This window comes from Callorhinus ursinus, unplaced genomic scaffold (assembly GCF_003265705.2).
Source record: "Callorhinus ursinus isolate GAN/ISIS: 27379988/994484 unplaced genomic scaffold, GSC_fseal_2.0 scaffold22, whole genome shotgun sequence".
Lineage (NCBI taxonomy): Eukaryota > Metazoa > Chordata > Mammalia > Carnivora > Otariidae > Callorhinus > Callorhinus ursinus.
Window position 1 is genome coordinate 11,653,219 of NW_027397084.1, and position 72,089 is coordinate 11,725,307.

General features: G+C 41.2%; 1 protein-coding gene across 2 annotated transcripts; it reads right to left on the reverse strand.

The window, feature by feature from the left end:
- Positions 1-7,040: 7,040 nt before the first annotated feature.
- Positions 7,041-54,705, reverse strand: GCLC (glutamate-cysteine ligase catalytic subunit). Of its 2 annotated transcripts, XM_025890549.2 has the most exons (16): positions 54,107-54,705; positions 31,314-31,426; positions 30,333-30,515; positions 26,753-26,866; positions 25,125-25,183; positions 24,881-25,014; positions 20,633-20,707; positions 20,053-20,169; positions 18,855-18,993; positions 18,288-18,400; positions 17,725-17,817; positions 17,329-17,433; positions 9,842-9,923; positions 9,654-9,757; positions 9,457-9,577; positions 7,041-8,182 (listed from the first exon to the last, which is right to left on the reverse strand). In XM_025890549.2, exons 1-16 carry the CDS (start codon positions 54,254-54,256, stop codon positions 7,971-7,973), a joined length of 1,914 nt encoding a protein of 637 aa, XP_025746334.1. In that variant the 5' UTR covers positions 54,257-54,705; the 3' UTR covers positions 7,041-7,970. The 2 variants fall into 2 exon arrangements, with proteins under 2 accessions (XP_025746334.1, XP_025746335.1); XM_025890550.2 differs by lacking the exon at positions 20,053-20,169.
- Positions 54,706-72,089: the final 17,384 nt, after the last annotated feature.

Consider the following 72,089-nt stretch of genomic DNA (forward strand, 5'->3'; position numbering starts at 1 on the left):
CCGCGCCTTGGCTCTGTCTCTGCAGCCGGCTTCCCCCCTCCGATACCTGGGAGCTCTGGCGCACTCAGGCTCCCCCTGGTCTTTCTGTGACCCCAAGGGTCCTGAGTCCACACTGTCCCGCGAGGATTCCACCCCCCGCTTAGCCACTGCAGTGACGTCCCTCCATGGAGCAGACTTCTAAAAGTTCCGATTTTGTGGCTCTAGCACTTGCCAGAAGCGGCCGACGGAGGCCCCCCCCCCTCCGTCTATCCTCCCGAATATCGCCTTGGATTCACTTCTCCGCACGTCCTACCTTCTAGTAAGTGGTTGCTTCTCTCTTCAGAGAGTTGTTGCTACTCTCTTCTTTGATCTCCTGTTGAGTTCATAGGTGTTCAGAATGGTTTGATCCCTATTCAGCTGAATTCCTGAGACCAGACGAAATCCAGGTCTCCTACTCCTCCGCCATCTTGCTCCTAGGTTAGCGGAGTTGTGTAAGTTCTTAATATATATTAGATATTAACTTCTTGTCAGATCTATCATTTGCAAATATCTTCTCCCATTCAGTAGGTTGCCTTTTTGTTAATGGTTTCCTTCACTGTATAAAACCTTTTTATTTTGGTATAGCCCCAATAGTTTATTTTTGCTTTTGTTTTCCTTGCCCCTACAAAGAGACATATCCATGAATATGTTGCGAAGGCTAATGGCAAAGAGATTATTGCTTATGTTTTCTTCTAGAAGCTTTATGGTTTCAGCTCTCTCATTTAGGTCCTTAATCCATTTTGAGTTTATTTTTGTGTATGGTGTAAGAAAGTGGTCCAGTTTCATTCATTTGCATGTAGGTGTCCAGCTTTCCTTTTCTTTATTGAAGAAACTTTTTCTCCATGGTATATTCTTGACTCCTTTGTCATAGATTAACTATATAAGAATGGGTTTATTTCTGGACTTTCTAGTCTGTTCCATTGACCTATATGTCTGTATTTGTACCATACTGTTTTGATTACTACAGCTTTGTAGTACATCTTGAAATCTGGGATTGTGATACCTAGAGCTTGTTCTTCTTTCTTAAGTTTGCTTTGGTTATTTGGCATCTTTTGTAGATTGATACAAATTTTAGTATTTTTTGTTCTATTTCTGTGAAAAATGCTGTTGGTATTTTGAAAGGGATTGTATTGAATCTATAGATTGCTTTAGGTGGTATGGACATTTAATGATATTAATTTTTCCAAGACATAAGCATGCTATGTCTTTCCATTTGTTTGTGTCATCTTCAATTTCTAGCATCAGTGATTTGTAGTTTTTGGAGTACAGGTTTTTCAATCCTTGGTTAAATTTATTCCTAGGTATTTTATTATTTTTGGTGCAACTGTAAATGAAACTGTTTTCTTGATTTCTCTTTCTGCTACTTCATTATTGTGTATAGAAACCAACCTAAGGGGGGGAAATCGGAGGGGGAGATGAACCATGAGAGACCGTGGACTCTGAGAAACAAACTGAGGGTTCTAGAGGGGAGGGGGGTGGGGGGATGGGTTAGCCTGGTGATGGGTATTAAGGAGGGCATGTACTGAATGGAGCACTGGGTGTTATACACAAACAATGAAACATGGAACACTACATCAAAAACTAATGTTATATATGGTGATTAACATAATAAAATAACATATAGCATTCAAAAAAAAAAAGGAAACACAACCTATTTCTGGGTATTAATTTTGTATCCTGCAACTTAATTCATTTATTACTTTGAGTAGTTTTTTGGTGGAGTCTTTAGGGTTTTCTATGTATGGTATCTGTCATCTGCAAACAGAGACAGTATTACTTCTTCCTTACCAATTTTGATGGTTTCTATTTCTTTTTCTTAGATAAAATGGCTGGGGCTAGGACTTCCAGTACTATGTTGAATAAAAGTGTTCCTGATCTTAGAGGAAAAGCTCTCAGGTTTTCCATCATTGAATATGATGTTAGCTGTGAGTTTTTCATGTATGGCTTTTATTATGTTGAGGTATATTCCCTCTAAACCTGTTTTGTTAAGAGTTTTCATCATGAACAGATGTTGAATTTTGTCAAATGCTTCTTCAACATCTGAGATGATCACATGATTTTAATCCTTTGTCAATGTGGTGTATCACTTTAATTGATTTGAAAATTTGAACCATTCTTGCGTTCTTGGAATAAATCCCACATGATTGGGGTGCATGATCCTTTTAAAGTATTGTTGAGTGCTGTTTGCTAATATTTTTGTTGAGGGTTTCTGCATCTATATTCATCAGGGATATTGGCCTGTGCTTTTCTTTTTTCTTGTTTCTTGTAGTGTTTTTGATGTTTATAGCAGGTAATGCTGGCCTATAGAATGTATTTAGAAGCTTTCCTTCCTCTTCTTTTTGGGAAAAGCTTGAGAAGAATAGGTGTTAACTCTTTTTTAAATGTTTGGTAGAATTCATGTGTAAAGCCACCTGGTCCTGGACTTTTGTTTGTTGGGAGTTGATTACCAGTTCAATTTTGTTGTAACTGGTTTGTTTAGATTTTCTATTTCTCCCTGATTCAGTTTTGGAAGATTATACATTTCTAGGAATTTATCCATTTCTTCTTAGTTGTCCAATTTGATGGCATATAATTTTTTTGTAGTATTCTTTTATAATCCTCCATATTTCTGTGGAATCAAATTGTTATTTCTCTTTCATTTCTGATTTTATATGAATCCTCTGTTTTTTTCTTGAGTCAGCTGAAGATTTATCAATTTTGTTTATCTTTTCAAAGAAGTAGCCTTTGGTCTCAGGGATCTTTTCTATTTCTCTTGAAAGTCTCTATCATTTATTTCAACTCTGTATTATTTCCTTCCTTCAACTAACCTTGGGCTTTGTTCTTCTAGTTCCTTTATGTGTTAAGTTTAGATTGAGATTTTTCTTGTTTCTGCCATCTCTCTATAAATTTTCCTCTTAGAACTGCTTTTGCTGGATCCTAAAGATTTTTGGACTGTTGGGTGTTCATTTTCCTTTGTCTTCATGAATTTTTAAATTTCCTCTTTCATTTCTTGGTTGACTTGTTGTTTAGTAGCATGTTGTTTAGCCTCCACATGTTTGTGATTTTTTTCCAGTTTTTTCTTTTGATTTCTAGTTTTATATCATCGTGCCATGAAAAGATGCTTGATATGAATTTAATCTCCTTAAGTATATTGAGACTTGTTTTGTGGCCTAATATGTGATCTCTCCTGGAGAATGTTCCATGTTCACTTGAAAGAATGTATATGCTGTTATTTTTGGATGGAATATTCTGTATATATCTGTTAAGTCCATCTGGTCTAATGTGATGTTTAAAAACAGTTTCCTTCTTTATTTTTTGGTTGGCTGATCTATTCACTGATGTAAGTGGGATGTTAAAGTCCCCTATTATTGTATTACTATTTCTCCCTTTGTGTCTGTTAATATTTGGTTTCTGTATTTAGGTGCTCCCATGTTGGGTGCATAGATATTTATAATTGTTCTATTCTCTTCTCTGATCAATCTCTTCATCATTATGTAATGCCCTTCTTTGTATCTTGTTACAGTTATTGTTTTAAAGTCTATTTTGTCTAAGTATTGCTAACTGGCTTTTTCTTTTCCCTTCCATTTGCACAGAATATCTTTTCCATCCCTTCACTTTCAGTTGCATTTGTCTTTAGGTCTGAAGTGAATCCCTTATAGGCAGCATATAAATGGGTCTTATTTTTTTTTACACATTTAGTCATCCCATGTTTTTTGATTGGAGCATTTAGGGCATTTACATTTAAAATAATTATTGATAGGTATGTACTTATTGCTATTTTGTTAATTGTTTCCGGTTATTTTTGAAGTTCTTTTCTGTTCCTTTCTAATTTTTTTCTCTGTGATGAGTTTCTTTAGCGTTATGCTTTTATTCTTTAAATTTTTCTTGTCTGTTTAGGTTTTGGTTTGTGGTTAGCATGAAATTCATACATAACATCCTAAGGATATAGCAGTTTATGTTGTCACCTAAGTTCGAACACATTTAAAAATCACAATTTTTACTCCCCCTCTTCCATGTTTTATGTATGTTGTCATATTTTACATCTTTTAAAAATCCCCTTAGCTAATTTTTAGATATAATTGATTTCACTGCTCTTTTAACCTTCATACTACCTTTGTAAGTGACTGGTCTAGTCTCTTTACTGTGTGTTTGCTTTTGCTCATGAAATTTTTTCCTTTCATAATTTTCTTCTAATCATGGTTTTTTCTTTTCCACTTAAAGTCCCTTTTCCACTTAAAGAAGTCCCTTTACTATTTCTTGTAAGGCTTGTTTCCTTCAATTCTGAATGATAACCTTGTCAGGTGGAGCATTCTTGGTTGTAGATTTTTTTCCTTAGCATTTAAATATATTGTGCTACTCCCTTCTGGACTGCAAAGTTTCTGCCTGAAAACTCAGCTGATAGCCCTATGGTATTTCCTTATATATATAACCAGTTGCTTTTCTCTTGTTTCTTTTTAAATCTTCTCTTTAATCTCTGACATTGTAATTATTACGTATTGTGGTGTGGACCTGTTTGGGTTCATCTTGTTTGAAACTCTCTGTACTTCCTCAACCTGGATGTCTATTTTCTTCCCTAGATTAACAAATTCCCAAACTATTATTTAATAAGCTTTCTGCCCCTTTCTTCCTCTCTCCTCTTTCTTGGACCCCTATAATGCGAATGTTTTGTGTTTGATGTTCAAGCGATCTCTTACCTGTCTTCATTAAAAAAAAAAAAATCCGCTTCTTTTTGCTGTTCAGTGTGGGTGATTTTTATTACTCGTTTACTACTCTTGTCTTCCTGTTTGCCGATACATTCTTCTGCATGTTCTGTGTTGATTCCCTTTAGCATATTTTTATTTCAGTTATTGTATTCTTTCTTCAGCTGATTTTTTAAAAAATATTTTCTATCTCTTGTTGACATTGAGTTCATCCACTCTTCAGTCCAGTGAGCATCTTTATGATTACTTTGAACTCCTTATCAAGTAGATTGGTTATATTTTTTTCTGAGATTTTTGTCGTCCTTTCATTTGGAGCATACTCCTATGTTTCATTTTGCTTGACTTTTTGTGTTTCTGTGAATTAGGTGGAATAGCTACTTCTAAACTTGAAGGAATGGTCTTGTGCATGGTTGTCTCCTGTGTAGATTGTGTGTGCTTGGTGACTGGCTGGCTGGGGGTGTGGATGGCAGGAATTGTGGCTGGCAAGATTTGGCGGGGGGTGGGGGGGGCGTCCCAGGACATTCTATGTTGGGTCTGCCCTGGTAGTATGCCCGGAGCTGAAGTGGGCATAGGTTGGGCAGTTTCAGGGCTGTCTGTACAGAGTGTTCCCAACAGGATAGCTGAAGTGGGTGCAAGCTGGGGTAGCTCCACATGTTCCTCTCAGGAGGCATTTTGGTGGGTGGATGCAGCCCAGGCAGGGCACAGGCTGGAGGGATCCCAGAGCCCTTCACACAGGGGGTGTCCTGGCAGGAGGGCTGGAGGCAAAGTGAGTGCAGTTCTGTTCCTAAAACCCCAAATTCTGTTGGGCTCAGATGGTAAAACTCAGGAAAGGTGGTGGTCTGGTTTTCAGGAAGAGAAGAATCTAGATACATTAGAACTAAAGACAAGTGTCATTTGAGACTTAAAATGACTAACTGAGGTACAGAGCGTGATCTAAGTCCTTGTTACTCAAAAGTGACCCCCAGAGCAGCAGCCTCAGCATCTCCTGGGAGTGTTTTAGAAGTGGAAAACAGACCCCACCCCAGGCCCACTGAGCCAGAATGTGCACAATACTAAGATCCCAGCAGATCTGGATGCAGATTAGTTTGACAAGTCCTGCCCTAGGATCATTCAGATAAAGAAGTCCAAGCTAAGAAAAGTGGACTGACCATCATGTTATAAGGGGCTCAGGGGGAGGAGAGGATGTTGATCCAAACACACGGTTGGCAACAGCTCTTGGCCAGGCTTGCTGATTCACAGTCCCGTGGCTCTAGCTTACAGTGCACACAGCACTACCCCTGTGACAACTGACTCAGCAGAGCAGTAGCCTGGAGTGAAAGAAACATCCACTGCCAGGGGTCCTGTCCTCCATCCAGCAGGTCTCTCCCCTCCCCCTGGGGGTGGACAGCTCCTAAAGGAGAGGAGGCACCTGTTTTGAGACCAGGCTTCTTTCTAAAAACATCTGAGGATTGCAACGAAGAAATGTCATTGGGGCACCTGGGTGGCTCAGATGGTTAAGCGTCTGCCTTTGGCTTGGGTCGTGATCTCAGGGTCCTGGGTTCCAGCCCCGCGTCGGGCTCCCTGCTCAGCGGGGAGTCTGCTTCTCCCTCTCTCCCCTGCTTGTACGCACTCACACTCACGCTCTCTCATAAAATCTTAAAAAAAAAAAGTCATGGAGGATCTGGGCTAATTACAGCAATCCCCATCACCCTCCATTTAGCTGTGGAACTCACACATCCGAAAGCTGTCAGAATGCTAATTCCATTCTTTTATTTCCTCATACCACAAACATTTTTAGTTCATCTGCCTTTTTACAACCTGATTTACACAAGCAAACTGCAAATGAAAAACAGGCATTCTTAAATCCTTCAAAATACATGTATGAAACATCGCACAAAGCATAGTATTTATACACAAACAGGCTTAGCTGAAGCAGCTTTATCGCAGTTTGTTAAAATCAGCATTACAACTTAAATATTTATGCCTGTAAAAGTTTGCATAATCTGCTATACATAGTTATTTCAGAAGCAGTTAGGACCTAATTGGGGAAAAAAAAAACCTCAACAAAAAGCACTAACAATTATGTAAACTTAAATTATTTACAATTAAACACGTAGGGTCCTGATTCACAAAACTTAGTGCACATCATGATTCATTCATGGTTTTCACAGAGAAGGTAAGCATTATGTGGAATATTCCCCAGGTAAAATCTAGAATGGTCTTTAGGAGAATGTCAATATGTTTACCGGAAACTAGAGAAAAAGTAACAAAGACCTGAGCAACTGCTTTTGATTTGAAAATTGAAGTGTGTGTGTGTGTGTGTGTGTGTGTGTGTGTGTGTGCACAACTGCTTTTGATTTGAAAATTGAAGTGTGTGTGTGTGTGTGTGTGTGTGTGTGTGTGTGTGTGTAGCAGCGATCAGAACCAACAGGGGCCATAACAGAAGAGCTGGTACTATTTCTGACATTACTCCTGGTATGTGCAGGAAGAGAAATAATTCTGCCCCCTTTTTTAATTAATAAAAAAAATCACCCCCCAGTTCACCACAGGTGAATTCAAAGTAATAGTCTTTCTTCCCACAGACTGCTCTTTAAATTTAATGCCTAAATCAGCAAATTTAAACAAAGAAGTACCTTTTATAACAGCCTTCAGTTCAATGGATTTTATTTAGAGGTGAAAGCTTGAGGCAGGGTGACCAAGCTGTTAGCTATTCCAATTACAAAAGAAACATTAGAGACAAGGTGCCAGAAACCCAAGGTTACCCTAGAAGCATTTCAAGGGATTCAACAGTGATTTTAAGTACACAACAAAGGAGAAGACTCAAAGAAAATTAACAAGACCAAGTGTTTTTAAAGAGAAGTGATAAATTTCAGTGAATCAGGTCCCAGGTAAAGTCTTTTTTTAAAAAAAAAAACCCAAAAATTTACAGTAAACATCTTAAACTCTGGAATGCAGGTATAGTACAGTGATGAGTACATTACATTTACAAAACTGCTCAGACAGTAGGTATTCCAGAGTAAGAATTGAAAAATGTACAAGCCGGTTCACAAGGACTTTAGATACAATGTTATTAAAATACGTTGTTAATCATAAAAATATTTTACTATGTACATGTATGCTGTATAAACTCTAGATTTACCTACTGAAAGAAAGCCTCTAAACCCATCTCTGGCCGACTGGCCCAACAGACGGTGCCATTCTAGAATTTGGTCTTCATCCCACACACAGGGGCTGAGGAGTACTGCAGTCAGTTCTCCAATAAAATAGTAATGTGTTTTTCCTTTGGCAGAAGGTCTAGTTGGAAGAGTCAGTTTTACTTCCACTGTATTTTACTTTCCTAAATGCTGGTCCAAGTAACTCTGGGCATTCACATAATTCATTTGCAATTTGGTTACACTTTAAAATAAGGCTATAGTTCATCTCATCAGTTATCACACTGTCTTGCTTGTAGTCAGGATGGTTTGCGATAAACTCTCTCATCCACCTGGCAACTGTCATTAGTTCTCCTGGGGAGGGGGGGGAATTAAGACAACATAAGTTAATAGAAGTGCCTTTTTTTTTTTTTTTTTTTTACAGTAAGTTCACATTTGGTGACCGGCATAAACACAATCCTAAAGAAAAATCAGTACGACCTTCTGGTGTACCCACATGGCAGAGGCTGGGAAAAAGGTTTTCCAGGGTGTTTGGGGAAGAATTTTAGGTTGCAGGTAGGCAACTAGCACACACATCCCAAGGTTCGATGTTACCCACACAGGGGCACTGCCAGCTCTTCAGGAACAGGAAGCCACTAAGGATGTCACGTACTCAAGGACTACAGCTAACACTGATGTGTGATGTGGAAGTTGGCAGGAGAGTAGACCCTAGGAGTTCTCATCACAAGAAGTTTTCTTTTTCTTTTCTTCTGTCTACATAAGAAGAGGATCTTAACTGAGCCTACTGTGGTAATCGCTTCATAATATATGTAAATCAAACCATCATGCCGCAGGCCTTACATTTATACTATGATGTATGTCAATTATTCTTCAACCAAACTGGAAAGAAATCCAAAACCAGGAGCTAATATGTACTAGAGCACGTGTCCTACCATTTGGCCGGAGCTGCTACTGATTCAGGAACTGTAGGTTCTGAAGTTCCCAGAACCCTCTTGGATCAAAGAGGTGGAGAAAATAAGGAATAGTTAAGTAGAATGAAGGGAGGAACTGGCAGACATGCCGTTTCAGGGTATATCTTATGTGACTCCAGAAAGTTCATGGAAGTCTCAAGGGAAATGGCAGACGCCATTACTGTTACTCTTACAGCTGCCTGCTCCCTTGTGCCAGGCCCTTGTTAGGAACCATCAGTGTGATCTCAAAGCAAAACAAGAGGGGTTTTGGGGCACTCACTGGATGAGAAGCAGCTGAAGAACCAGACGTCCTAGCTGTCGCTCCTGTAACCTAGAGTTACTTAGCCCTAGAGAGAGAGCCCGTGATGATGTACAACAAACACAGCTACCCATAAATGACTAACAGGCAATCTAGATACTCCAGTTCATTGTCTAAGATGCTATGGACTTAAAGATGCACTGCTTTATGAGCTGGCACGAGAAAAAGCACTGCTAAGTAGATGGTCAGCGATTATAAGGTGTATCCCACTGCAGAGACATCAGGTGTGAAAAAGAATGCACTGATAAAATACAGTATACTTGAAAAGACTACGTTAAGAAACTGAAGGTTGTAAGACTGTAAAGGTTCTGCCTACATTAAGATTTAAAACAAGAAAGAAAAAGCAAAGGCTGCCATACCAGATGCTCTCTTCTTAATTAGCTTTAGGTAGTTCAGAATACTGCATCTGGTGTCCACGTCCACTTCCATGTTTTCGAGGTAAGAGTTCAGAATCGGGATCAGCCCAGGAAACACAGCTTCCTGCGAAAAGCAGGGCACGCCATTAGTGCTCTGGCCACGGGTGGAGGCGGTGAGGGGCGCGGAGCAGAGCCCCTACCTTCCCATTGATGATGGTGTCTATGCTCATCAGGGTGTACTCCTCCACTGCCTGGTCCGTGCTGTTCTGGGCCTTGCTGTAGCCGTCCACCATGGCGGTGCCACCTGCCAGAGGACAGGACAGAGGCGCTTGAGCAGCATGCTGTAGCCTAAAGTAAGTGGCCCTAGAAATCCAAGAGAATATAATACCTTTGCAAATATCTTTCCTGAAATAAAACATTCCCTGCAAGACAGCGTCGCGTTTCTGTGCAACTTTCATGTTTTCATCAACCTAAGGGAGAAAAACAATCATGGCTACGTCAGAACATTCTCGATCCAACATAGAAGTTGTGGTGCCTTCCTCACTTTTGCAATTAAGACTTACCCCACAAGAATTCTACTTTCCCCTTCAACGCTTTCTGTTGGAGGAACAGACTTTTCACTTTTATGTGCGGCCTGTGTCCTCCAACTACAGATTGGCATGTGCTTTTTAATAAGAACGGGGGCATTCTAAGTTTACTTTAAAAAACCAACAAAAACTTTTATTCACATGGGCTGCCTGTACTCCAAAACACCTTTGGAGTGCTTTGTGACTGAGCCTAGTAGGAAATCCCTGGAGGGCAAGGGGTTGGTTCTCTTCCCACAGCACAGTGACTCACCCAAGATGCCAGGCTAACCAAAGGCAGAGAACCCAGAGAGAACTTCTGGTTCAGTGCTGTGCCCTCCCTACCACGGGGGATTTGCTGCCTCACTGTGGTGAGGAGAGGAAAAGAATCGACAGGTTGTCAGATATGGAATAAGGTTAGCCCTCCAAGAACAGAGGGTCCATCTGGTAGTTCTGGCCACAGCAACTATACATGAGCTCAAAAAACTTTTTAAAAAATATATATATACCCAGGAGTGCCTGGGTGGCTCAGCTGGCTAAGCATCAGACTCTTGATCTCAGCTCAGGTCTTGATCTCAGGGTCTTGAGTTCAAGCCCAACACTGGGCTCTATGATGGGCATGGAGCCTACTTAAAAAAAAGAAAAAAAAATACACTCAGCAGTAAGACTACTGGATCATGTGGTATGCCCAGGCCACACACCAGACCAGTTGAATCAGAGCCTGCGATTGTGGGTCCCGGCTATCTGTATCTATTTTATATCAAAGCTTCATTTCTGGTGTACAAAATAGTGATTCAACAACTGAATCCATTATGCTGTGCTTGCAACAAGTGAAGCTCCCATCTGTCACCATACAATGCTACTGAAGTACCAATGACTATATTCCCTGTCCTTACACTTTCGCTTTCCTTCCTGGGACTTAGTCCTTGATAACTGGAAGCCCGTACCACCTGCTGCCCTTCCCCATTTTGCTCACTCCCCGACTCCCTCCCCTCTGGCAACCATCAGTTTGTTCTCTGTATTTAAGGGTCTGATTCTGCTTTTTTTGTTCATTTTTTTTGATTCTACGTAGAAGTGAAATCACAAGGAATTGGTCTTTCTCTGACTTAGAATAATACTCTTTAGGGTCCATCCGTGCTGTCGCAAATGGCAACATCTCATTCTTTTTTACAGCTGAGTACTATTCCATTGTACATATAACCACATCTTTTTTCTCCATCTATTGATGGACACTTGGATCGCTTCCATATCTTGGCTATTGTAAATAATGCTGCAATAAACATAATGGGGTGTTTATCTTTTTGAATTAATATTTTCATTTTCTTCGGGTAATACCCAGTAGTGGAATTACTAAATCATATTGCAATTCTATTTTTTTGAGGAACCTTCATATATATGGTTTTCCACAGTAGCTCCGCTAACTTACATTCCCACCAAAGTGCAACAAAGGGTTTCTTTTTCTCCTCATCCTCACCAACATTGCTATATCTTGTCTTTTTGATTCTAGCCATTTTGACAGGTGTAAGATGATATCTCATTGTGGTTTCGATGTGCACATCCCTGACAGTGAGTGATGAACAACTTTTCATATGTCTGCTGGCCATTTGCAGGTCTTCTTTGGAAAAATGTGTATTCAAGCCCTCTGTCCATTTTTTAATCGGATTTTGTTTTGTGTGTGTGCATGTTGAAATTTTTATATATATATATATTCTGCATATTAACAGATATAACATTTGCAGGTATCTTCTATTCAGCATGCTGCCTTTTTGTTTTGCTGATTGTTTCCTTTTCTGTGCAAAAGCTTTTTAGTTTGATGTGGTTACAGATTTTTGCTCATTTCCCTTGCCAGAGGAGATGTATCTAGAAAAATATTGCTAAGGTACGTGTCAAAGATTACTGCTTATGTTTTCTTCTATGAGTTTTATGGTTTTAGGTCTCACATTTAGGCCTTCAATCCATCTTGAGTTTATTTTTATATCTGGTTTAAGAAAGTGGTTCAGTTTCATTCTTTTGCATGTTGCTGTCCAGTTTTCCCAGTACTATTTATTGAAGAGACTGTCTTTTTCCCATTGTATATTCTTGCCTCCTTTGTCACAGACTGACCACATAAGAGTGGGTTTATTCTGGGGCTTTCTATTCTGTTCCACTGACCTATGTGTCTACCTTTGGGCCAGTACCTTACTGTTTCAACTATAACAGCTTTGTAGTCTATCTTGAAATCTCAGACTGTGATACCCCTAGCTTTGTTTGTTCTTTCTCAAGATTGCTTTGGCTATTTGGGGGAAGGTTTTTTTTGTTGTTGTTCCAAACAAATTTTAGGATTATTCTATGAAAAATACTATTGGTATTTTGATAGGAATTGCACTGAATCTGCAGATTGTTTTAGTAGGGACATTTTAACAATATTTTTCCAGTCCATAAGCATGGTATGTCTTTCCATTTGTTAATGTCACCTCCAGTTTCTTTCATCATTGTTTTATAGTTTTCAGAGTACAGGTTTTTCACTCCTTGGTTAAGTTTATTTCTAGGTATTTTCTTTTTTGCTTAATTGTATATAAATTTTACTTTCTGCTTTGTTATTGTGTATAGAAATGCAACAGATTTCTGTGAATTTTATATCCTATAGCTTTACTGATTCATTTATTACCTCAAGAGTTTTTTTGGTGTAGTCTTTAGAGTTTCCTATACAGTATCATGTCATCTGCAAATGAGTTTAACTTCTTACCAATTTGGATGCCTTTTATTTCTTTTTCTTGTCAGATTGCTGGGACGAAGATGACTTCCAGTCCTATGCTGAATAAAAGTGGTAAGAATAGATATCCTTGTCTTGTTCCTGATCTTAGAGGAAAAGCTCTCAGTTTTCACCATTGAGTATGTTAGCCGTGGGTTTTTCACATATGGCCTTTATTAAGTTATGTTCCCTCTAAACCCACTTTGTTGGGAGTATTCATGAATGGATGTTGAATTTTGCCATTTTTTTTTTTTGCATCCACTGAAATAATGATTTTTATCTTCCACTCCATTAATGTGGTGTACCACATTGACAGATTTGCAACTACTGAACAATCCTTGCATCCCCAGAATAAATCTCACTTGATCATGGTGAATAATCCTTTTAATGTGTTGTTGAATATGGTTTTCTAATATCTTATTGAGGATTTTGCATCTCTGTTCAAAGATATTCACCTATACATCTTCATCTGATTTTGGTAATAGGGTAATGCTGGCCTCATAGAATGTATTTGTAAGCTCTTCTTCCTCTTCTATTTTTTTGCAACAGTTTGAGGGAAATAGGTATTAACTCTTCTTTAAATGTTTGGTAGAATTCACCTGTAAATCCATCTGGACTTTTGAGTTTTTGGATTATCAGTTCATCTTCATTACTAGTATTTGGTCTGTTCAGATTTTCTATTTCTTCTGGATTCAGTTTTGGAATATACTATTTCTAGGAATTTATCCATTTCTTCTTATTTGTCCAATCTGTTGGCATATAATTTTCTGTAGTAGTCTCTTATAATCCTTTGTATTTCTGTGGTGTCAGCTGTTACTTTTCTTTCATCTCTGATTTTACCTGTATTCTCCTTTACTTGAGGAATCTAAAGGTGTTTCAATTTCATTTATCTTTTCAAAGAACCAGCTCTTGGTTCCATTGATCTTGTCTATTTTTTTAGTGTCTATTTCATTTATTTGTTCTGAGCTGTATTTCCTTCCTCTTAATCTTGGGCTTTGTTCTCCTTTCTCTAGTCCCTTTAGGCGTAAGGCTCTTTGGAATTTTTCTTGTTTCTTGTGGTAGGCTTGTATCACTGTAATACTCTGTCTCCCAAATTTGGACCACTGTTTTTATTTTCATTAGTCTCCATGTACAAAAAACTCTTGATTGTGAATTCTCTATTTTTCCAGTGACTTTTTAAGACCCTTGACGTAGAGCTTGTAACACTTTTTAGTCTCTTATTTCCCATAATGAAATTTAGGAGAATCTTAACATACATAAGCTAAAGGGTCATGCTGAACTAGGATGGATGGTGCCAAGTATTTGATTACTGAGCCTGTCTCCCATACTCAATTTCTATTGTTATGGTTTTTTTTTTTTAAGAGACACATGACCTCCTGAATAATCTATAGACACTTCTACGAACATATCCAAATAACAGTATAATCCATCATGGCTATGAACAAGTTTTCATTTCTGCTATTTTTTTCTTACTCTTGACAAAAGTTCCTAAAGATCACTGTTTTAATTTTTGCTTTTATGAATTTCTCTTTAGAAGTATACTTTACTACTGCACTTTAGATTCTCAGTTTGACTGCTAAGGTTTACTTTAAATCTCTTAAGTATTTAAAGCTATGATTTTGCCTTTAGAGACTAGCTTTGCCAGCATCCTAGTTTGAGTTCATTTAATACCTACAAGGAAAGCAATTTTAGATTTCCAACAGTTAAATTTCTCTTGAACATCTTTTTGTTGAATTTTGGTGGGAATGCATCCTGCATGGTGTTTACTTTTGAGAGGTGAAGAAAATCTTCCTTAGGGCACTTGGAAAAACGTGCTGTGGTAGGAGATTTGTGGGAACGACTATACAAAGCCAGCTTATTAACCGTGCCATTTAATTCCCCAATAGCCTTTCTCTTTCTTTGGTTATACAGCCTGGCAGGTACTGAGTAACAGGAAAGGCACTCTGGGTGATTTACCTCCATGAATCCCACATGTTCTTGTAACAGCCCACTTATCCCCAGTTCTACACATGCAAACAGAGGCATTGGGATGCTAAGTACCTTGTTCAGGTTAAAGAGCTGTTAAGGAGTACAGGTGATTTATGAATTTAATGCTCACAATGCAGCCACATCAGAGCCACCACACTACAGTGTCTTTAATTCTTTTGTGCTTCTGAGAAAGGTCGGCTACACTTTAAGGTAAAAACAAAAATAATACTATCTTGGAAGAATACAGAAAACAGTTTTCTCTATTTAATACTTCATTCTCACACTTTTGTCTGTTATCAATTTGTCATTTCTGCTCTCTCTTTAAAAGGTCATTATCCAGTTCTTGTCTTGTTTTAGGGATGCAAACACCTACACCATTATGTTGCTCTTTTATATCATCTGTTTTAGCTTTTTAACAAGATAGTTTATTCACATTTGTTTTCATCTTATTTTCACCATTTTATGTTCTCTGGGCTATATCATACCACTCCCTTCCCCCACCCCCAACTTTTGTGGCACTGAAAAGGTTCTCTTTGTTCTTTTCCCACTCCTTTTAACTAGCAGGTTAGAAGTAAAAATTCTTATTTCTATACTCTTAGTCTACCATACATCTCCTTCCACTATCCCCTTGGTAGGTAAGAGTTCTGGCATACTATTAGCACTAATAATCTATTAAGTTTTGATGGAATCACCTGGAATTTCCAGTTTGGGAAGACAATTCTGTTTTCCTTACCCCTCAGGATTCTGTAGACTTTTCTCCATCTCGGCATTTAATGTTGGAGATGAGGAGGGATATCAACTCATTTTTTTTCCTCTTGGAATTATCTGATCTGAATTTTCTCTCCCATTCAGATGGCTGATTTTCCTCTTTAGGATTCAGAAATTCCTAGATTTGGGTTCTTTAAATATTTCTGTCCCATCCTTTATGGACTCTCAGGGAAAATTCTATTTCTCGTATTACTGGATCTCTCATTTTTTTTATATAGATCATTCTCTGCTAAATGATTGTAAACATTGAAATTTCCAGAGTAATTATCCATGTTTCAGTTTTTCCATGATTTCCATTTTCTTGTCATCCTGAGATAAATCTCAATTTGGTTCCTAAATTATTAACTTGGACCTTTAACATCATTGGCTCTAACTGGTGAATATACTGAGTTTTAAAAGGGTAGCTTCTTCTAAGAACTCTTCACCAAATGCCCTCTCCTCCATAGCGCTTGGTTATTTTCTCGAGAATTTTTTCAAGGGCACTAGTTAGAATTTAAGAATTCTTTCCAGTTGCTTGAATTAACTATATTTCACTGAGGGGAATGCATTCTGTAAGCCCAACTGGGCCCTTCCTTTAAGGCATTAAAAGTTATCCATTTTCCACTGACTTTCAGACATCTATTCATATTTGTTAACATAGGCGTAGATGGGGAACTTCCAGGGACTCTTCCTTACAGGGGCTGATCCCCCTAGCAGGTATACCTGTATGGGCAAATGGCCCATAGAATCCTATGGGTTACTTTTGGCCTGGGTGTTAAGAGCAGGCAGAGACAGGCTGACGGCCAAACTTCCATCAGGGTGTGCAGGTGGGACAGGTACAGGCTGGAGATCCCCCTCATGGAGACAGTAGGGAGTGAGGTGGGACAGAGGCTGAGCTAGGCATTTCTTTTTTCCTTCTGTGCTTGCTCTGACAGGGCTGCTCTACCTCTCCTTTCTTTGGCACTAAATCCTCAGCAGACCCTTCACTCAGCCCAGCAACCTTTCCCAGCCACTTGCTGTGCCCAGGGACCCGCTGGCCCTGGAAACAAAGGTCTCCAGTTAGTTAGCTGCTGCCTCACAGTGTGGAATTGTTCCAAGGCTCTGCTGGGAAACTGCTTCCAGAGAGCTCCATTTTGAGTTTTTATTGGGCTGGAGCTGATGAACTAGTAGTTGTTTTTCTGATAGTCCAATCTACCTTCTCCAGAAACATCTCCAGTTTGGTTCCACTGAGGTGACCTTTCCCTACATCCCAGCAGTTACACTTGCCCCTCTCCTATTTTAGTATCATAACCAAAATGGCATTTGGGGGAGGATGAAATCAATTTGTGGATTCTCTCCAACCATCATCCTAAATTGAAAGCTTCTAGAAATAAAGTAGTTATTCAAAAGCAACCCTAAGGAGCACCTGGGTGGCTCAGTCGTTAAGCGTCTGCCCTCGGCTCAGGTCATGATCTCAGGGTCCTGGGATTGAGCCCCACATTGGGCTCCCTGCGCAGCGGGGAGCCTGCTTCTCCCTCTCCCATTCCCCCTGCTTGTGTTCCCTCTTTCGCTGTCTCTCTCTAATAAATAAATAAAATCTTTAAAAAAACAACAACAAACAACAACAAAAACAACCCTAAATCTCTTTCAAACAGGCTAAGGAGCTACTGTTAGCACTTTTTGTTTTCCAGGAATCTCTACTAACGCAGTACCAAAATCTACAGCATAAGCTTTGGTTTAAAAGGAAAAAGAATAGGGTAGGGGAGAAGCCATTTTATTCTAAATTCTCAATCAGGTCAGATCTAAAATAAATATCATACATAAATAAGCAACAGATAATAATCTGTAGATACCCAAACCCATCACTATACCGAAACACATTCTTACCTTTGATAGTGGAATGAGAAAATCCAGTTTGTATGAAAGGATCACTCTGGTAAGCAGCACCACAAACACCACATATGCAGAGTTCTCAAAGTCTGTTAACTGAACCTAGACAAGCAGGAGCCCAGAGAAGTTATGGACCAACGACACAAACATGCTCTTCCCCGACAGGCCCCTCCTCAGATCATGTCATGCCCAAACCAGCTCCTACTTCACCACGTGGGGCTTGGAAGCCCTCTGTCCACAAGCTATTCTCAGAAGTCAAGGTTTAGGTTTTGGACCTGCTTTTATCATGCATAGATTTGATTTGTATTTGAAGAGCCTCTGAGAAGAGCATTAGAAGGGTAATGGACAGAGGACAGGTATGATCCAATCACTTCCTGCTGATGTGCATCTTACCTCCATGGGTCGGAATTCTACTCTCCATCCAATATCTGAGTTTGGAGGAGGGGGTTTAAATCTCATTGTCTGCCAATTTGTGGACTGAATATTCTATAATAAAAAAAGCAGAAAATAAAACCAACTTTCCACATGTCCAGGAAAATATTAAGATGGTTTGATATTTAATAAGGGAAAATTATTCATTGCTGATACCAAATACTCTAACTTACAAATACAAAAAGGTACAGTGTAGTATTTCCTTGGTGTGTGACCTACTAGGAAAACAAAGTGTTTAACAAAAGTTGGGTGATATGTTAGCAGCACAGAAATAACTGATGCCATTTTTTTTACGCAGCAAGTTTGACTTTTTCACCTATCTGCAATCAAGAGAAAATACAGAATCAGATATAACTTGTCAGAATCATAAAGGGTACTTTAAACCCATCTAAAATTTCTTAATTCTTTATTGCACTAGACAGTGAAAGGCATCAGATTTCTCCTATAACTAACTGCTCACAGGTACAGAAAATGGGCTCCATCTTGGTTAGTGAAGTGCAATGCATTTAAAACAGAGGTGATACCTCAAAATGGTCAGATTCATTGGCATCATCCAAGTGTATTTTCTCTTCGAACAGAGTCAGTGGGTCTCTAATGAAGAGATGAGCAACATGCTGGGCCAGGAGATGATCAATGCCTGTCAAGAGAGGTTACACCAGACTCCCGTCAAAGCCACAGGCTCCATTGTGTCTAAGTACAGTAAGACGACAGGACAGCTCAGCAAGTTTGAAGACAGGGCATCTAGAAGCTTAGGAAGTGGCTGGTTTGTTCAGTATCTGCATGTCGCCCAGGGTTTTATCCTACAGACCCTGAGGAAGTGCCAGAGTTTTCTTTGCTACTTACACAATGCCTGGTGGGGCACTGGTGTGGACCTAGATACAGACCTCCAAAGTAAGTTCCTTTGCTAAAAGTCAAGAAGATCTCACAAGTATTTGGAACTTGAAACTTTAGGAACAAGCAGCCTCATAAGAAAAGTTAAGAGACTTCACACTAAAAATAGAAACCAGACCAGAAGTCAGCAACAAGTTCTAAAGAGCTTTGAATAACTAAAAGTGTACAATCAAATCTAGAGAAAAGGAGTGGCTGCTCACCTTCCTGCAACAGTTGTTCGTAGATTTCTTTATCTATCGTCAAGTCGATGTCATTGTATTTCTCACCGCACTCAGATAAGTAACTGTCTATCGAATCGTATCGGGACTTACTGATCCTATAGTTATTGTTCTTCAGTGGCTAAAATTGAAAGAAAAATACTAATGAATGTCATATAAAATGCTCTGGAAATAAACTAATGCCTCAAATAGTTCTACTTAAATGCTTTTATGTTTTATATGTAATAATTATATACAAATATACAACCTGAAAAAAAGTTAATCCTGAGAAGTTATCAGGGAAAATTGTTTTTTAAAAATCTGGAAGTAACTTGAGTAGCTGCTCTCTGATATGATTTAAGTATACTTTTTTTTTTTTTTTTTTAAAGCAGATCGCCTTCATTCTTATTAAGCTAGGAAAATATATGCCAAGGTTGAAAGCAAACCTATTAACGTAAAACAGAGCTATTAAAATCATTTCTCCCTTAAAGTTTTATTTTTATTCTACTAAGGCAACATGTTCAACAATTTACGAACACTCACATGAAGACCAGAGCAGACCAGTGCAGCCCTGGTTGAGAACATCAGAGGCTCATTTAAAAACCGTGTCCAGGTCCCAGTTCTGGAGATACTTGTTTATTAGATCTAAAATGGGCCTGGGTGTCTATTTTTAAAGATCTTTAGGCGGTTTTGATGTACACTCCAGGTTGGAGAGGTACACAGTCACAGTTCAACATGCCAACAAGAGGCACTAACCTACCCTTATTAGGCAAATCTAACCCTTTATATGGGGCAAAATAATCTTTGACCACAGATTCCACAGCAGAAAGCTCATATACAAAGCACTCATGTAATGTCAAAAAGCCTTTTGGTAACAACAGCCCATCAGCACTTAGTTCCAAAATATAGGGGAAAAAAAAGCATCACTAAGTTTTACAAGAGGAGGAAACAAATCCAGATTTCAAAAAGTGATGAAAACTCCTTACCCCAACCAAATCATGTTTCCTGTATATTCACCCCAAAACAAACACTATGACATCAAAGACAAGTTTATAACCTGTGAATTTCTTCCCACTTGTGACTAAACCACTCAAGATAAAAATTTAAGGGAGACTTCAACATCATAAGTAGTTACAATAACCCCATTTTACCTGCTTGATTTTTAAAAAAAAAAAAGGCTATTAAGGAAAATCACTCCCACCTCCAGTCCTCTCTCCTCCCGAGTTCTATCATCTACAGATGCAGAAATCACTCCCCAGCGACAATCAATGTCAGACACATAGCCTCGGTAAAAAGGAGATGCAGCGCTCAAAGCCATCTAAAAACAAACAAGAGTCAGCACCTGCAGGTTCAAAGTGTCACTTACATGCTGAGAAAAGCACCATGCAGTTATCTCTGGTCTAGAAGAATCAGTTTAGTTGAGCCCTATGGAGCTCTACTCCTCTGTGCTTGCTTTTTCATAGTGAAAGAGACCAAAAGGGACTCAAATCCTTGGATGGGATTCATTTAATCATCCCCTCTGTCACGCTGAATGTGAAGGACGGGAGAGGGGAAGCGGCTACACTCAAACTTGACACTTTAACACACAGATGTCTTACTAGCAATAGTAAACTTCTACAGCTTGGAGTCTTAGTCCATTAGCTCTAAATGCAAACTATTTATGTTAGTTCATTTCTGAATAAAGTCTTAACTGGACTTAAATGGCACAGAGTCAGCAAATGTTGCACAAGCACTCTCTCTACAAAGAAGTCTTATTTAAGTAAGATGTCGTTTCTACTTACGACAATTGGACAGATAGTGGCCAACTGATCATACAGGTATCTGGCCTCAGATATGCTGCAGGCTTGGAACGTTACCTGTTTAAAAATTACAGGTTATTAACAATGATGAATCATCAACATCCTCCCCAAGGAGTCGAGTCTGAGAAGGAGGATGGCCAGGGAAGACAGAGGGCATGGTGTGCAACGGTCACCCCACAACTAACAACACTTATTAACACAGCAGTTTTGTTTAAAAGTTGCCTTGGATGAATTTTGCCAAACAATGGTTTGATCATGTTCACAACTAATATAAATAACCATTTCCTAAGTTAAATAAGATTAAAATGTCAGGAAAGGAAAGGAAAACACTAGGTAAACAGCAAATTCAGCAAGGCATTGCTGTGACTTATTTCCCTCAACAGCATTCCAAGCACTTCAGTTAGCTCAAGGGTTAGAGAAATTTTGGTACAAAAGGACAGAGAGGCTTATAATGGATTTCAAAGCTCACTGGTGGCAAGTACAAGGAATAGCCTGGGACACAGCGAGACTGGAGGAAGGGAGAGCAGTTAAAATACTGCAGCCGACAAGGCCATAACCAAGGAGGGCTGCAGGTGGAGGCACACCGGAGTCAAAGCAGTGGCCGCTGGGAGCCAGGGTGGGTAGAGAGAATGAAGGTGTGACTTCGGTTCTGGCTTGGGTGTTCCTGGGACAGACAGTGAGCAGAGGCACCAAGACACAATGGGCATATGAAGGAAAGGAGCAGGTAAAGAAACCCTTTAAGTGGCTGGGTCTCCAGGGCTAATGCCCAGAAGACAAGTCTGGGGTGGAGAAGTATTTAGGGAGGAAGCTCAGATAATGTTCTGAAGATGGGCAGGATCACCCAGGAAGCCTGCAGAAGAGGGGTAAGTAGAACATTTCAGAGTTAGGCAGAGAAAAAAAAATTGTATCATTCATTAGTACAAATGTTCTAGAAACAGTTACCCAAAAGAAACCAAAAAAATCCTGCCTGCCTTGGGGTGGTGAGCAGTGGAAGGGACTAGGAACACAAATCCTGGTTGTGTTAGCATATCCGTATTAACTGCAAATGGGGAAGTTTTCCTGTCCTTTGTTACCTAATAATGATATTTTGAATTTAGTGTTGGTGCAGGAAATAATTTAAGGGCTTAATCCTTGAAAGAGTAGCAAAGTGAATATGTTTATTGTTATAATCCCAACCTGTTATTTCCCAGTTTTAGCCAGGTCTCAATTTTGCTTTTTTAACAAAGAACTTCTGTTAGGAGATTCACCGTCTACCTGGAGAATATATTCATGTCAGTGTGGTAACTACAGAAAAATAATTATTTAGACAACTTGCTATAATTTCTGTTAATGATTCAATGCTATATTTTAATTAAAATGTCCTGGCAATTAACCAGCCATTACAAATTAATACAACATAGAGAAGAGCTGTGTCCTAGACCTCAAGGAATAAGAGTATCAAAGGTTAAAGGAAGAGACTAAGCAGGGCTGGCAACTGGGTCACTCTTCACCAAAACAAGGGCAGTTTCTGCAAAGAGATGGGAACTCAGAAATCAGCTTGTGCAAGTCTAAGGATAAAATGTCAAGTGAGGAAACGGGAGACAGTAAGCCAAGTATTTACACGCTTCTCTGCTGGGACAGACTGGCTTCTCTTAGATAACCTAGTATTTACCAGACAATTCACAGGCAAATCCTGGAAAAAAGTACGCTTAAGAAAATTCGCACCTGGAATTCCACAGTTAAGTTACAACAGTGAAGTGACTTAGTTATTCTACATATATTTAGTAACTGGCTTCAGCACTCTAGAGCTAATATATCTCCAAATCAAACAGGACATGACTGTGGTTAATGGCTGCGGGGGAGGGGGACAGTTCTTATGCCTTCAAAAGTATGAACAGTTTTGGCTTCTGGTGTCCCTTTAAAGTATCTCATAAGAGAAGCAGTGTCACTAGGAAACAGAGGGGAATAAAAGAGGAAGTATGAAAAATAGATGTTAGAAGACTAAATGTCTACTCTAAAATTTACCTAGAACCCATTTTTGAAGCCACCTGATTTTTCTTAGAGGGGGAAATACCTATTACAACATGCATGAACTTATTAAATGATTCCTGGAAAACTCCCCAAGAGTCAAGCATTTGAGTGTGATTATGTGACTTTCTGTTTTGTACAGTTAAAGTCTTCCATTAACCTTAAAAAATTACTTTAAAACATTTTCTGCTTTATTTTAACGAGCAGCTTCTAGTTTTCCACTTGAGAGACACAAAGCAGGGTGTTTTCTGTGGTGATGTGTGGAATTCATCTCATTTCCCATGAACTTTATGTGATTCATGCTAGTAATTTTTTAAAAATTTTTATTGTTATGTTAATCACCATACATTACATCATTAGCTTTTGATGTAGTGTTCCATGATTCATTGTTTGTGCATAACACCCAGTGCTCCACGCAGAATGTGCCCTCTTTAATACCCATCACCAGGCTAACCCATCCCCCCCACCCCCCTCCCCTCTAGAACCCTCAGTTTGTTTCTCAAGAGTCCATCGTCTCTCATGGTTCGTCTCCCCCTCTGACTTACTCCCCTTCATTCTTCCTCATGCTAATAATTTTTTAAGTGGAGTATTCAAAGTAGGGTCTTGGCCGTGCTATCAACAAAAAGAAAACTTCATCCTAAACCCATGACAAAGCGTAAATTTGGATGGACAATTGCATCTACAGGTAATAAAAATGTTAGAACACATTTATTTGTATGGTATTTCAAGAGAAAAGACCATCCCTTTGGAATGAAGTAACTGTGCTGTCCCTGGCCGGGCACTCTGGTTTAATATTAAACCGAGAAAAGGCAATCAGTACTCCAATTGCACTGATACAATTTTAAAGCCATGCACTGTAAGTTCTAGACCTTAATGGTTCCCTTTAAAAACATTTGTAATTAAGATAGAAAAGCAGATATGCAGGTAAAAGGTCTCTTTTTTATGAAATGTGACCCTTTGTAAGGAAACTTACTGGCCTGTTTTTTTGGAAGACCACACACTTTACACTGCCTTTGTGAGTCAGGAAAATCAGGAAAAAAAAAAAATGATGGTTATGTAAACACATTCAGCATGGAGCAATCGGACTCTGGCATTCAATGTTCATTTTACAGAGTTGTAAAAATAGGCACATCAGAGCCTTATGTGCAAGAAGGCGCGTGTCTACACTGCAACTGTCTTGAGATGATGGGAATGCAGAGTTTTTTGGCCTCTGGATGGAGACCGGGCAGACTGGAGGCCCAGTGACTCATGTGGGGCTAGGCTTCACACTACTCCAGGCCTCTAAGGATGCCACTTCTAATCTTCGGAAATAATCCGAACTGTATACAATCTCCCTGGACAATAACAAGTGGCCTTTTTACTGGAAGTTTTCAATTTTCACTTTATACTTTGTGCAACTCCTACTCCTGTTCTTATGATTTTAAGCAAAGGAAAGGTTAAAACAAACACTTCTACTGATAAAAAACAGCAAAGTAAGTATTAGCTTAGAGTCAGACCTAGAAAGGGATTTAATACAAACCTTCCAGTTAACCAAGGAGAAAACCAAGATGAAAAGAAGTGAGGAGAGCTACCCAAACCCACGAGTAGTAGGCCCTGCTGCAGGCCAAGCACAGGCCCAATGCTGCCAGGAGGGTACTGTGCCCGCCCACCCAGGTCCTAAGTGAGCTTGGGTACAGTTCCTGCCAGGGGCACCAGCCATCTGACTAGATCCACGGGAAGTTTTAATGGAGGAAACAGAGAAAGGCTGTACCACATATGTAACTTCGCCAGGGGCAAGGCAAACACGGGCTGCTCAGCAGTTCTTTTTATACCACTAGATGGCCTTGCCTGAATATGACATTTCAAGTCCAAACAATCCTTCCCTTGGATCACAAGGTCACTGGAGTGCATCCAGAGGTCACTTTCAGAAACAGAGATCTGAATGATGTTACAAGCTCTAGGCCCAACCTTCACTAGAAAGAACAGAGGCAGGGATCATGGAATATTTTGCACTGTAAGTTAATTAACAACCATTTATCTTTGTAGAAACTGGAGATTCTCCATTAAGAGCTACCATAGCTACCAATGAATTTACTAAAAATCACTGGTTTTCAGAAAGGCACACTTAGAGCTTTCATTTCAACCTGATTACAATGTAATTATAAAAAATGCGAAACTATAAAGAAAACTAGCAAGTAGAAATGGATGAGGGCACTCTGCCTCTCTGTGTATTTGAAACAATACCTGAAGACAGCAATTGCCCATCCCAAATCCCATGGCATCCATGTAAATATGATCAGGCTTAGAAGCCTTGGCTGCCTCCTCATCCTCAGGAAATGTTTCTATAAATGGAGAGGGTGTATTCTTGTCCTTAAATACTGTAGGATTATATTAAAGAAAAAAAAGGGGGGGGACAAGGGTGAGATTCAAGAATTAAACAGCAATTCCCCAGGTGCCTCTCCCACCCCACCATCTGCTATGGACTTACTTGGTACATTGATGACAACCTTTTCTCCTCTCCTGTGTCGGATATTTCTTGTTAGGGTACTGAAAGACAACCAAACGTCATAAATCGGCTTCCTAAGAACCACCATGTAAAAGAAGAATTTGATCATATACAAGTAAATAGAATGAAATCCTACCTCAAACTAATTCTCTGAGGCAATCCTATAGAATATTTATGTGGATCAAGATATTCTGAGGGAATTTTCTGTGAGAAGGCTTTGCATTAACACCACTTCCTCTGCCTCTTGCTCAAGAATGCCATTCTCGCCCCTGTTCAACCCCAGATACCCCAGCTTGCTGTAACTTCTCAAATCAAATTCAAGTGTCTGGGGTCTGCCGGTGGTCTGGTCTCACCATATGTTTCTAACGCTCCCCATGTCTACTCTGAAGACTTCAAGCTTTAATACTTACTTTCCCTAGGCATCTCTGGAGCTCCAATACCTTGTTACTGTCCCTACCAACTGGCAGTATTAATACCTATTCTCTAGACCCACAGTGTCTAATCCAGAAGCCACCAGGCACACTGTGGCTGCTGTGCACCTGAAATGGGGCTAGTCCTAATTAAAATATGCTGTGAGGATAATATACACACCAGATTTTGAAGACTTACCACAAAACACAAAAATAAGGTATTAAAATGTCTTATCAATAATTTAAAAATATTGACATGTTGAAATAATTTTGGATAAAGACTAAACATATATAACAAAATTAAGTTCATCTTTTTTACTTTTTTCATGTGACTGTTAGAAAATTTAAAACATCTGAGGCTGACATGATTCTAGTGGACAGTGGTGATGCAGACTCAGCTTGCGGACCAGCTCTTTCCCATGGCTGCCAAGATCCCCTCCGTCAGAAGCATCCTCTCCTTTCCCTGAGGAGTGTCTCTGATACATCTACCTTTTGGCATCCAGCATAATCTTATCTTTTCTTGCAGCTGAATCTATTTTCCCCTTGGGCACACTGTAACATTTGAAGTTGGAAACTCCATCTATAAATCTGTTCCATCAAGACTCTGCATGTTAACAGGTGTGCAGACCTGTCAAAGGAATCAACACTGACAAGTTCCAAGGTCCCCACCTGCAGGTCAGGAGCCTAGTTTAGGACAAGAGAGAAGATTCAAGGTACAAAGCAAGATCAGACTGGTGTGGGCCCTGAAGCCACTTTGAACCCAGGAATGAAACTACAAGCTACTAGAGCTAGAAGTTAATAGAACAGAAGGTAAAGAGTTGTACATATCTTGCCTTGTCATGAAAGTATAGTGAGTGGAATGAGATCACAGAGAGGGGCATAAAAGGTAGGAATAACTAAAGAAAACTTCCCCAAATAGGCGCTTATAAAACTAGGACCAAAAAAATCTGTACACTAAAGACGACAGGGGCTAAGCCAACAACGTTAAGGTGACCTGTAAGATGGGCAAGTCGAGCTGTGCGCTAAGAAGCAACGATCAAGCAGCCACATGTGCATATCCTGCTGGCTTGTCCGGTTCATTACAATAGGAGGCTGAGTTCAGTAAGTGCTCAGCAAGGATTCTAGGAAGGAGCGCCTTACTCTCAGCAGGCAGGGGTAAGAGTGAGGGACATCTGTGTTTAAAGGCAGAGCCATACTCACCTGAAGCGGGGGTGCTTGTTTATGGCTTCATCAGGAAAGAAGAGGGACTTGGAAGCTCCTCCTTCAACTGGACTGGGTTTGAACTCTGGCAGCGTGAACCCAGGACAGCCTAATCTACAACAAATTGAAGAACTAAGTAGGTAGGATTTGTTTTCAAAAGTTAATAATGTCTCGCCATCACTGCACCTGTTAAGAACCACCCACACCCGTCTACTTCCCCCCCCTCCAGGGGGTCTAGCACATGAATGCTGTGTAAGTACCGTGCTTTACAAACACCCCCCTTGTACTTGGTCTTCCTCACCAACACCTTTGGTGATTACAGCCTCTTAGAGACTTTATCCATTCACTCGGGATCTCTAGAGTGCTTCTTCATGTCCTATCCATCTCTTCATTTAACAGCATCGACACAGAAGTCCCTCGGCTAGGTCACATCAATTGTCACAGGCTATGGGTTCCCCCTACACAGCGTCTGATGGTCTTCCTTTACCATCTCATCTCTCATCTGATTGTCTTTTGACCCCTGCACAGCCCCACTGCCCCCAACCTGTTGATAAGCTTTGTTCAAATATCAAAGGGCTCTCCTGCTTTTTGCCTCTACAGATCACCGCATGAGTCCCTCAGGATTAGGTAATGTCTCTACAGGTGTCCCCATCCGCCCCTGAGATCTCCCTCTGATGTCTAAAACCCAACCCTATTCTCTTACTTGACCTAACCAAGAGCTTTAATTCCAACACAGAAAAAGGAACCTCTGTCTTTATCCCTAAAAGTAAAGTTCAAATTCCACATCCAGCTCTTCAAGTTAAGAATTTTAAGGTCATTGTTAAATGTGCTGTGAGAGAGGACAAAGACCGACAAAGTTTGTGAATACAAAAGAAGGGAGGCTCTTGTCAGGGCTTTAGATCAGTGGTAGGAAACTCTTGGCTTAATAGCCAAGACTACCCATGCCTTATGTTCAGCCCCTACCTTTTATAAAATAAAGCACCTGTTGGCTGCCCATATCCGCCTTGTGAACAATGGAATTGGCTGATCTTATCTGGAAAACCGTTTCCAGCTATAATGAAGGTTCCTGAGAATTCTTGCAGCTGTGTGCATTATTTACTAGAAGCCTGCAAACTTAGGGAAAGTCCTGTAAGAGTGGCAGACTTCAATCTTGGGGATTCTGAGGCAACCAGAATTAGACTGAATGGAGGGAGAATGAAAATGTGTTTGGCAGGACAAAGGCAGTCAGAACTTTGATCCTCAGACTCCTATAGCACTGTTTTTCTTCCAGACTGGCACCATCCCACAAACCCTTCTGCAGCACTGGGAAGGGTTCATGTCCACCCTGTCCAATACCAGTGTGTCCAATACATGTGCCTAGTGAGCACCTGTACTGAGCCTAGTGTGACTGAGAAACTAAAATTTCTATTTAAGTGTCATTAAATTTAAATATTCACTTGGCCACTGTTTTGGATTATAGCTCCATGATACAGAGTTTTGCCTCTTTACAGAGAAAAATCACAGTTTACACTTAAGAAACCAAGTACTCCTTTCTCTCTTGATGCCAAAACAAAACTCTCCTTATCATTTACAACTGAGAGAAGGTGAGGCTTCTCCAACTAAATAATTATTCTTGTTTTGTTTACAAGTCCAAAAATACCCTCCCATCAAAAAATATAAGCTTTTTAAAAAAAATTAGATTTTTTTTAAAGATTTTATTTATTTATTTGAGAGAGAGAGAATGAGATAGAGAGCACGAGAGGGAAGAGGGTCAGAGGGAGAAGCAGACTCCCTGCTGAGCAGGGAGCCCGATGTGGGACTTGATCCCGGGACTCCAGGATCATGACCTGAGCCGAAGGCAGTCGCTTAACCACCTGAGCCACCCAGGCGCCCCCAAAAATTAGATTTTTAGAATAAAACTTATTCCTCTGTCTCAGCTCTCCCTTTATAACTCCTACTGCTTTTCGGGTAGCAACCCAAATTCTCAGTTAACAGGATATGGCCCACCAACTACCTGCCCAGCCTCCCCTTCCCTCTCAGCGTCCTGGCCCCACCGGCCAGCCTTCTGGTTCTCAAGAGGCTCCGTGCTCTCCCTATTCATCCTGGGACATCTGCCCACTCTGCTCACTCTCTCTAGGCTGTCCCTACCCTCCCCACTCATAGTAAACTCCTACCAGGACTCTGGACATCACTCCAACCCTCTTCCCCACCTCGCAGAGTCCACCTGACAACCACGTCCCACTCTCTGCTCCGCATCTTTTCCTCACAGCACTTCCTCAACTTTATATTCCCTAGATCTGTGGCTATCTGATCACTCAGTCTCCGCAGAGGCAAAGACTGCGTGTCTCTTTGTATTCATGACTGCATCCCCACACTGCATGGGTCTGGCATGGAGCACGCTCTCAAAAGTATCAGTGAAAGGCAGAGTCATGATTTTTTTTTTTTTTTTTACCTCCTCCTTAACACACTAGGGGCAAAGGACTATGCCAACTCTCTTCCAAGCAAACCTGTCCACCCTCATCCAGCTGGGGCTTTTCTTCTGGCAGGAAGCAGGAAGTGGCCTGCCTAATGGAACAAAGCAATCACAAAAATAAGAGATGTATTTCTAAATGTTTGAGTTGCTTAAATAGGGTTTCAACCATTTAGATGTTACACTGAAGATTTTTAAAAAGAAAATCCCTTCCAAGACCAGTGGTAGGACTCTGAACGCCTGAGTTCATTATGGACATTTATCAGAAAAAAGAGGGAGGGTCTAAAAATAGTTCTAAGTGTTTCAGTCTATGGATACCAATCCCCAAAGCTCTTTTGAACCCTGGCGAGGAAGCACACTTGGCCACAATCTGACAGCTAGCTAGCACAGGTAAGTCAGATTTACAATTTGGTAGAACTGCATTCCTATGCAGAGCTCCTATGTGTAACTGTACGATATTTATGTACCTCATTCTAGCTAAGAGCATAACTTCACTATTTATGGGTTTTTTTATATTTGTTTTTAGCAACTTTCAGCCATAACTAGATTTGATGGCAACCTGTAAATTTCCTTTTCAACACAAGACTCAAACATGGCCTAATGACCCCCCTCGTTCACAGTCAGGATATATCAGCAGTGGCCTGGGGGCACGGATGCCAGCCCTCCACCAGGTGACCATCCCACCAGCCACAGGCACCAGCATCTGCCAGCAGGCAGACAGGCCCGAGGAAGTAACGGTGAGAGTCGAGGGAGAAGAGCACCTGATAATCATCAGACTCAGCTACTCCTTAGAGGGTCAGAACTGCTTGGCAAATGCGCCGCTCCCTCCACCCTGGCCTGGGGTGGATGCCACCACGATGCTAGCAGTCACGGTGGTCCTCACGGTCTTGCCCACTGAGGCCAGACGAATGCTCTCACCACAGTGCCCCGGGTCACCACCCACCTGCTGAAACTGGCATACAAGTTTTGCCTGTGGCTCTAACATTACAGATTCTATCAAATGAAGCATATAAAGTACGAACTGTCTGTAAAGTAGGAGAACTGTACGGTCAAATGCTTGGGTCATGATCTGTTCCTTTAGAACCTAAAGCTCTGAACGATCTGCTGGGGCATGTTCATTTAGGAACTAACCTGGGAAATGAAGTTATTGTGCAGAGAGCCTGGTTTTCTCCTAATAAAGAAGTCGCTTCCTTCCGACGTTTCCTCATGTTGTCTTCGACTGTGTTGAACTCAGACATCGTTCCTCCATACGGCTGTCCAGGTGTGCCTTCAATCATGTAACTGCCGTACTCTGGTCTCCACAGAGTAGGATGGCTACAGAGGAGGAAAAATTCCATTCCCTCATATTTTGCTGCCGTCTACTCAATTTTTATAAGTTTTTAAAAAGTCACTTCCAAAAATGGAGACACCACTCCATATAAATGAAGCTAAGAACTCCTTTACAGTTCCCAAAGGCTGGTCATTCTCCTGAGCTCTTCAACTAGGTGAGGGTTAGAAGTACAAATATCCAAAATATTTGTAAGTACCTGAAAACCACACACAGGCCACTCGCTTTTCAAGACAAGCTAGGCCGCTTTGTGAGAAAGCAGAGGAAGCCACAAGGGCTCTTTCAGTTCACTGCTGGCCTCCAAACTCAAATGCTGCCTCCCGAAGTCCACGGAGTAGGAAAATGGAACTGAAAAGTACATGCCCCTTCACCTCTTTGTCTACTTAGAGAAATATTAAAAAACATTCTACCAAACAAACTCAGTGTAAGTTTTATCTGGCACCATGGTTTGGGATCTCAGTAACACTCTGTCCATTTTTTTTTTTTTTTTTTTTTAACATTCAGTAATAGTAAGCAGGCTTTATACTGTGTTGATAGTTCTAAGTGCTTAAATACATTATGTATTTAAAATGTCAACACCCTACACAGGACGTATTACTATCTCTACTTTACAGATGAGGAAACAGAGGCACAGAGATATTAAGTAACTTGACCAGGGTTACACCCAGCTATGAAGTAGGGGAACCAGGCGATGCCATCCTGCCTCCTATACATCTGAAGAACGATTCTACTTTAGTAGTTCTAGCAGGTTCAGAAACACTAAAGCAACCCTTTTATCAGCTTACTTGGGGTTTGTCCTTTCCCCCTTTTCTTGTAGAGTTTCAAGAACTTCCTCTCCAGACAGGACCAACCGGACTTTCTTATTTTCATGATCAAAAGACACCAACATGTATTCCACCTGTTGAAAGTAAAAGAAAGATTAACCTCCTTCCAGACTCATGTTCAGGGACATCTTCAGGAGAAGGCAGGAAGATGTGAAGGCTGGAAAGGACCCACAGTAACTTGAGACAGTCACATTTGCTTACGATACATGGCACACAATGACTGTTCTTTTGCATAATATGAAAAACTGGAGAAAGCGATCAGTCAATAGGGCCACTGTTTGAGAACCAGAACTCATTCCTTCATTACTTCTTAATGTCCCAAAGAAAAGTCAAGATACCCATTTTGACAGATTGTACTTCAAAAGAGAAGTATTTCAAAGCTAAAATTCTATAAATTACAATTACAAAAAGCTGTGTTTTTAAATTTATTTCCTCAAGTGGCTTACCGTAAGTTTACGAAAATGGTTATCTGAGCAGATTATCATGGTAGATTATCCTCATTTACTGGCAGTTTATTAACTCCCATTTAAGTCTCACTGTTGGAGAGTTAAATCATAATCATAAACACACCAGTATGGAGAAGTTATTTTAGGAGTTTCAACAATTTAATTTTGGTTTTTCAAGAGTAACTTAAGACAGCTTCCCCACCCTGAAACCATATGCAATTTACAAGGCAAGGTGCACTAGTGCGTTTATAACAATACCTGGTGGAATTCTGATAAAAATCAGGAGTTAAGTACCAGAGTGAGACTTTTCTGGGCAGAGTACAAATAGAGCCTGCTTTTGTTTTCCCTGAAATCACATGCTTATAATCATGATAGTTGGTGTAAACAGTGAAGACTATGAAACATGATTTATGGCTGAAATAAAACATTATCCATATGTAAGTGAAAAGGTATGGAATCAGACCATTCAGGCAAACACTTCAAAGTACCCTTGGACAAGTTACTGAGACAGAGAAAAGAAAAGGTGATCAACTGGTGCCCCACGAAGCAGACCAGTCAGCAGAAATATTTTGTTTAGCTTATCATAAAAAAAAGAAAAAAAAAAGCAACAATACATCCAGTATCAACCTGACGTTTCACATGTAAATCCAGATTTCCAGCCTTAAAAACAAATACCCAGAAGCCCATTTCTACTGGGTGGAGTATGAGCTGCTCTCCTCTGAGGGGGCATGCTCTGGTCTGCGGTGGCCTATTCTTACTTATATGTACCTGCCTGGTCTTGGACGGTGTTTCAGTTAGCCATCCATTACCACAGACAGTTTTGCACCTCAGCTAAGAAATATAATTATAAAGGGGAAAAATGTTAGTGACCATAGAAAATAGCCTGGCAGGTTTAAACAGTAAAAATTAAACTTCCAACTACCTTTTATTAAGTTGTTGCTATGGACTGAATGTTTGTGCCCCACTCCCCCAAATGCATATGTTGAAGCCTTTAATCCCCAGTGGATGGGATTAGTGTCCTTATTAGAAGAAATGAGAAAGATGATCTCTCTTGCCACCATGTGAAGATACAGCAAGAAGGCAGCTGTTTGTAAGCTAGGAAGAGGGCCCTCATCTGGAAATAAATCTCCTGCCACTTTTAACCTTGGACTTCCCAACCTCCAGAACCATGAGAAATAGGTCTGTTGTTTAAGCCACCTAAGTATGGTAAATGTTACAGTAGCCTGAACTAAGATAGCTGTCTTACTGATGAGTTTAAGTTCCCATTCTTGCTTTTCTATTAGAACTTTTTAGTTCAAGAAATAGGTAAGACTATTTGGTTTAGCTACATGAACCAGAAATGTGAAATTTGCACTTGTATAATCACTCAATGTCAAATGCCTGAAAACTGTGGGCTGCAGAATCCGGAATTGCTCCCAGATTTAAGTACAGATAGCTATCCAGGAGTCCTAGATCTAGATGGAGAAGCTAAGAGCTGATGGAACAAGAAACTTTGCTAAGTCTCAGGATGGATATATAAAAATATCCTAAGTGTTAGAAACAAGTTTACTTTTAAATGAACACAATGAGAAAGGGTATGCTGTGAATTTTCATATGTGGATCCTAATCTCCAAATCCATCATTTGAAGTAGGCATGATCACTTATTTTACAAATGTGCAAAGATGCTCAGAGAGGCTGAATAAACTGCCCAAGGCCACAGCATAAGGGCAGGGATGTGAACCTAGTCTGCTTGGCCTCAAAGCACAGCACACCTTGCTGCTAGGACTCTAAAGGATGCCAATCTTGGTTAGTAATGATAAGCTTTTAGAAAAAATGTTAGAGGGGCACCTGGGTGGCTCAGTGAATTAAGCGTCTGCCTTCAGCTCAGGTCATGATCCTGGGGTCCTGGGATCGAGCCCTGCATCAGGCTCCTTGCTCAGCAGGGAGCCTGCTTCTCCCTCTCCTCCCGGCCTGTGCTCTTCACGATCTCTGTCGCTATCTCTCTCTCTCAAATAAATAAAATCTTTAAAAAAGAATCGTTATAAGCTATATGAGGCAGGAACAAGATATAATAGTGGTTGAAAATCTCACAAATTGATTTTCTTTTATGAAGTGGGCCTGACATCATAGAGACATTGCCGTTACAGTTATAGATTTCAACAGATGCCTTAGCCCAGGTCTGCCTCTCTGAGGAGGAATCTTCCTACTTCAGTACTTCCTCCTTTGATCACTGGCGCCAACACATCTGCAGGGAATCATCAATTATCTGTGTTCTCTTAACCAGATAGCACGTTTCCTTCAAGACAGATGAAGAGATACTTCCTAGCTTACTGGGTTGCCATCATTTATCTATTATCAAAATGAAGAATTTTTGTACCACTTATATAAGCTAAAGTGCAGTAACTCGTTGGTTTCCTAGTTTTGAAATAATGGAAATCCTTAGTTTTCAAAATCACTGAGACCATGAGTTTAAAGCATGGGAAAGGCAGAAGAACAAAAAGCTCAAACTCAGGCTGAGTTTTAAATATCAGCCAAAAGGATGACATTTAAAATGCTTACAAACCAAACTCTCCTTAATTAAAAAATCATCCATGATATCATTAAGCAAATGAAACAGAAACACATCAGAATATTTACCCAAGGAGACAAAAAAAAAAAAAATAAACGTGCTTACTTTTGGATAAAATGAAAGTTCAGTTAGAAGCCTTAAGAACTCCCTAAACATTTTTCAAACTCAAATTTAAGGTGCTCGGAAGTAACCCCGCCCCCCAACCCCAGTCGCTTTGATTTTCTGCCTCAGTGCTCAGGATGGTTCTTTCAGCTCTTGGCTTTTTTGTTATCTTTTTAAACCCTTCCCCCATCCACCTCAATACATTTATGTTTATTTCTAATTCTAGGTCTCACAAACATCAAATGATTAACTCGATCTTTCCTAACAGCCAAACTAGAGCCAAAATGGAGTTTGGTTCAGTGAGCTAGCTGTTGAGTGATAATAAAATGACACATTAAGGCAATTCTTTCCCTATGTAGAATACCTAATGCCACAGGATTTTATTGTATCTGGATTTTGTCCCCATCTTAAACTTCCTTTTTGCATCCAAAGGATGAGAGAAAAAGACATAATCAGAGAAAATAACAGAAGGGACATAGAGGCCCTTCTGAACACAAGAGATTCCAAGGATCAAACATACCTGCTTCCTAACTTCGAATAGCATGCGGGCGACGTTAATCAGAGTTATAGCAACATCTATGTACACTGCACACGTACCCAGTCCCGAAGGCATTATAAGTGGTCTGCAGAGTGACTAATTCAAATTTGTGTAATCAATATAGTATTTGGAAGTAGCAAAAATAGCCCCCGTGGTCTATTCCCGGTTCAATGTAACTTAGGGACACTGCTATATGGTACCCATCAGTTATCTTTTTAAATGGGGGGAGAATAGACACAATCGAAATAACTTACCACTAGGTGAGACACTCATTTTAAAATGTGCCCTTTTTCTACAAATGAAAATTAAAATTTAGATTTCATTGCTAAAAAGGCTAAATTTTATCCCACTAGGGTAAAAAGCCACTAATATCTCGGAGCTGCTGCATCAAAGACAAAGGCCCATTCAAAAGACTACTATGTAGGCTACGTATTATAGAGTGTTGCTAGGAATGACCTGAACACAATAACCCACTAGTCATTCAGTGCAGGTTTACACAAGCACGAGGTGCTTTATGTTCATCCAGAAGCAGGCCAACAGAAGTAAAGAATCTTAATTGAGGGTGATGTAAGTACTCAGGACAATGCTGGATGTATAGTAGACCGGGAAATACTTGTGGATCAGAGTTCAAGATAACAAGAGTAACTGTTAACATCAAAATATTAATTTTTTAGGATTTACGTTGTCTTTAAATGGCATTTACCACTAATTTAAAATAAATTTCCTTTGTAAAAAAAATTTTTTTTTTTGGATACTCTACCATGAAGGCTTTCAAGGAGCTTATGAAAGGCTAGACATTTTATAAAATTTCTACTCCCTGGAGGTAAAAATGGTGTTTAATTAGCAAAGCAATCTAGGTTCTATAAGAGTTAGAGGCAGCTCCTTGTGTTTAGGGAGGTTCTACTTTGAGAAATTCTTTTGTCTCCAGCCATCCTACCGAAACTCAAAATTTGGGGTTCAGGGCCAGCTCCTCTACTCCACTGCTGGTAGTTGTCTTGATGCCTGCTGGAACTACCTGTCGCTTCTCAGAGACCCAGTTTTCTCTTTACACTAACTCCAAAGCAAGCCCACAGCCACTTTGAGGGTTAAGGACCCAGTTAGAGTTCATGACCAATCAGCACCCAAACCCACGATCTTGCTCTCTGCTCCCACCCCTCTGTCCTTTTACCCAACCAGGCCCAGTATTGGGTAGGTGTTGGCAATACGGTGAAGAATCAGGCAGGTGTGGCTGCTGTTCTCAAGCTTCCACTGTGGTTCTCAAGCCACAGCCAGTAACACAATAGAGCCAAACGATCTGGGAGTGCTCGGGATGACCAAGCAGAATTGTGCAATATGCAGAACTGATCCAGTCTAGGGGATCAGAAGGCTTCTTGGAAGAAAGGGCCTGGCCAGACGAAGGAGAGGGTCTACTGATGTTTCAACAACCTCCCAGAAGATTCCCATGCTTTCCCCAGCCACCATTCTGACTGCAGCACAATCACAGGTCTGGCTGCTCAGAGATGCAGATAAACTGGGTCCACCCCATAGAGATCACGTCACAACAGTCCTTCTCTAGATTAGAAGCAGTTTTAAAGCTCGCAGCCATGCCTTCTGTCCAGAAGACTGTTTTCTCACATGGCAAAACACAAATGACCATGGGGCGCCTGGGTGGCTCAGTCATTAAACGTCTGCCTTCGGCTCAGGTCATGGTCCTAGGGTTGAGCCCCACATCGGGCTCCCTGCTCAGCCGGAAGCCTGCTTCTCCCTCTCCCGCTCCCCCTGCTTGTGTTCCCTCCCTTGCTGTCTTTCTCTCTGTCAAATAAATAAATAAAATAAAAAATACAAATGACCATTATTTTGGGGCACACTCAACCATCCAGTTGGATGGCATCCATTTCGATACCTAGCAAGATACACAAACTTAGAGCACCCAAAGAGGTGCTAGCTGCAGTGATGCTTATTTTTAAACACCTGTACTTAAATAAGGAAGACCTGCATGACGAGACCAAAAGAATAGCTGTGCTTCAAATAGCGAATCAACTTGAGTAAGAAATTCTAATATGGATGTAATGAAATTTGATGTGGCTCAATGTGATTGAGGGCGGACTCCCAGGTGAGACACATCTAACAGCACTGCAAATATCAAAAACAGTGTTTTATGCGGTAATGTCTGAACACTTTTGGGGGACTAGTAACCATAAGGTAGAATCTGTAACACATGTGCTTTTGTACAGCCTTGTTTACGGTGAGGTTTTAAACTGCTAATAGGTTATATTAAACTGCCCTATGGTCCCCAAAGAAATGCTTTAGTATAGTTTAGTCTAAAGTCCTATCAAATTCTTAAATTATTGGATGTATTTTGACTTTCTCTCCTACCATGAAATGTCATTTCATACCACAGAATTACACAGGGTGTACTCTAGGGAAGTTTACACTTTAGGAAACCAAAATAAATGTGGCCTCACCCTGACCTGGTCTTCTGTTGGCATCCTAGATTAGGACTTCAGCTTACAGAGTACGCTGCTTTTTATTTATAATGTTAATCTCAATTTTAACAATACATAACATCAGTGAATTTCCTGTATGATTCAGTGAAGTAACTTCCTTGAATCATTATCTTGGCCCACACAGAGAAAAATTTTTCACATGCCAAGATTAGTAATACGAAGAAACCTAAGTGAAAAAATTGAAGACTGTAAAAGAGGGAAAGAAGGGGCGCCCAGGTGGCTCAGTTGGTTAAGCTGTCTGCCTTTGGCTCAGGTCAGGGTCCAGGGTCCCTCTGTTGGGCTCCCTGCTCAGTGGGGAGCCTGCTTCTCCCTCTCCTCCCTGCTTCTGCTGTTTGTCTCTCTCTCAGATAAATACTAAAATTTAAAAAAAAAAAAAAAAAAGAAAAAGAAAAAGAAAAGGGAAAGAAAATGGGAGTTGCCGGGGAAAATAAGAGACATAATGACACCCTTCACTAAAGAAAAAATATCACATTGTCCATTCTAGTAGATAGGAGGCACACGTGGCTATTCAGATTTAGATTTAACTCAAATTAAAAATCCAGTTCCCAAGTCCCACTAGCCACATAGGGCTAGTGGCTACCCTACTGAGTAGAGCAAATATTTCTATTACTGCAGTTGTGTTGGACCACACTGGACTAAATAAAACCCAGAAGAAACCACAACCCTGGAATTGTACCTGGGCTTACTAATTCATGACATAGGAAATCCCTCAAAGTAGATCCGCTTTCATGTGCTGTTAAGTAGCATGAGACATTTTTTTTCTGGGCCTCTGTTTTTATTTTTTTTTTTTTTTAACCATACCACTACACTTCAGGCATGTATCAGTTTTAATTTTCTGATGGTTATAAAGACCATGTTAAGGGACTTAAGGGACACCTGGGTAGCTCAGTTGGTTAAGCGTCTGCCTTCGGCTCAGGTCATGATCCCAGGGTCCTGGGATCGAGACCCACATCGGGTTTCCTGCTTGGCGGGGAGCCTGCTTCTCCCTCTCCCTGCCACTCTGCCTACTTGTGCTCTAATAAATAAAATCTTTAAAAAGAAAAAAAAAAAGACCATGTTAAAGGCATTCCTACCTTCTTTCTAATCAAATCTAGCAGAACCTAACCAGTCTTCTCACACAAATTAACCTCACAAAAGGTAGTTCCATCAAGTTACCAATGGTGATGTTTCCTGTGGCCACCAACTTAACACAGGCACTCAGCAGTTAAAACAACCCTAAACCTAAACCAGAAGACAATTCCTCCTGAAGAAACAATATTGTAAATATAGTTTTTATTTATCTCAAAACATCTGTACTTTAGACCTACAGCTTCTGGGTTCTAAGGACAAATGAATTCCTTGGCTCTTTCCTGTGAACATATTCCTCTGCTAGAATCCTGGTCACCACATGGCTAACAAGAAAGGAGGTAACCTGGTCCCCATCTAGATAGAGGCTGCTTTGGATCGACTGCTCTGCAGCGCTCAGTGTTGCAGGTGTGCATCATGAACCTCTGAGGTGGCTCCTACCAGGTGTAGGTGAGTTAGGGCTTTAGCGGGGGGGGGGGGGGCACGCTGGTGCTGCAGAGAATACCCACTCTCCATGGTGGTACCCAGCTCTGCCTGAACACACTCCTAGAGCTGGGCAAGCAAGAAAACAAGCACATTCAAGGTATAAGTTAGGTTGGCCTAAATTCAAGGACTGCCCGAGAAATAGAAATTTGGAGTTTTAGTTTTTAGAACTAGTGGTAGACTAACCCACCAAAGGGGTTAAAAAAAAAAAAAAGAGTGCTTTCTAAAGAGACTGAGAGCCAATGCTAAAACAGAGAAATTCCACCTCCAAAGTGACTGCTGTGCCCAGAGGGGCTCACCTATGCCCCCAGTGACAGGGCAGGGGGTGGGGGGCAGGGATTGAACACCTCCAAGTTTAATGCTATACTCCACCATCACAAGAGTCGAGCAAAGACACTCTTTTGTACTCACATCTCAAAGGCAGCATCAGGGTTCCCCCTCAGGAATACCACCTGGATGTTTGGGCATATCCCACTGAGAGCATTCTAACCTTAGGTTGGGATGTGGAAGATGGAGACTCCTGTTCATGTAAACGCCTTTCCTGCCCTATTTGAAATTCATGTGAAAGAGGTAAGTCGAAGCGCCTGATTCTGGCCCACTACCTGCTGCCCGGGGCTGAGGCTGGCACAGGCTGCATGACTATCGAGTGAGGTCAGCCCGATGATCATATAAAGGGCTCCACTGCCAGCAGAAGATTAGCTGGGGAGGCTGCAGTCACGTAACTAAACCCGTTAGCATTTGTCCTGCAGACCGAGAAATTTACCAAGCATATTCAGAATTATAATTTTGAAAGGATGGGGGCATTTCCCGAGAAGGGAATCACTGGCCATCTGGTAACGAAAAATACTGACGCATCTGTGGCTCTAAGACATTTATATTTTCACTCAAACAAAAAGCCTACTTCCTTTATCACCACCATCCCTTCCTCTTTTTCTTTTTCTGTCCACCTTCAATCTCATCTTGGGTTGGAGCCCATGAAGATGGTCAGAGTGCTTTTCCTCCTGCTTTTTTGGGAGCTGGTATACGGGCGCAGCAGGCTTTGGAGTTCATCAGTTTCTGGGAAGGAGTACGTAAAAACTGCGTGTAAACTGCCTAAAGCAGAAGTACACAGCACCACTGAGATGCTAGTGGCTATTGTTTTCTAGCTCGTGGGCAGGGGTGAGTTTAGTGAGACAGAATAGAGGTGTTTTCCAAATGTCGGTTACAACACTTGTAGTGAGCCAAAGTGGGCTGTAATCCACATTACATAAAGATCTTGAAATAGAGACTATCAGAATAGGTCACTCTTGGGAAGGGAAGTACCATTTCACCAAAATATTTCATTTGGCATTTGTTTCAGGGACTACAGGACTCAGTCAAAAGTGAAAGCTGATAGTGTGGACCACCACCTAATTCTGCAATCAAGTAGTCCTGGGTTCCTGCACCAAGCAGATCCGCTCACTCCCCTCTTTGAAACTTTCAAGCGGCTCACACTGAACAAAAAACCCCACACCCCTCACTCAGAGCATTAGGGCCAGTCTTTTGGCTCTGCCTCCTTTGTTTCAAACTTCCCTCTTCCCCACCATGTTGGGGCCACACTTCTGTTTTTCCAACAACCAAGTCAGGGTCTTGACAGCACTTCTATTCTCTCTGCTTGAGAAGATTTCACCTCAGCCCTTCAAACAGCTGGCTCCCGTGGGTCTCAGATTAAGTGCTACCTTTTCAGAGAAACCTTTGCTGACCACCCCACTCCCTCAGCACTAGGACCTCCTTCTTGTCCCCATCCCCAAGGGGGCACCACCCTGCTCAGAACAGTCTTAATTTTCCCTCTTTTCCTAGAAATATTACAATTACAGACATTTGGAATTTGTCTTAGACTCTGGGCCTTAGTTTCATCATTTGGAAAAATGCGGGGGCCGGGGGGGGAGTCCCTTCCAGCTCTAAAGCAATACAAGTATACCCCTGCTTTTCAAAAATTTGAACCAAGCCATTTCGTTTGTATGACAGACCTACAATTAGCAAAGGTTTCCCAGTTATCGGAAAGCACAGTGTTCCTATAAAACCCTGCTTGTGTTCCCTCTCTTGCTGTGTCTGTCAAATAATATCTTTAAAAGAAAAAAAAAAACAAAACGAAAAACTTTCATAAGGGGAATTGGTATAGAGAGAAGAGTGTTCCCTGTTTTCCAAAAGTTTGTGGTAGGCCACTTGCTTTTACAAAAGACCTACATTAGCATGGTAACTGCTGCCCCCCCACCCCCGATAAAAGCAAAAATCCTCTTTGGATTTCTTTTGGTTAGTGAAAAACATACTAATGTAGATCTTTCATAAAAGCAAAATGCCATAATGCAAAACTTTCAGAAAGTGGGGGATAACTGTACCTGTTTTTGCTAAGTGAAAAAAATCTGAAGGTTTTTTTTTTTTTTTTGTCTTTACAGAGAAAGGTGAAAATGGCGTTCCCCCAGCAAGCCCTTATAGACACAATGGGCACCCCAAACATCGAGAATGTAGTCAAGTCCCTTCCTTGGGAACCACACCAAGCATGTCAGCCTAAAGTAGGCATAGTTCTGACCTGTGTCAGTGAGCATCTCGGCTTTATCTTGGTTTATTTTGTGCATCCATGAGCAAGATATGTCCTAAAGTATCAAAAAAAAAAAAAATCTAAGGTTATTTTTGGGGTCTGGGAACACTCAAAATTTTTTCCATATATATTAATGGTAATTGCTTCTTCTCTTTACACCATTTTGGGTTACAAAATGTTTCATAGGGATGCTCTACTTTTGGTTGGTGGGGGAAATCTATATTTCTGTATTTCTATTAAGCTCTTCTGGAAATTCTTATATGATCATCCATTTTTCTTTCACCCTCAAATATGTTACTCAGTCTGCACTGCCAGGAAGGTAATTTTATTCAAATGCATTGTCTTATTACCCAAAGCTTACCCATTTTAAGCATATATCTCTTAAAAATTTTTATGTATATGTCAGTGGAAGTCTTTCTAAAATTGATTACATCCTCTTCTGCTATCAACTGGAAGATCCTAAACACATTTTCATTTTTTATTAAGGCTTCAGACTTCATTAGCAATTTCATTTAACTAGAATCACAGCAGAGCAAGGTTCTTTGAGGTACAACGGGCTGCCACGTCTAGATGTGCTTTTCACAGCTGCTCTCTGAATCGGCTGATTTGTTTATAGTTCATCCTGAGCTGAGAAACCAGATGCCAAGCTTTCAGGAATTGTGTATTAAGTGAGTGCTCTCTGGGTAAGGGCTTGAGACACTTTTAGGAGTAAAGCGCATAAACTTTGTACTTAGAAGCCTTTTGTTTACTTCCTAGTCCTCTGAGTACTAAAGCCCCCAGGATCAGGACCGCTAGATATAATTCACCACAGCAGTGGCAGCCTTGGGGGGCCAAGCAGAGAGGACTACCACGCTTAAGCACAGGCAGGGCTGTCTGAAAGCACGCTAGATAAAAAGGTCACTTGCAAGTACCCAACTTGTGTAAACATGTGAACATTTCCAGAAGGAAATGAAGGACACACTCCTAAATAACCTCTTCAGGTTTGTCTGAGGTTTAATGTGCTCAGAGCATATCCTTTCAAACAAAAACTTCTTTTCAAATGAAAAAAATGTTAACTTTCAGGGTTGCAGGTCACTGCTGCAACCCTGAGCTCTTGAAAACACTTCAGACAAGTGCCAACCAGCTTTTACAGGTACTTCCAGATCTTGACTCTCTCTCCAGAGCATTAAAATATGTGAAGCCCTGTGTACCCCAGCCCATGACCCCTGCAGGTAATCCACATGGGGCAGAGTCACAGCCTAGATTCTTACTAGCTTCCAGGAAAAGCGTCATGGAGTCTCTTGCCTAACAGTTTTAACTCTGCTACATCAGCATTCAGGAGGAAAAAAAAAAAAAAAGCGTTAACCAAATCCAAAGGACTAAAAAAAGGACCTCGGGGGGAAGGGAGACAAGACCAGTGGATCTGTGTGAACATTTATGCAATGAGGAACATCTGGTTTGGAGTTCTTTTGTAATCCTGTTCTGGAAATAAGTTGAACTACCAAATCCCAAGTGGTCTGACCATGACAGACACAGAAAACCTAAGCATATAGAAATCTCTCCAAATAGTGTCCAACAAAATTGTAGCCATATCAACTCTCCAAGGATATACCAATCCAGATAACCAAGGTTTCTGAATACCTATCAAGATAGATCCAAAATGTGGCGCCTGGGTGGCTCAGTCGTTTAGTGTCTGCCTTCGGCTCAGGTCATGATCCCAGGGTCCTGGGATCAAGCCCCATAATCGGGCTCCCTGCTCAGCAGGAAGCCTGCTTCTCTCTCTCTCTCACTCCCCTTGCTTGTCTTCCGTGTCTTTCTCTGTCAAATAAATAAATAAAATCTTTTTAAAGATTTTATTTATTTGAGAGAGAGAGAATGAGAGATAGAGAGCACGAGAGGGAAGAGGGTCAGAGGGAGAAGCAGACCCCCTGCTGAGCAGGGAGCCCGATGCGGGACTCGATCCCGGGACTCCAGGATCATGACCTGAGCCGAAGGCAGTCGCTTAACCAACTGAGCCACCCAGGCGCCCTAAATAAAATCTTAAACAAAAAAAAAAAAGATATATCCAAAATGAGCTCTTTTGGCTAGAAGTCTGAGGTTTAATCGTGTTTCCCTAACGTCTTAAACAATGTCTGAGAAACCCAATCTTTAAGTGGAGACTCAGGGACATCATTCTAAAATACTCAATCCATTACAATCATTTTCAATATATTACAGAGATAACTTAACAGCCATGGAGGTATTACTTAAGTGATACCCAAAGTCACATGCTATCCAGTTCAACAAAAATAGTTCAATTCTGTTTCTTTCTAAAATTATAATCAAGATTTCAAGGACCCCATGAGCTGTGAAAACATCTACGGGCTTTGTGCCATTTATTTTGGCCAGAAACCAACTTTTGCTTTTCTCCCAAATTCTTAATATGTTCCAGATAGGCTGTTGCCAAAGCCTCCAGTCCCTCCCCAACCAGCAAATCCAGTAGCTTCACTTCAGTTCCCATCCTTCCACAGCTCTTGCAAGCGTGCTCTTCTTCTTCCTGTACATGACAGGACTACTACCCCTCACACGGTTTCCTCTCAGGATCCCACGCGTATTCATCAGGGTTCTGAGGCGCCGCCAAGGTTTCCTCTCCCTGGGCTAGCTCGCTCTCCACTTTGGTTTTAACCACCATCTTTAGGCCTGTGGCTGCCCCGCCATACACACAAGTCAGCTCAGATGTTGCTCCAGCTTTCTCCTGTCTACCTGATATTTCTACTGGAGGAGTACAGGGCTCCTTAAATTAAAGGGTTCTAGACCAGAATATCTAAACCAACAGTTCCCCGAGGAACCATCCTTGCAGGGAGTCTTACTCACTTGGTCATCTTTGCCAGCAACGCGTTTGAGAGACATAACCTAACCCCTCATGTGCCAGGTCCTTTCACTCCTTAAGTATCTCTATTTTTTTTTTCCCTTAAGATTTTGTCAGAGAGAGAGAGAGAAACAGAGAGAGCTCACAAGCAGGGGCAGAGGCAGGCAGAGGGAGAAGCAGGTTTCCTGCGGAGCAGGGAGCCCGATGCAGGGCTCAATCCCACTGGGATCACGATCTGAGCCAAAGGTAGACGCTTACCTGACTGAGCCACACAGACACCCTAAAGTATCTCTTTAAGATACACAAATCTTTATCTCTCGAGTCCTAGGCTACACTCTCTTCTCTCTCCTAGCAATGACATGTCCTCTGTAGTGTGGGCTCCTTATCTCTAGTTACTCCTCCCAACCCATTCCATTTCACACTATGACCAAAGGGGCCTAGAAGAAATCCCCTGTACCAGTCTTGGACTTACAGTACTATGTCTCCTGACATGGCCTATTACAAAGGACCTTCTTCAACCTGAACCCAACCCACCTTTCCAGCCTCAACTTCTAGCCATTCCCTTTTCCCTGCTTTGGTCCTGAGTTACAGCAATACTCCTTCACCATCAGGCACCTCCATAATCTCACATTTGTGCATTCCCTTTCCTTGCTTCTCCATCTCCCTTTGAGACCTTCCATCCCCACCTTCCAACCATAAGACTCCCAGGATCTCTAAATATACAGCAAACTCCTCCTCCCCTCCCTCCCACTCGTCCACCCCACTGCCCTCCACCAGAGTGCAACGGTAGAGAGCTTCTCACTTGTCTTGATTTCTCTCTTCAAGCCCATGACCTAACACAGGAAGTCCTTCATATACAGGAAGTACACAATACTTAATTTAAAAATTATCCATCATGGAAATAAAGCTTTCAGTGTTTTGCCATATGTAAGTAAAACTTAAATGTCAGTTTTCAAGAAAACATTTTTGCAATACCATCTTGCTTTTAATAGAAAACTTGTGAGGCTTAAATAGGCTTAAGACATTAAAAAATTTCTAGAAACCTAGTATCCACGGCTTTATAATTAGGTTACTTTGTCAGTAGCCAGTGAAGTATATTATCTTAGACCAATGCTAAAACCCAAAAGGTGACAGGGTAAGGAAATAGATTCTACCATTTCTTGTATTCATTTCCTGACTTTTATAAGTTGAATGGAATTTAGAGTATTCTGAAAGTTAAACTGTTAAAAAGACAACTAGAAACTATATATATGTAAACATTCAATTCAAAACTAAACAGTAGGTTTTTGTGATTAGTCTTACAGATGAGCAAATTGTGGTCTTAAGAATTTAAGTTCTGTATCTAAGATCACACAATCATTCAGGGGAAGACTCGGGGCTTAGACTTGCATCTTCAAATTAAAGACTATTCATAAAATGTATGCAAACTTTTCAAATAATTGTGTTTTCACCAAACACCCAGTCACAGGATGAAAACAGGGATACTAAGTGATGAACATCATAGCATAAAGGCAAAGAAAATCCTGACTTAAAAAAAAAAAAAACTTGGCTAAGGGCACCTGGCTGGCTCAGTTGGAAGAGCATGCAACTCAATCTTGGGGTTGTGAGTTCAAGGCCCATGGTGGGTGTAGAGATTACTTAAAAATAAATATTTTATTAATAAAAAATAAAAACTTGGCTAAACGTTGGTTGCTGGAGTTATCTTATAACCATGAGGGCGGCCAGCCTTTGGATAAAGTTTACAGAGAAAGGAGAACAGAGCTGAAAGGATAATAGAAAAAATGGGAAACACTTCTACTTCTGCTCAAGATGGAGTAAAAGCAACCAGTTTTACCTTCCCACCTGAAATAGCCAAAATGAGAGTATATGGAATAGCTTTCTCAAGACACTGGATAGCAGTAACACAAGGCAGAGATTCCTGAGATATAGGGGAGAAAAGCGAAGTGAGCTCTTTAATTGCCCCAACTTACTGCCTGGAAGAGAGGCTCTAGGATCATGGGCAGGAAGGTGAAGCAGGACCTGGAGTACTCCCTGAATTGGAGAGAGAGAGCTGAAGGCCTGAGGAAACCAAATCAATTAGAAACTTGGACTTGGACTTGATAGGACCAAGTACCACAGAGAAGAGAGCCGCACAGAATACCCGGAGATCTGCAGAGGGCTCCCCCTTAAGGATTCAGTAGTACATCAACCCATACAGAAGGCAAGTATCCAACGCTGGGGCCAAGTGTATTGCCACAAGCCAGAACAGAATAACCCCTAATTCAGGGGCAATGGGGAAAATATTCACAAAGGTCTTGCCTCAGTAGAAGGATTAGCCCTAAACTACAGACTTCTCCAGATCTGCTTAATTATAAAATCAAGACCTCAAAGGATTGAACTACCTCCAAATAACTGTATTGTAGAACAAGGCTTAAAGAATAGTTAGGAATATACAAATAAGAAGCAGCCAACAAGGTAAAATTCTTAATATCTGACATCCAATCAAAGATAACCAGGCATGCAAAGAAGCAAGGAAACTTATCCAGAAAAAAATAAAACTGAACTTAATCTTAAATAATAAAGACGAAAGAATCAGCTAAGACATTAAAACTGTTGTTATAACTGTATCCCACATATTCAAGTTTAGTAAGATTGCAGAAGATATATATATGTAAAAATCAATTTTATTTCAATCTATTAGCAATGAAGAATCAGAAACTGCAATACCATTTACAATAGGAAAAAAAATGAAACTGTGACAAATCTAACAAAATATGTGAAAGACTTGTAAGTTAAAAACTAAGAAAACATGGATAAGACAAATTAAAGATTTACTTGCTCATGGGTCAGAAGACTCATTAAGATGTCAATTCTTCCCAAATCGATCTACAGATTCAATGCAATTGCTGTCAAAATCCTAGGAGGGTTTGTTCTTGGTAGAAATTGCCAAGCTGGTTCTAAAAATCCTGTAGAAATTCAAAGGGCCTAGAAAAGTCACAACAAGTTGAAAAAGAAGCAATGTGGAGAGCTAACACTGCCTGATCCCACAATGTACTCTAAAGCTACAACTATAAGAAGAGTATGGTACTGGCATGAAGACAGATCAGTGGGACAGTACGAAGAATCCAGAAATAAAGCCACATGCACAGACTACTGGAATTAGACAAGCTACAAAGGCCATGTACCTCTGGCAGTGGAGAAAGGACAGTCTCTTCAACAAATGGTGCTGGGGCAACCCAAATCAAAAACCCAGACCTTACACCATAGACAAAGCTAACTCAAAATGGATCATAGACCTAAATGTAAAGCCTAAGATTATAAAACTTCTAGAAGAAAATACGGGAGAAAACATTTGTGATCTTGGATTAAAGATTTCTTAGATACCACACCAGAAGTATGATCCATTAAAGAACAAGCAGACAAACTGGACTTCATTAAAATGAACAACTTCTTCTGTTCTTCAAAAGACACCCTTATTAAGAGAATGAAAATAGACTAGGAGAACATATGTGCAATGTAACTTATCTGGTAAGAACTAGATCTAGAATATATAAAGAACTATCAAAACTCAACTAGGCAAATGGCTTTAAGCACACTTGACAAAAAAGACATATGGATGGCAAATAATCTCATGAAAAGATACTCATCACCACTAGTCAAGGGAAATGCATATTAAAAATACAATGAAATACCATCACATACTTATTAGAATGGCTAAAATTAAAGAAACTGACTATACCAAGTATAGACAAGGATGTGGACAAACCGGTATACATGGCTGCTAGGAATGTAAAATAGTTTAACCACTTTTAAAAAGTTTGTTAGTTTCCTTAAAAAATTAAATCAGGGCGCCTGGGTTCGGTTCAGGTCATGATCCCAGGGTCCTGGGATCAAGCCTTGCCTCAGGCTCCCTGCTCGGCGTCTCCCTCTCCCACTCCCCTACTTGTACTCCTTCTCTTGCTGTGTCTGTCAAATAAATAAAATCTTAAAAAAAAAAATAATTACAACAAATCGCTCCTAGGAAATAAGGTAGATAAAGGCATAAATCCCTACAAAGGCACATACATTAATGTTGATACAAGTTTCGTTTGTAATAGCTAAAAATTGGATACAATCCAAATAATGAATAAATTGTAGTATATCCATGCAATGGCATATTCCTCAGTAATTCAAAGGAATGAACTACTGCTACATGCAATAAAATTAATAAATCTCAAAATATATAAGCAGCTTAAAAAGCCAGACCAAAAAAGTACATGCTTTATGATTTCCTAGATATAAAACTCGAGGAAATGCAAAGTCTACTATGGTGCCAGAAAGCAGATCAGTGGTTGCCTGTGGAAGTTGGGAGGGAAGAGGGGGATTGGGAAGAGGCACAAGGACATTTTTAGAGATGATGTATATTATTTTGATTGTGGTGGTAGTTTCACAAGTATATACATCTATCAAAACTTATCAAACTAGCAAACTGTATATTTTAAGTACGTGCAGTTTACTGTATGTCAATTATATCAAAATAAAGGTGTTAGAGTTTATAAAAACCCACCTAACTTGGTTAAAGTATGTATAAACAGAGAATATTAACTAGCAAGCTTGAGAATATGGCCCATCCAATACCAGCAACGTCAGTAATGCCCCCAATATAGTTTTCTAAATTTAACAACACATTCAGATGCCTTGAGTATATAAAAAGTTCAGAAACACAAATTTATTTTTCCTTGATTTCACCACTGTGCTTTAGAGACAGGTGAATAATAAATACTGTTAAAACAATGTCCACAGTGATAGCAAAGTGAAAGATAAAACTTTGCTTTATAGGTCACAAAATACTCAATGACCTATGTAAGAAACCTGAACATTCCTAATGACTATCAAGAAATATTTGTACTCCATATCTAATTTTAGTCAGTGTCCAATAATGCATTTTTAAGACAAAATTTAGATTTTAAAATGCAATTTAGAAATACTATAGTTCTCAAATACCATCAACACCATCAAAAATAACTAAGCTAATGGAATATAATTCTATCTGAAAAAACAAATTTAAGTTAACTGGTTAAAAAAATACCCACATACACGGAATGCCCCATTCCCCAATGACCACAGCCATTTATTTTTTAAAGATTTTATTTATTTGACAGAGAGAGACACAGCTGAGAGCAGGAACACAAGCAGGGGGAGTGGGAGAGGGAGAAGCAGGCCTCCCGCGGGAGCAGGCTCGATCCCAGGACCCTGGGACCATGACCTAAGCCGAAGGCAGGCGCTTAACGCCAGAGCCACCCAGGCGCCCGCCATTTATTTTTTTAATTATTTTTTTCAAGGTAGTTAGTAGTAATATTGGTGTAGAATTTAGTGATTCATCACCTCCAAACACCTGGCGCTCAACCTAAGCGCCCTCCTTAATCCCCATCACCTGTTAAAGCCATGCCCCCACCTCCCTTCCAGCAACCTTCAGTTTATGCTCTACTGTTAAGAGTCTGCTTGACCATGGCTATTTAAATGAGATAAACAGATATTTAAGAACTTCCAAGCGAATATTTTAAGTTACCATTTATGAGTCTTCACTCAAAAGGCGAGGCACTTACTTGTAAACCATTTCACCAGCATTATCTCATTTCATCTTCAAAATCCTATAAGGCATTATCATTCCTATTTTATAGATAAAAAAAACTGTGGTTGAGATAAAGCAATCTGTCCAAAGCTACACATTAATTTACACTCAAATGAAAATGTGTTTGTCCATTCTAGATTTATAGCTCAGTTATATTTTTTATAGGATCATACGCTTATTAACAAGCTACGCATTTTCTAAATAGTCACTTAAGCATTCTTAACCTACACAGGCAAATCTGTCCTTCAAACTCAATGGATGACATATCAGCCCTTAACATATCCCATCCCAGTTTTATTGGCTTTATGCATGGTAAGAACACACTCAAATATTAAGGACATATATTCTCCTAAGTTCACATGCACCTCTCTGCTAACTAGAGGACAATTCACCTTCTTAACTTTAAGAGCCACTACACTGGGTTAAAAAAATTAGAAAAACTATACATTTGCTTTTAAATGTCTTCTGACACCTCTACAACCTGTAGCGTGAACTCTGTAAAAGGAGATTAGATGAAATCTCATACACATTGTAAATAATCCAAAACCTAGTATTACGTGTTTAAGAAATGGACCTGAAGTCAGACAGATTTCAATTCTGATAATGCCTCTGCTGTTAAGTAGCTGAAAGGGCCTAGCGGGCAGCTAACACTAGAGTGAATTCAAAAGTTGTACTTACTGCACACTCCAGTTAAAAACAAAATCTGCACCTGAAAAGTTTTTGTCAGCTGTGAAAAGGTAAGTGCTTTCTTTTCTGCATACGTAGAATGCTTAGCAGGCAAGCGAGCACCCAAGAAGAACCATCTTATCTCTCCCCCCCAGTCCCCATCCTGGGGCAGAATGAACTGTTCTCCCGGCAACCCAGGACTTAGAACTATCTCCTAAAGAAACCATAAACGGTGGCTAGGGTTAGGACCTGTTACACCAAAGGTGAAACATGCATCTTTAAGCTGATCTGGGAATCTACACATTCATAAGGTTGTCACAGGAAAATACCTTTGATTTCCAAAAGCCCAGCAGACATACACCTTTAAAATACAACCCATTTTTACTACAGCGATTGGTGGCAGCCTTGGCTTTACTCAACAGTCTAAAGACTATCTGCAGGTGAATTTCAAAAAGTAACATTCTGGTTTGAAATATGTACATTTAAAGAAAAAATCTTATTGAAACTGTTCTTACTCAAACAATAAAAGCTAGGAGAGTCCAACCCCGTCATTTTCCACAAGAGGAAACTGAGGCTCACAATCACACAGGCAGTTTGGCAGGCCCTGGAATACAAATCCAGGGTTCTGATAAACACTACCAGATATAAATACTGTCCTAGTAACCAGGGCTGAGCATTTCCAAAAGTGGCAGGGTCTCCTAACCACAGTTTTAAGGGTTTTGTTATTTTGGGGGGGGGCAAGGAGGAAGCTTCTAAGACCAAAACTTCCCACAAAAAGCAGTAATTTGGTATCACACCAAGCAGTCCAACATATCACATCTCAAACACCATTTTCGGTCTGGCGAGGCCATCCTCCATCTCCAGGGCCACACCACCCACCACACCCTTCTCCACTTTTATCTGCCCAGCCTGTTTCTCAGTTACTTCTCAAGGCTTCTGCATACGATACACGCATGCTTGCTGCCTGGCCTTGCCTACAGACTTCTACTTCGGCAGATGTGATCCGTGAGTTCCTATGCGTACGCAATGGCGCCAACACTGGAGTAGTTAACTTCTCTCCTGCTCTTTTTCAAAGGCTCAGCTCATCAAGGAAGCCTCCCAAGATAAATGTGAGAGTCTGGCTTTCAAACTCCTTAAGTGGCAACCATACTAAGAAATAATTTACGTGCGGGGTGCCTGGGTGGCTCAGTTGGTTGGGCGACTGCCTTCAGCTCAGGTCATGATCCTGGAGTCCCGGGATCGAGTCCCGCATCATTGGGCTCCCTGCTCAGCGGGGAGTCTGCTTCTCCCTCTGACCCTCCCCCCCTCATGCTCTATCTCATTCTCTCTCTCAAATGAATAAAATCTTTTTTAAAAAAATAATTTACATGCGACTCAATACAGACCTGCTCACATGCACCCTCAAATAACTCAAAAGTTTGACATGCTATACTTGCTATTTATGACAAAGTGGTCCCTCTTCATCCAATTCCATTTCACTTTTTTTTTTTTTTAAGTTCTGGAGAGAAAAAATGTCTATGGAGAACCTAAACGTGTTTCTCAACCCGCTAATGGATCATGACCTGCAGTGTGAAAAATAATGTTCTGTAACGTAAGAGCGATTACTTTGACCTGATACTGGAGGCATCAGCAAATATTTAGGCATGAGACTCCCCACCCTCTTCCAAAACCTCACCTCCTCCCCGCCCAGTCATAGAGATACCACAACGGAGAATTCGTTTCTGCAATACCACAGGTCAGGGATGGGAGGAAGAACCAACTTCAGCGGACTAAGGTTAAGTGCCATTTCACGAGTAAAAAGTAGAGCAAGGCTTTTTTTTTTTTTTTTCTCCTTTAACCATCTGAGCAGCCTTCACAATCTGAATTCTTCCCTATGTGTCAGGCTGCCTATTTCCGACTGGACCGTCAACACTTGCGGGCAGGAATTTTACTCTTCTTGAAAATTCTACACTCCACCCCTATACATAATTGAAGCAGAATTTAAAGTTATGAGAAGTGTGTTATTTTTAATATCTAAGATAACTTTTCTACTTCATGGTTTCTGTTGGACAGTAAATTTCCCACTCCAAAAGATGCTGGTTTATTAGGGGGGGAAGAAGCAAAGAGATGTGGGGCAGAAAAAAAAAAACAGGGGGTCGGGGATAGAAGACAGATTAAATGCACACAATACATAAATGAATATACACAGTGTCAGATGCTATGAAGCAACAAGGAACTTTAGAATAAAACTGAAGAATTACCAAACACAATACTGTACCCCTTTTCTGTCCAAAGTATAACAAACCCCTTCTAGTATAAATGTGAATTACTATTATACTTTTCTAACTTAAAACACAATTCCACTGTAAAAAGCAAAATTATCTCCCAACCTTAGAAACAAACTAATTTTGTGAGGAAACAGATTCTGCATTGGCATAGCACCACCCTGACGCTTGGGTCAAGGGCAGTAACATCAGAGAAAAGAAATTTACACCTGAGCAAGCCACGGAACACAAATGGTGAAAAGAGATGCACTTTCCAAAAAAGCATTTAATTATTTAAATAGCATCTACATGTGACTTTTTAAAAACGGGAAGGGAGAGCACAAAAAGATTTGGCAGAAGAAAACTAAATCTAAAGGGGGCAATGCTTTCCAGATCATTCCAATAAACAATGGTTCAACAAACTGAAAAGGCAAAGACATTTCAGCTCTAGGCAGAACACATGTTGAAACACTGATTTGTAAAGTTTAGACACTGGATCCAGGCCTCGGAAAGGCACCAACAAAGCCCAGTTGCGAGGCTTCAAGAGTTCCCATTTAGAATTAAACAGGAACAAGAAGTTTCCTCCCCTTTAGGAACACCGAGCCGTAATATCTGTTCTATGCCTATAAAGTGAAGCGGGGAGGGTGAGGAAGGGCGTAGAGAGTGCGAGAAAGCCCATGAGAAGCAGCTGGGGTTTTAAAAGTAACCTGCATGCGATGGGGCAGAAGCGAACATCCTGAAGACCTGATTGCTAGCAGCAAGGCCGTTCTAGGACAACTTGGTCCCTTTCTCACTGATCCGAAAAGCGCATTTTGACACCTGACGCTAGATCGCGATACGCGGCCGGCAGATATACCAGACTGAAAACTCCTGAAAGCACCAAATGTCACACTTGCTCACGCTCGCACCCTCCCAGAGCCTAACCCATTTGTTGAATGAAGGGAAAATCCTAAGAATGAATGAATGGGATAGAGAAGTCTAGTGAGAAGGCTCCGGCAGGGCCCCATGTTCGGGAGAGCCCCGGACATCCGCCCGGTGAGGGTAGGAACAGCGTGCCGGGGCGGAGACGCATCTGGGGACCCTCGGGGCGCACCGCAGGACGCGGACCGCCGTGGGGGCGCGGGGCGCGCCTCGCCGAACAAAGGAGAGGCGGAGTGGCCTGACAGGGGCGCCCGGCGGGGGCGGAGGCCGCGGGCGCTCACCTCGTCGCCCCACTTGAGCACGTCCTTGTGCCGGTCCTTGACGGCGTGGTAGATGTGCAGGAACTGGAGGATCCCGTGCCGCCGCACGTGGTCGGCGTGGCGCTTGGTCTCCTCCCAGCTCAGCGGCGAGCCCTGGGACAGCAGCCCCATGGCTGCCCCCTCCTTCTCCTCGGGGCTGACGGCGGCCGCTCGCTCAGGCGCAAGCCGGACACTCAGCTGCCCGCAGAAGGCGGCGGCGGCAGCGGCCGCTCCGCCCCGCGGGGGCGCCCTTGGGCCGCAGCCGGCGGAGGGACGGTCCGCTCCGCTCCCCTGCGCGGGGTCCTTGCTGCCCAGGTGACCGACTCAGGGGTCCGGCGCGCCGCGCGGACACAGGCAGAGGACGGGAGGGCAGGCTGGGCGGCTCTCGGCCCGGTGGCCTCGCCCCTTGCCCGCTCCGGCTCCCGCCCCGCTCCTGCTCCCAGGCGGCGGCGACGGACCCCACAGGCACTGTGCGGCAGCGGCTCTCGCTTCTCTTTACCGGTGTCGTGCACTAGCTTCTTCCTACTTGTGACCAAGACCTGCGCCGCCACAGAGCATGCCCAGTCTTCCTATCGACTCACAGCTCCAGAGCGCGATCCGTCGCTCCGGATTTTAAAGACTACGGGCGGGGGCGGGGAAAGAAGGCGGTGCAGGCGAGGAGGCGTGGCCGAGGGCCGAAAGAGGCTCAAAGAAGGCCTCGGAGGAGGCGTGCGCAGGCGTGATTGGGGCGGAGTCAAAGGGGCGGGGGCGAGTGAGGTCTCGCATGCTTTAAGCAAAGGAGGTACGTAAAAACCTGTGTTCTCTAATCCAAAGAGATAAACTTTGTGTTGCGGAAAAAATTTGGTTTTTGGAATTAATAACAACACACCATATTCTTTTTGAGGTGAGAAAAGGCCTCACGCTTATAAAAAACAGATGAGAGCTGCAGGGTATGGTAATAACTCCATAGCTTGGGAGTCAGATGAAACACTTGTTAAATTCTAGTTTCCACTATTTACTGTGAGATCTTGGGCACGCTCTTTCCGTACCGGTGTAAAATTATATTAATTCTATCTTTTATGGATGTTGTAAGAGTGTGCACGATGCAGACATGCAGAATCTATGGCCAATAAATTACCTGGTTATTAAGAGGAATCGATTTGTCTACAAGTTTTCTGTATATACAATGTGTAAATATTACAAGCATTTGTGTATTCTCTAAATTAATTATCTGATGAGATAAAGTCTTTGGATGGCCCAGACACCATTCATTGCAACGAAAGGGACTTTGTCAACGTCTCCGGATGGATTTTTTGAAGGAATCATCTCCAAAAGCATATCCCTCATCCAAACCTAATATTCATCCAGTATGTGACTAAAATGATGTTCACGTGAGCTTACCAAGGAGAAGATACTAGAAACAACTGGCGTTGACCCTATCCTGGTGTGAAAGAGAAAGGAGGTACCTCACCCGCAGAAATCTGTGTTGACAGAGTGATGATGTGTCAAGGAGGGAAAAAGTGACAGCAACTAGATCACATATGTACTGAGGCCAGAAAGTGTGTACCCACTTCCATCAACTACAAAGTTAACATTTAGTAAGTACTCATTAACTGCTGAATGGATATAGGGTAGTAGGAGTCTCTTCTCCCACATCCCTTCATAGTGGATGTGCCCCACTCAGGGATTGGGGACATGGATACCCAAGGTCTGGCTGTAATTTCCACAGTGGAGTGTGTGTATGTGTGGGGTGTGGGTGGGGGCGGGGCTGTGGGGGTGTTTGAAGCTCAGGAGATGTTTCAATCCCCAGCTCACAGCAAGAATAAAAATCAAGCCTCGTTTTATTTTGTTCACGGCTGACTCAGCAGCCTCAGCTTCTGCACCCACTCTTCCTTGTACCCTCTGCACCAATATTGTTTGGTCCTGGCTTTCCACCGTTTTTTCCTGCTTGGAATTCTCCACCTGACACATTCCTGTTTATCTGTTGAGTCCCAGTTATTCCTCTCCTTAATTTGGTTGCATTTGTGCATGCATCTATTTCTACATTAGGATAAAATCATTTTAAAAATATCTCCACAAAAAAAAAAATATCTCCACACTACTGACTTACTCAGGAGAGATGACTTATGCCTTTTGATTTTTTTTTTTTTTTTAGAACAGCGCTTGTATTAATCTTAGCTTCCTATGGAAGGCAGGGAGTTTGGGGAGCTGGGGGGGAGCAGTGTTGCTCGTTTCACATGCAGGTGAGGCATTAAAAGGTCATTTTTTATTCTCAAAATCTTATCTCACATTTGCACCATCAACCACATGTGGCTACCAAACATTTGCAACATGGCTAATTTGACTGTAAAACTGAATTTTAGTTTTATTTTAATCCACTTAAATGTAAATTTCAAAATTGATATTCCATTTCATTACTGGAACACTTTTACATAAATTTGGAGCAGGTTGGGAATGTGAATTTACTTTTTTGTCTGTTAATTTTATGACATGGAAATACAGATCAAGTATTTCCAATGAAAATTTAGTGGCCTAGGAGATGTACTGTGAGTGTAACACACATACTAGATTCAAAGACAGTACAAACATAGAAATGTAAATATTTCATTAATAATCTTATATTGACAACATGTTGCTGTAACAGTATTTTGGATATATTAAGATACCGTATAGTATTTAAATTAATTCACCTGCTTCTGTTTAGTTTTTAAAGGTGGTTAATGGGAAATTTAAGATTATCTCTCGCTCGCATTCCTCTTAATTGAAACAAGAGCAGGTGTAGACATTTACCCTTTGCAACGCACACACTTTCCTCCTACACCTGCTGGATTTCCTCACAATACCTGAAGCTGGGCTCTTGGGAGAATATCAGTTCGGTTTTAACGGACAAGGGTGGTTCAGTAAGAGACCAAGTTCAAGTTTAGCGAAAGCTCTACGTGGTACTGAATGTAGTGATAGTTACCACTGTAATTTGAGTCATTCAGCCCCAGGTTCCAGTTGACCCAAAGGGGGGCCTCTCCTACCCGAAATCTGAGCCAGTACCCTGAAGAGACCCCCGGCTCTGTTCAATCTCAAATCAGGTGCAGCATGGTGGCACTATCGGTCTGTTATGTCAAAGTTAAACCACGGCCGCCACAGTGCCTTTACCAGTTGCTGTTAAGGGGCGGGGAGAAACCCACCACAGCTTAACAGAAAGTCACATTCAACAAATCAATCCCCTTTATTTTGACAGTGGTTTTTTTTTTTAAGATTTATTTATTTGACATAGAGACAAGGCGAGAGAGGGAACACCAGCAGGGAGAGTGGGAGAGGGAGAAGCACGCCCCCCGCGGAGCAGGGAGCCCAACGCGGGGCCCGATCCCAGGACCCCTAGACCACGACCTGAGCCGAAGGCAGACGCTCAACGACTGAGCCACCCAGGCGCCCCTTGACAGTGTTTTTCATTTTTCGGTTTACTTCTCCTTCTGTACTTCTACGAGTAGGTTTTCAGCGACCAGCTCCGGACAGATCTTTTACGGGTTTAATGATCGCTGAGGGGAAAAGGCGCTAGTAGACTGCAGAACTAGCTCTTCTCCAAGCCTGCTCAATGGCGGATTCCTATTCACATCCTCTGCGTAGAAAACCTGGACTCAGCCTGAACCTACCACTGCCAGCCGCGATCCAGACAACGCTTCCCCGCCTCCTACCCCAGCGACAGCCGCAAGCCCCGCCTCCAGGGCCGTCCGGAAAACCCGGACCGTGGAGCCGGGAGGCTGGCGACTCGGCGCCACCGCGGGGCCCAGCTGAGCATGCTCGAGGAGCGGCTCAGTCGCGGGAGGAAGCGGCGCGGGCCGCGGGCGCTGCACGCCGCGTCGTTGTTGTGATCCAGCCCCCGCCACATGACTGCGCGGGCCCGCCTCCAGGCGCGCGGTGCCGCCTCCTAGTGACTCAGCACTTTGTGCCGGTTCCGTGCGAGAGGTCAATGCCGGGGATCCTGCTCGGGGGCAGAGTCACGGCCCTCCACTCTTCACACTTCCCCACCCACACCCACACCCCCACCCCGGCTGCTGTTCAGAGTGTTGCAGCAGCCATTTCAGACTCGTTGATTTTCCGGCCTCCCTGCAAGGAGGAAAAAATACATTTCCCTGTAATCACGCCGGTTCCAATTTTCCCTGAGTCAGCAGCTCCGCAGAGATCGCGGAGCTGGCCTCGCAGAGATCAAATGGAAGAAAGCAGAAGCGTTGTGCCTGAGGGTCTCTGAGGAAGAAATTTTGCAGGTTCAGGCCACTTGCGGTCGTCTGCCCCAGTCCTTACTGTTCTGTTGGCTTGAACATCCCTGAGGTGCTCTCCCGGGGGTCTCAATAATTTACTCTTCATGGTGCACCTGCTTTATGCCAAGCACTTTGATCTGGAATACATAGAATAACACTGATCGTTGCCATATTTTATAGATAAGGCGACTGAGATCCAGTAATGGTAAATAACAGGTAGTGGCGATGCAGGGATCTGAACTCCGTTGTACTTTCTACTATACCTCACAGGCTGGGTGAAGCTGAGGGTTTCTTTTTGGGGGCTCTTCCTGGCTCTTTATTCTAACTCCACTAAGCCCTCTTCTCCTTTGACACTCCCTTGCCCCCAAAAGACCTCTGTTCGGACAGTGAGGCGTTTAAGATTTTCGTGCTTTGTATTTTAACTAATTGGTAGAAACAAACAGCTATCTCTTAAGTGTACACAGTACAAAATGCAAAAGATGCAAAACGGATTATTTTCCCCTACCATTGCATTATACTTGGAATTTGATTGGACTACATTGAAGTGGTACTTTACAGGCTTTATCATAGAAGCACCGTACCCAAAAGACTGGTCTTCTCCCTAGCTCAGGGCAACCTGCCCAATGTAAGTAAACTGTGTTCTTTATCATCAGGGACCCTTCCTTCTCCACCTGTTCAAATGAGGTTTCCCTTCCAACCTAAACATTCTCTGATGTCAGTGCTACTAAATTAGTTGAAAAAGTGCAAATCTTTTTATATTATGTATTTCCAATGCATGTTGCTGAGATGTGCTATTGTCTTTCCAAGTAAACAAAACACAGAACCTCTGTCAACTTGGTTTTTATTTTTATTTTTATTTTTTTAAAGATTTTATTTATTTGAGAGAGAGAGAATGGGAGATAGCATATGAGGGAAGAGGGTCAGAGGGAGAAGCAGACTCCCCACTGAGCAGGAGTCCGATGCGGGACTCGATCCCGGGACTCCAGGACCATGACCTGAGCCGAAGGCAGTCGCCCAACCAACTGAGCCACCCAGGCGCCCTGTCAACTTGGTTTTTAAAGCTGACTTTTAGTTCATAGGAATTTTTCTAAAGTATAAACATGCTTATTTTCATGTAGAGTTGCAGAAGGTCTGCTCTGCCAAGTGAAGGCCTTTAATTAAGATGGGGAAATCTTGACTGTGTAGAGAAGATGGTTAGGAGGGGCGGGATTAAAGATATGGGAACAAAAGAGGATGCCTTTAGAAACAAGATCTCTCAGGAGGCATAATAGAATCCAAGGCACATGTCAAGTGGTGACACTCTTCATAACAGTATCATGGCCTTCTGATGAGTTGCTAGGAAAGAAGATGAGGATGCCCAGATTGATGTGTTGGAGTGGGAAAGGTAATGGCTGAGTCCAGTAGACTGCCACCTTTTCAGTGGAGTATGGTTAAAGAAACACAACTTTTTACTACAGACATTTCCAAACAAGCACAAAAGTACAGAGGACATAGTATAATATACCTATTGTAACTAGTACCTATCTTCAGTATCACTACATGGCTAATCTCATTTCAGGTATTCACTCCCTCCCAGTAATTTAAAGCAAATCTCACTGGTGTATGATCTCAGGTAGTTAGCTCTAAGTTAGGAATGTAAAAGACAATTTGAGCAACTGGTATAAGGGATGATTCAAGAAGATGAAAAGGAGTGAGCAATAGGCTAATCCCTTACTGGGAATCAATTTCCTTTGTCCTGAAATTGAAGACAGTTGGTGTTAACCAATTGTTTTTATTCCAAGTTTTCTAGCTATCGTTCTAGCTTATGTGACCTTGCATTGAAAAACAAAACTAAAAATCCGTCCTTGTCACATGTAGTATCAACTGTTTCACAATGGCTGGCAGGGATAATTATTATTGTCAGAGTAGGCCCACTGTCAATTCTGAGTATAGTCTTTAAGGCATGTGTTTACATTTTTTTTAAGATCCTAATTCCAGTCTCTACCTTTTTCTTCCCATTTCACTCAGCTTCATTCACATAAAATATATGTGAACTTCATCCTAGATTAGATAACACCAAATAATTGAACTTTGGCACACCGCACCCCATCATTTGTGGACGATGAAATGTAAAAAAGCACTTATCATAATCACATCATTTAGAAAGGAAATGGTACTGGATATCAAGCAATTTTGCTTCGATAAGACCAGTTCCTAAAAGCAAAAACAAAGGAGTGACCTAATTGTACTTCCGGAAGGTATTTTTCTGCACACAATACCCTCTCTTGCTTATTTTAGTACTTAGGCTAAAATTTAATAGGTATTTTGAGGGGAAAAATCAACTCCTCTAAAAATGACCTATCCTACAACACACAGGAGAGCGCCACACAAAGAATTATTCGTCCCCAAATGTCAACAATGTGAAGGTTGAGAAACCTTGGTCTACACGTATCAGGATTAACTCTATTAGATGGCTCCCTTTTTTATTTTTTAAAATTTCTAATATCTTTTATTTATTTGTCAGAGAGAGATAGAGCACAAGCAGAGGGAGAAGCAGGCTCCCTGCTGAGCAAGGAGCCCAATGCAGGACTTGATCCCCCGACCCAGGGTTCATGACCTGAGGCGAAGGCAGATGTTTAACTGACTGAGCCACCGAGGTGTCCCCATGGGTACCTTTCTTTAAAAATTTGCAAGGGTTTCTAAGGTCATCAAAATGACTAGTGGAGAAGCACTGAATATACAATGGTTAGTATTTTATTTGCAGTCATTGTGTGCACAAATATATACAGCTATTTAATATACTATAGTCTCCAGTGTGTTGATGGAGCCCATGATAAGAGGGGGTAGGGCCCCTTCTTTATCTCATTTCTCTTTTACTGATCCAGCTCTGGTCTACTCTCCTGGTCTTATTTTCTGTCCATGTAAGACCAGTTATATACTTATACCAATATTAATATTAAATTGCAGAGTTCTTAGTCCCCTGCCTACATTTTTTTAAAAATTCAGTTTTAAAGAATGAAAACCCATTAGACCTATTAAAAGCTCTGTTACTACTGGGCAGAGAACATGGAATACAGGAAAAGTCTTGGCTTGGGTGTTAGAACTGATTTGGAATCCCAGCTCTGGCCTCTTCTAGCTCTGTGACCTTGGGCAAGCTCCTGTCCTTGAGTTTTATCATCTGTATAATGGGGGGAAATTGATACTTCACTGAGTGCTTGTAAAGACTGAAAATAACAGGGGTGCCTGGGTGGCTCAGTTGGTTAAGCGACTGCCTTCAGCTCAGGTCATGATCCTGGAGTCCCGGGATCGAGTCCCGCATCGGGCTCCCTGCTCAGTGGGGAGTCTGCTTCTCCCTCTGACCCTCTTCCCTCTCGTGCTCTCTCTCTCTCAAATAAATAAATAAAATCTTAAAAAAAAAAGACTGAAAATAACATGCAGAGCATCTGACACATATGGGGGGGGATAAATGAATGCTATTTCTTTTGCATCAGTTAAGGCAAGGTAGGACTTTTAGGAGACACAACATTACTACACTCAAGTAGCAGTGAGCTCAGAAAAGATCTTCCTGTCTCGGATGTTTTCTGCTGTTGCGATGGTAAGATGTTTTCGACTTTCCTGGAAAGACATTCCCTGAATACTCAAAAGCCCAGCCCCTGTAAAAGCCAGGGTTAAAAGCTCTCTCCTGGACACGAAAATCCTCTCTGGCACTTTAATTTTTAATGTTTTGCAACTACTGTCAGTGTTTTCCTTGCAAGAGTAGTCCGGGTAAACCTTCACTGGCTCTTCTACTTTCTCCTTTCCCAAGTAGACACCTGCACAAAGTAGACAACAGCTTGCTGGTCACCAGCTGCCTCCCTGGCCCTGGGTAGGAACACTGTGGAACTATGCTTAAGGTGGGCAGGCCAGAGCTCCTATGGAAGGGTGTGCTTGTAAGTTCACCAAAGAGAGAGTTGCCACAAAGCATCACTTAGTGTGGACAGCTCTGCTCTGGTACAATCCAACTGTCACCTTTGGAGGACTGTGTAGCCAGCTAAGCAGGTTGTTCTGTTTGTCCCTGATCCAGGGAAGGAAGGGGAGCTAAGAAATCATTTATTTATTATGACCAGGAAGATTCACTTTTATTCCTCCCCCACAAAACAAATAAGGCAGAGCTTTCCAAAGAGCATGCCTTGGAATACTGATATGCCCTAACTAGTAATGAAATGCCAAAATGACATTCCCTTCAGCCCATGTGGTCGCAAAGCAGGACCTGATATGGGTGACCAGAGCCTCATGGTCTGGTCACATCTCACTGCGGGCAGCAACATCCTTTGCAGTAAAAATATTCTCATTTTCAGGGTGTGTAATGTTATCAGAAAGGTTGGGAACGATTTCTGTGAGGCGTTAGCCCATTTTACAGAGGAGGAAGCTGAGGCTCACAGATTAGGAAGCACATTCAAAGGCCATATTTGTAAATAGCAAGAAAACAGCAGGACTTGGATTTGATTCCAGGTCTGTTTGCCTTCAGAGTCTAAATTCATTCCACTTTCCTCTCATTGCTGAAAACAGAACACAATCATATCAACAGTAATACCTAAATTTTGAGTAGGCCTTTATGGCCTATGATGTGCTTTGACAGAGAAAGGGGGAATTAAGGAGTGAACGAATGAACATTTCTCTTATACTTACACTGAGTTTTGTGCTTTACATCAACAGTCTTACTTAATCTTCTTAACAGTTTTAATTTCTGAGCCATAAACTTATAGTAGATAGCTTTGGTGTGTTTTATAAATTTAATTTGCTCTTTCAGAATTTTCTTTCTATATCTCACTACTTCTAAGAACTGGCTCAAAGAATGAGCACACTAATAGCCCATATTTGTGTATGATGTATAGCTTTTACATATTTTTTTTAATCTCATTTGATTCTTACAACAGACCGGTAAAGTAGGGCAGTTTTACAGAGGAGGAAACAGGCTGCGAGGTTACTAGTCTTGCCCAAAAGTCACACTGGTAGTGGCCAAGCTAGTGGCCATTTAGAGGACAAGCTAGGATCAGAACACATCATTTTTTAAAAAGATTTTATTTATTTATTTTTGAGAGAGAGAGAGAGAACAAACACGAGCAGTGGGGAGAGGCAGAGGAAGAAGCAGACTCCCCCACTGAGCAGGGAGCCCGATGTGGGACTCGATTGGTCCCAGGACCCTGAGATCATGACCCAAGCAGACGCTTAACCAACTGAGCCACCCAGGTGCCCAAAACACATCATTTTTGCTCCAACCTTGCCAGCACTTGGCAGTGGACAATGATTAGTGAATATTTCATCACAAACTGAGGTCCTCAAGAGTTGAAGTTTAACAGATAGTTTTCCCTCTGCTTTTCCCTGTAAAAATATCCTCAGTCAATTGTCTTTTAAGAAGACAATACAAAGGAAGGCTAGCCCAGGAAGTGACTTTCTTCTCCGGGTAGAGGAGTCACTGGCTTGGGACAGGTGGTGAGGTCCTTCCTCATCAGAGTGATGACTTGAGTGCTCACATTTACCCCATCTCCTCCTCACAGTCTTTCCCAACAGCCCAACAGTACCCTCATCTGACCTCCTGCCTTCGAGAGGTCTTAATATGTAGGCTGCCTTAATATAACATATAACATAATTTATATAGGCTGCCTTAATATATATGTCCCATTTTCACACCTTACAGAATTTTAATGCGATTTCATTTTAGATACGAAAAACTGAGCTAAAGAAAAGTTGAATGCTAGAACCTGTACTTAAATCCAGGACTTTTGACTGCAAATTCAGGACCCACCTTGCCCCAAGAGTGATGGTGTAATTTCATTCAGTAGAGACTTTCAAAATATCATCATCTTTACTGGGTTGAGACTATACAAAAGAAACTCTTAAATTTGATATTTTAAGGTTTTTTTTTATACATTTCTATTTCTCTTCCTATGCCCTTTGACTTCTTTGTTCATAATTTTTGGGTTTTAGAATAATAGCTATGTCTTGTGCTCATGGAGGAAGATATAGAGAAAAATAAAAAAGCAGATGAAGGGTTGAATCATCAATCACTCAAATAGCCTTGAGAGGTGAGAGTACCATGGGAGCTGCTATAGCTACCCTCAAGAAGTGGTTCCTTTTTAAAGGAAAATCCTAAGGATGATCCATAAAGTAAATCCATGGATGTAAAAGAGCCCACCTTTCTAGTATCATATAATCATATCATTCAGTAAAATTCATGGTATTGAAAATGAAAATTCTCTGTCCAGAAATGTCTCTCAAGCACATATCTAAGCCCTTTTTCCTGTCCAGGAAACCAAACATAACTTATCTGAGAGATCATGAACCACTTCCACATACAGGGAAGTAATCAGGATTCACCGTGCCCTCAGTAAGGTCAGGGACATAGTCCTGTGGTTGTGGGCATGCGTGATAGGGCAATTCACTAGGCTTTTTGAATCATAATTAGACTGCAATGGTTATAACAATAGCCAAAAACTTGAATGTGAGAATTTGTCCATGAAGATATTATTATTGAAGTTGGAGTTAGGTACTATCTTCTCGTTTTCACTATGCAAAACGAACAACTAAGAAATTTTTTTTTCATCTGTCTTTCAATATTTAAGAACATGGATTAAATATGTCCATAAACTATCTGCGAAATTAGTACCAATGTTGATCTGGACTACAAAGAACGTCTGGGAATTTGGACAATATATGAAATTCCATGATTATGCAACTAAGGCAATTCTCTGCCAGTTGGATTACATTTGTGTTTGTTTATTTAATAAATATGCACTAGGTACCCACTCTGCACGGGTCCTGTTCTTGGTGCTAAAGATCCTGAGTGAATGGGAAAGGCAACATTTCTGTTCTCATGGAGCTTTCCTTCTAGAGGGAGAAGACAGACAATCAACAAGAAAATAAACTCAATAATTTAGATGCCATTTTGAAGAAAATAGTAAACGGCACCTAGTGTTATCATGATGATTTATGTGCGTCAAACTGTCTTCTGGTTAGTTTTGCTAATGATTTAGTTACCAGGGCTGTTATATTGCATACTGAAAGAGACACCAGCTCTGGAGAAATTCCCTTTGCTCCAGCTGGGGATAAAATCTCTCAGTTGAAGAATTCCCCCCCGCCCCCCGCCCCTTTATCTTCAGGTAGGGCATATGGCTTCCTTCTCAGATTCCTTCAAAATGAGATAATCAGTGGGAAATGTTATGGAAAGACAGATGCCTTAGTTACCTTTGATAGTCCCTGGTTTCTGTTATGACTCTATAGGCCTTAGAAGCATAATATCTAAACAGTATCTAAAGCCTGAAGGGTTTATGAGAGGTTTATGATGGGATTTATTCAGTAAGTCAAAATAGTGTCAAAATGTCAAGGAATATTTGATTTGATGTTAATTACATTGACTGGACTTGTTACACGATTAAGGTTTTTATTTTTTTGAACATTACTCGTGATGAAAATGATGATTAATAACATGCCCTTGTTAACATTACACTATACTATTCTGCAGGTAGGCCATATTGATAAAAAGTTCCTAGCGCAGATGGTGGAAGCCATCTAGAATGTAAAACTAGAGAGGAAAAGTACAAATAATCACATTTTTCAGAAATTTGTTACGTTTGATGATGTCAAAGTTTATAAGATGTAAATAAGCGAATACATGCTCATTATACTACACCCAAGGTTGCTTATAAATCCTCTTTTTTCCTTGTAAGAAAACAAAATAAATTCTGCTTGAAGATGGAATCCTCAACAAGAGTTTTCTCTCTTACCTATTTAAAAATTTTCTAGATGGGAGCGCCTGGCTGGCTCAGTCAGTAGAACACGAGACTCTTGATCTCAGGGTTGTATGCTCGAGCCCCACACTGGGTGTAGAGATTACTTTTAAAAGAAACTTAAAAAAAAATTTCTAGATGTAAAAAAGGAGATTCAGGGTCATCACTTTTTAACTAAAGTAATATGCCTTGAGGTTTCCATGTTTTAGTTTTCAAGTTATGGCTAGTTTAGACAGTTTCAGGCTGTTCGTTTTATATTTAGATGATTATATGATAGTTTATTTAAAAGACCGAAACACGCCAACGTAAGCCGGCAAATATTTACTTCAACATTTAAAGTCTGTTAACAGCTCAGTTCAGTTAACGTGTCGTTGCATGATTTGTGAATGCTGGATTTCTTGTAACTGTGCTTAGCACACTGGTGAAATAATAAAAAACAATGGCTATTATGTTTTGTTTTCTCTGAGGCTTGTAGTTTAGGGATCGCATTAGTATTGCATTCCAGAGTCCCAGGGGAAGGACTGTAAAAACTGGTACAGATTATGAGAAGTTACCAGAAAATGGGAGAGAGGAAGAAAGAACAGAGGGGAAAATGAAAGAAAGAAGAAAGGGATAAAGAGAAGGAAAGGAAAGAAGATAGAAAGGGTCTTCGATTCCTGACCTACCAGCTCAGTGTAACTCACCCATTCATTCCTTCATATAGTCACGTGCTGGTGATATTACTTTGGGCAAATAAATTCATGTCTTAACCTGGGTTCTGGGGGGAAAGGGGGAAGATTAAGAAAAAAAAAAGTAAGAGAAGAAACCGGTGGGAATAATAATTCCAGCTCTGGTTCAGAGTCATTGTGAGGGTTGAACATCCTAACATTTGTGACAGAGCTTTGAAAGAAGTCTCTACAGAAAGATGTTCTCTATAGATACTATTAATAAATGCGCAGGTCTGGGCGCCTGGGTGGCTCAGATGGTTAAGCGTCTGCCTTCGGCTCAGGTCATGATCCCGGGGTCCTGGGATCGAGTCCCGCATCGGGCTCCCTGCTCCTTGGGAGCCTGCTTCTCCCTCTGCTTCTCTCTCTCTCTCATGAATAAATAAATAAAATCTTTAAGAAAAAATAAAATAAATGCACAGGCCCACTTACCATCCTATTTCTAAAACTGTATTGGAGGTATTGTAAGTGGCTTCCAAGAGGGGCTCAGGCCCCACTGAACAGACAGTAAGATGAACACTCTTTATCTTGTGAGAAAGCTTGCAGAGTGCCCAGTACTCCAGTTGAGTGTATGAGGGTACAGTAGGAGCAGAACAATGTCTCTTTCATTAGTGCCTATGGTAAAATGAAACAAAAAAATCTATAGTTTTGCATATGTAAGATATAGTATCTCATTTTAGGGGAAGAAATTGGGTAGATGATTCATCCTACGAAAGACGAAAAGATCAAGGAGGCTGATTACTCTCATTCATCCATCTAATGCAAGGCCAGGATCAGATAATTGTGGAGGCTGTGTTCCATTAACTGAGACCACAGTGTGGATCTGTCATTGTGTTCAAACTCTTAAGCATCCTCTCATTTAATTCTCAACAATGCAAGGTGGGAGACAATATCTCCATTTGCCAGTCGAATAAAGCAACCCTTTGAGGATTTAAGCCTACTTGTAAAGTTACATATCTAGTAAAGGGCAGAATCTAAACTCAAATCCAGGTGTTCACCACCTTGCTTCTTCACTTCCAGTTCTCCAGGCATCCCTCTGCCACCTGCTCTTTCCCAATACCATAGAAGAACAAAGGTCCCAGGCCCAGGACTCTCCTGCAAAGTCAGCTATTGGCTCTAAGGACACTGAGATCAGTGACCTTTCTTTCCCTGACCTTTCCCGATTTTCTGTAGCACTTCTGGAGATTGTGGGCATTTCCTGCTCACTTCATGTGGTGGTGGAGCCATCTTGGAGGGCAGCTCTCCATCTGGTTGCTTTGGTTCATCTCCTGCTTCTAGTTCCAGCAGTCAGTGAATACTTTGCAGGGGTTAATGGAGGAGCTGGGAAGGGTGGGGTTCCATAAAGAGAGGTAGGTATAGGAGTAAAGTAAAGTAAGGGTACTGGGGAAATATGAATAGATCTAATGCGTATTTATTAAGTGCCTGCTAGGTGCCACGTATGTACTAGATGCTGGGACAAAAAAGTGAGCAAAAGGCCTGGCAGTTTTCTCACAGTTTATAGCTAAGCTGGGTAGGAAGAGACTGGTGTTAAATAAAGAGCCATATGAATTAATGCATAATTTAAAATTATTATGTTTTATGACAGTCAAAGAATGAGGGGAGGAGGGCATCGTTTGGATGGGACAGGGGGTGCCTGTTCCATGTCTCAGGAAAGGCCTCTCTGGGAAAATGATGTTCAAAACAACATGTTTACCAACAGTTTGAATCCTGAAATACTTGTATTATTGAGGATTCCAGAATAATAAAATTGTTAACCTTTGATGAAAGTTATAGGTAATAGTAGAAAATACATTTATTTTTTTACACATGCATACTTTTCCTACAGCTTTTAAAAGTAAATTGCAGCTGGAGGCGAATATTTCTATATATGCTATAATTTTACATTTTGCATTTCAAGAAACTATTACTGTCTTTGTATCTCCTGGAGTAAACCATGATAACCACCAATTTTACAGATAAAATAACTATTGGGGCGCCTGGGTGGCTCAGTCATTAAGCATCTGTCTTTCGCTCAGGTCATGATCCTGCAGTTCTGGGATCAAGTCCCACATCGGGCTCCTTGCTCAGGGGGTAGCCTGCTTCTCCCTCGCCTGCCGCTCCCCCTGCTTGTGCTCTCTCTCTCTCTGACAAAGAAAGAAAATCTTAAAAAAAAAAAAATGAGTTGTAGCCCACATACTGTAGAACATTAACATTAAAACAGACATTAAATGGTGAGAAGAGAATGTATATGTATAGAAGGTATATATATGTATATGTATGTGTACATATATGTATATATATGTATTTGTATAAAAAGGAGTCAACTTTGGTTAGTTGGGGGATATGAGGAAAAAAGAAATCCCTTCACAACACAATAGTTATATTTTTTCTGCTTCTCCCTCTGCCTGCCACTCCCCCTGCTTGTGCTCTCTTTCTCTCTCTCTGACAAATAAATAAATAAAATTTTTTAAAAAATGAAATACCATTATATAATATCCAACTTACCATGGTTCTTCTGCCCAGAATGTGATTGCTTGACTTCAGTCCTGCCCCTCAGCTCTCCAGTTTTCTATGCATCTGCTAGGTATTTCTGGGAGTCTTGGAAGGGATGTCTTACACCAGGTGTGTAAGCTGGCTCTCTCGTGTCACCACCACAATGGACCTATGTGCTCTCATTCCTGTTCTGGTTCCTGCGGCGGGAAGCAGGATCCCGCGAGATTTCCCAGGTCTGCACAGAGAGCAAGGAGGTGCTGATGCTGCCCACCCAGTACTGATTAGTTGTCCTAGTCTCTCTTGCTTCAGTGTGCAGAGGCCAGAAGGGGCTGGGCCTCAATGCCAAGCTGCACTTGCTCTCCTTGGTCTGGAAGTAGCTCTGCTCAGAGCCAGATGGTCTCCAAGTCTCTCTGGGAAGCTTCTGCTGCCCCTCCTTACCTTATTGCCTGTCTGGGCACTTTAACCCTCTTTTTGGTCGACCTTCCTTCCAGATGCTGGTCCCCACAGTATGTCCAGGTGGTTCCAACCCATTCATTACCTTCTTAACAAGAAAACTCTGCAACAGCCTCCCTTCCCTCCCACCCCACCCCAAGCATCAAGTCACTTAAAGGAAATTGAGACGGGGCACTCAGCAACAGACCACAATAGCTGTTACCCCATTTTTAGATTAGGCAGCTCAACAGAGAAAATCAGAGCTTGAATGACTTGCCCAACATCACCGACTTTGAAAAGCATTCACGGGATTTGCACTCAGGACTGCCTCTTCAGAGTCAGCTATGCTACCTACCATAAAACGTTCTGAGTTTCTTCTGCCCCCAGCCCTGTTTTTGCTTCTTGCTGGGCATGTCAGCTGAGGTAAACACAGCAAGGGGTGGGAAGCACACATCTCCTTCGAGGGCAAAGGTTTGAAACACCCTTCCACATTACTGCTGTTGAAGTAGGCATCAAGTGGGCACAGCGTGCTAACAAAAGGACTTCTGGACAAATTTTTCAGCTTTTATCTTGTATTTTTGTTTCTTTTATACAGTTTGATGTATGCACTTAAATGCTTAAAAAAAAAAAAGCTCCAGACAGCTGAGAAATAAAAATTATAAAATTGATAACATCTTTTGTTATTAAATCGTATTTATGGTTTTAAGTGAGCTTGGATGCTTTGTTGACCAGTTTTCACCCTTAAAAGAACCATGAATTGAAATTCAATTTATTCATTCAGTTCAGCATTTCTTTTCTTCTTTCCTTTTCTCTGCGCCCCTCCCCCGCATTGATCTTAGGAAACACTTCCAAGATTGGAGACACAAGTGCTAAGCATTATGGGATATATAGATGAACACAACCGATATATTTCCAAGGTTACTATACTGCAAAGAACTGGATCTTTAGAACAGAAGGTAAATATGAAAACAAAACCAAAACCCCAGACAAACAAAAACTTCCAATACGTATTAGAAAAGGATGACTATTTATGGTGATTAACATAACAATAAAAAAATTAAAATAAAAAAAAAGAAAAGGATGACTAAGCAAAATTCTGATAATGTGCTATTTTGTTTATGTTTGTCTTGTACATAAATTTCTCTCCACTGTAAGGTGGGCATTGGGGAAAGCATCATGCAGAGGTGGGATATGGGCTAGACTTTGACAGATAGGTGAAAAGTTGTTATGTAGAGACGGGACCTGGACATGGAATTTTAGGCAATAGGACCACAAGGAACTACATCATGGAATCAGAGAATGGGCTGTTCATAGTCAACAGTATTTTGTTTTGTTGGAATGTTAGATTTCGAAGGTGAATAATAAAAAATAAGTTTTAAGTGATAGGTCAAATCCAAACCCAGGAGACCTAAAAATGCTAATCTAAAGACTTAGGACTTTGTGGTTGCTGTTGTTGTTTTCCTCTAAGGTGCTGAAAGCTGAGCCAATTGCACTCCTTAGTTTATAGCAGGTTGGCCATTGGTCTGGGCTGGACTCTTCTGTTTCATTCATTCATTTTTATTTCCTTTTATTTCCACTTCTCATTTCTATCCCCACCTCCACCAATAGCAACCAATCTAATGCCCTTGATATTTATATTTTATTTGTGCATGTTTTATTATACAAATATTAGTGTGTGCATGCTCTTTAACACACCATTTATAGTAAAAAATGTCAAACATAAAAAAGGAGAATATTATAATGAATTCCCATGTATTATCCATTTGTAATAATTATCCATTCATGTCTAATCTTGTTTCATCTATAGCCCCATTTACTTTAGCAATCCCTCCCTTTATATTATTTTGAAGCAAATTACGGACATCATATGGTTTTCTCTGTAAATATTTCAGTGTGAATATTTTTTTTAAAGATTTATTTATTTATTTGAGAGGGAATGCATGCGGCAGGGAGGGACAGAGGGAGAGGAAGAATCTCAAGCAGGCTCTGCATTGAGTGTGGAGCCTGGCAGGGGGCTGGATCTCACAACCCTGAGATCATGTCCTGAGCCAAAACCAAGAGTCAGACACTTAACAGACTGTACCACCCAGGCACCCCTCAGTGTGAATCTTTAAAAGATAAGGACTTTTTTGGGAAACATAACTTTAATGCTATATGATCTTACCTTAAAAATTAGTGAAATTTCCTTAATTATTTCTTAAATAAGTGGTGTTCATATTTCCCCAATATTTCTGTAGCATATTAGAGGAGATTGAAATTATTAAAACCTGTACATTTAGGAGAGGAGCCCTGCAGAGATAGGCTGAGGGCTCTGGGGGGGGGGCGTGACTCTCTGGAGGGTGTGTGGAGGCTGGCTGCGCACATGCTGGAAACAACTGTTGTA

Bases quoted from the DNA above. Each gene is read 5' to 3' on its own strand.
- GCLC (XM_025890549.2), bottom strand. From the start codon at position 54,256: ATGGGGCTGCTGTCCCAGGGCTCGCCGCTGAGCTGGGAGGAGACCAAG. The intron at 30,516-31,313 runs GTAAGCTGATAA...CCTCCTCTGTAG, and splicing joins GGGGAAAGGACAAACCCCAA to CCATCCTACTCTGTGGAGAC. The intron at 25,015-25,124 runs GTAAGTCCATAG...ATAATCCTACAG, and splicing joins GGTTGTCATCAATGTACCAA to TATTTAAGGACAAGAATACA.